At 41.7% G+C, this 72,089-nt stretch overlaps 2 protein-coding genes across 4 annotated transcripts in view; one reads left to right on the top strand and one right to left on the bottom strand.

The window, feature by feature from the left end:
- Positions 1-38,620: 38,620 nt before the first annotated feature.
- On the top strand, positions 38,621-50,709 carry LOC117491004 (desmoglein-2-like). The gene is made up of 14 exons (XM_034140810.1): positions 38,621-38,778; positions 42,545-42,667; positions 42,834-42,989; positions 43,077-43,218; positions 43,616-43,776; positions 44,752-44,886; positions 45,046-45,231; positions 46,146-46,651; positions 46,755-46,897; positions 47,062-47,283; positions 47,523-47,756; positions 48,364-48,482; positions 48,617-48,862; positions 49,168-50,709. The coding sequence occupies exons 1-14, from the start codon at positions 38,734-38,736 to the stop codon at positions 50,224-50,226; spliced, it is 3,477 nt and encodes a 1,158-aa protein (XP_033996701.1). The 5' UTR covers positions 38,621-38,733; the 3' UTR covers positions 50,227-50,709.
- A 15,794-nt stretch (positions 50,710-66,503) lies between these two features.
- LOC117491006 (PWWP domain-containing DNA repair factor 3A-like) overlaps positions 66,504-72,089 on the bottom strand; it is a 13,423-nt gene continuing 7,837 nt past the window's right edge. The window contains exons 1-4 of one of the 3 annotated variants that reach the window (XM_034140815.1): positions 69,886-69,927; positions 67,258-67,393; positions 66,963-67,051; positions 66,504-66,843 (exon numbers count right to left, since the gene is read on the bottom strand). In XM_034140815.1, coding sequence (XP_033996706.1) covers positions 66,756-66,843; positions 66,963-67,051; positions 67,258-67,371 — 291 coding nt within the window. In that variant the 5' untranslated portion in view covers positions 67,372-67,393; positions 69,886-69,927 and the 3' untranslated portion in view covers positions 66,504-66,755. Of the gene's footprint in view, positions 66,844-66,962; positions 67,052-67,257; positions 67,394-68,304; positions 68,368-69,885; positions 69,928-72,089 lie in introns of those variants that run through there. The other 2 variants (XM_034140812.1, XM_034140814.1) reach the window with 2 other exon arrangements.

Below are 72,089 nucleotides of genomic sequence, written 5' to 3'. Positions count from 1 at the left end.
CTGATTTCAAAATAAAGCTGCTGGATATTTTAACCTGTAATTATATATCAAAGTATATTTATAAACTAATTTCGAATTTGATTGAGCTTATAATTGATATATAAAAATAGTCATTTAAGCTGTCAAATACATGTAGTGAAGTAAAAAGTACAATATTGGCTTCCAAAATGTGGTGGAGTAGAAGTATAAAGTAGCATAAACTGACAATACTCAGGAAAAGTACAAGTACCTCAAAATTGAAAAAATAAACTATACTGTAGGACTATAGAACTTTAGTAAATGCACTTTGTTACAATCCACCACTGGGTAAATGTTAATTCAGTCTTTGGCAGTGTTATTACAAAGGATGTAGAACACAGTATTAGAGAAAGACATTAAGAAATAATGTAAAAGATAATCATTTTGATTGGACAGGATTTTGGGGAAATCAGAAGAGGTTGGTTTACTGGCATGATTATATAAAATAGGATGAAATATATAAATATTAATTTATGGAATGTTTATTTTTCATCTTTCAGTCTCTCAAATAAATATTAATATAAGTCCATGATACAAGTTCGAGTCCCACTGCAGTCAGCATGTCGTTATGTCCCTGGGCAAGACACTTCACCCCAAATGGCTCCTGTGGGGATTGTCCACAGTACTGAATGTATGTAAGTCGCTTTGGATAAAAGCATCTAACAAATGACATGTAATGTAATGTAATGTACTACACATTACGATACAGTAGGTTGTTGTTGTGATCCACTAATTAATTTAAGGAAAAATAAAAGCCTGTAGTTACCGTACTCGGGTGTTCAGTGATACCTCTTTTCCACTTGGGCTGATCGTCATAATTCCATGTAAATGGAAAAATGATTGACCCTCCCTCACTTGGTTTGAAAAATTATGAATTATTTTATACTCTACTAAGTAATACTAAAAAATATGTCATGCTATGTCAACATTTCTGGTGTTTTGAACTTTAAGAATTTTCTTCGTTTATACAATTTAGTAAAAAGTAATTTTTCTCTGGGTCCACGTGGTTTCCTTATGTATATTTAATTGTTTATAATGTGTAAATGTAGGCCTCATATGGTTTTATTGTTTATGTAGATATGCCTCCTATTTATTGTCGCCCAAGGCAGGATTGTTTTCTAATGGAATCTGTGATGAACTGTAAATGTATTTATTATTTCATCAGTATTCAAAGTTGTTGAGGATAAATGACAAGAGGTGCATTGTGTCTCATGGCACAAGTATGTGCATGTTAGTATATATGCAGTGGTGGAAAGTAACTAAGTAGATTCACTTTTTTTGAGGTACTTGAGTATATTTACCATACTTAAAAAACATTATTTAATTGTGATGAATTTAACTTTAAAGCAGACAATGCTATAAAACAAACTTCAATCTGTCTGCCATTAACTTTTTTATTTTATTTGTTTTCTTCCGCCTCTAGAGGTCAGGAGTGCACGACGATAACATAGTATGTCATTAAAAAGGGAAAGTAAACTATTCCATAAAAAAACTCAAACAGTATGTAAAATTGTTATTTTTTATATATATCATAACAATGTCCCAGAACAGTATGTCTTAAAATCATTGATCAAATATTTGTTCATAACAAATATGAAATAATATGTATTTAAAACATCATAGTTTAGCGTTTAAAAAAATTGTTGATTACATTACATGTAATTTGTTAGACGCTTTTATCCAAAGCGACTTACATACTCAATACTGTGGGCAATCCCCACAGGAGTAATTTGGGGTGAAGTGTCTCAGGGACACAACGACATGCTGACTGCAGTGGGACTCAAACTTGCTATCCCCTGATTCGAAGTCCAGCACACTATCCATTGAGCCACAGCCTCCCTATACTCCCTTTATAATATAGTATGTCATAAATAAATACAAGTAAGTCACAAAATAGACATAATGTGGTAACTCATAGAACATTTATTTGATTGTATGCCATGAAAAAGTATTGGCAACAAAGTAGGTCATTCAAAAGTCAAAGTATAGTATGCCATACATCACAAAAATGTAATATTTCATAGTGTAGGTTGTCATTAAAATAATTGATAATTTAGCAGGACATAACAAATGTATCCTAAAAAAATATCACTAAAAAGTCACAGTATAGAATGTCATTATAAAATAATGTATTATATAGTACGTCAGTAACTCATATTATACTAATATATATATGTATATGAATTCAGGTCATAGTATAGACCTTTAATGAAAAAATTAAATAGTTTGTTGAAAAAACTCATAATATAATGATAAAAATATCACATCATTTTTAAATATGAAAAATGCACAATATGTTGAAAAAGTAATATCATAGTTTGTCTAAAAAAAATAATGAAGTAAGTCATAGTATAGTATATTGAAAAATAGCACAGTATCTCGAAATGTCAAGGTAAGTTCATTTTATGTTTAGACATTTTATTTTAAATATGATTAAAAAGATGCATCCAATTCAGAATTAAATAACTATATTGCACACATTTTCCAACACACATAGAACAATATGTACAATCAAAATAACTACACAAATTAAATAACAATATCACATAATAAACATGAATTTAAAAAGTAGTAGGAAACATACATTATTAAATAAAAATACACAAGCTATAGAATGAAAATACTAAATTGCACAACAGAACACATGTTAAATAACTTATTTACAGAATTAGGCATTTCTATAGTTAAAGTTATACTCCCAAACTGCCCTCTACAGTCTGACCTTCCTTGCCTTCTTTGATGCAGTTAAATAAAGCTTTCATTTCAGTATGCACAATGTAGGCCTATTACTTTTTCAGAATAGGAACTGTTAGAACAATAACACAACTTCCTACACTAATTCATTACATTACATTACATTACATTACATTGCATTTAGCTGACGCTTTTATCCAAAGCGACTTTCAATAAGTGCATTCGACCAAGAAGATACAAACTTGAAGAAAACAGAATCATATAAGTACATCAGGTTTCATAGAGCCAAAACATTTAAAGTGCTACTCAACTAGCTTTAGATAAGCCAGTCCTTTGTTAGTATATAAGTGCTTTGTTAGTAATTTTATTGCTCGAAGTGGAGTCGAAAGAGATTCGTTTTTAGTCTGCGCCGGAAGATGTGTAAGCTTTCTGATGTCCTGATGTCAATGGGGAGCTCATTCCACCATTTTGGAGCCAGGATAGCAAACCCACGTGTTTTTGCTGATGGGAACTTGGGTCCCCCTCGCAGTGCGGGTGCAGCAAGCCGTTTGGCTGATGCAGAGCGGAGTGCACGTGCTGGGGTGTATGGTTTAACCATGTCCTGGATGTAGGAAGGGCCAGATCCATTCACAGCATGGTACGCAAGTACCAGTGTCTTGAAGTGGATTCTAGCAGTTACTGGAAGCCAGTAACTGCTCCCAAAGTCCTCATCATTGGTGGAGAAAACTTTCTCCCACTTCTGCAACAAAGCTGCTAACTGACCTTGTTCATCTGGAGACAGGTCGGGCCGATCAGCCAGTTTCAGCACTTCAAATTCCTGTTCTTCCTCCAGCCCATCACAGACGTCCACTAACCCGACCTCCACCACACCATCTGTACCAGGCGTCAGACTGATGTCACGTGCTCCATGGATGTCAGACTCATTCACCTTGAACAGCTTGCCTAGCTTCTGGTAACGGCCTATGGATACAGGGAAATCATGCAAATTACGAATGCGAATGGGGAGTCGGCCTTGTCTTACCACAGTCTTCTGAGACTTGGGGTTCTGACAGGAGAAAGACACTGGGCCATTGTGCTTATTGAAGACAGCATCCCAGCATGCTTGCACCACATTCATGCCAATAATAAGGGGGTTAGATGAAAACTCGTCATCAACAATAAACACTCCCCTCTGATTAACTTGGTGGCCCTCAACATCAAAGTCCATAGTCACATATCCCACACAGGGGATACGGAGACCATTGGCAGCTTTAAGTTTAATCATGGCTGGGAGTTCTCTAATGACATGCTCTGGAAAATACTGAACAAAGATACTGTGCTGTATCAAGGTGGTCTGTGAGCCTGTGTCTAACAGACCAGTCATTCTCACTCCGCTCATCTTCAATTCGACATGTGGGCATTGCCCAATTAATGTTTCACTTGGCCCTCTTACCGCTTCCTCCTGACCTAACCCCACCGCTTGAGCCACAGGGGCTTCCCTGAAATCCACCCATCTAACTAAACATTGGGTTTTTAAAAGTGTTTTCCCTTTTACATACAATCCACATGCACAGAGAGCTCACCCTATTCCACGGTTGAACCAAAGTGAGCAGAAAATGTCTATGGCTCCTTTCCTCTAGCAGATTCCTGAAAAATAAAGAATCATAGTAAATAAGAAATTAAGTAGAATTACGTGTAAAAAGGACAGGGATTTGGGGATATGTTTTGACCTGTGGTAGATCAATGACCCACATGTATTTTATTATTTAGTAGTGTGTAGGCAATCTGGCATTAATGGGGTGGAGTCATGGAGTTGAGAAAGAAAAAAATAAATAATAAGCCTGTACCCACAATCATAAGCTACACTACACAGAATGGGGATAGGAGATGCACGTTATGAGTAAAATGTAACACTTTGTGTTGCAGATGAGCATGGAAGAACTGTTAGTTTCTGATCATTTAGACAATAAAGTAGCATTTTATTTTTATTTTTTAAATACACGTAGGTGTACAGTAGGCTTTCTCCAGTAAGCTGCTTTCTTAACCGTCATGTAAACAAGGTAGAATTATCCTGCAGAACGTCGATTTCTCTGCCATCTATACGCGTAACTGGGTTTCTTGTCCGCTTTTTAACACTGCAGACGGAGAAAGCACAGTGGAGGACCTGAAAGGATATCATATTACACGTAGCGACTCGTCCTCATATTTAAAACTTATCTGGCCTGTAGAAGTCTGAATAAGTCGATATCCACTGCTGAATTGGATATTGAATTATTAGTCAAATTCACACAATGTTGTGAGGAGGAGCTCTGCTTTGCCTGCCTATCCTCCTCTCACTGCCGTCAGTCCACTCCGACCGACACACACAATGTGGCCTTTTCTGATACTATATCCCAGTGACCATAAACTGGCGGCCCGCGGGCCACATCCGGCCCGCCAGAAATTCTCATCCGGCCCGCACGACGGGGGTGACTGTGGCGTTGGCGGAGTGGTTAGTGCGTTCGCCCCCCACTCATTCATTTTTTTACAACGTCTCGTGTGTAATGTGCAGTACCGGAGTCCAACAGAGGCAGCAGCTGCTGGACAGTAGAATGCGTACTGCGTAGCCTTCCCTGCCTTGAAGAAGAAGTGATCCTTCGTTGTGAAGAGTCTGCTTTATGCGCTCCGCAGCAGTAGCCCCTCTGCGAGTCCAAGGGTGTTTCTCAATGTCGAGGAAGGCTGCTCCAGAGCCACTATTTCAAGCATACTACGTCATCGAGTTCCGCCGAAGGACTGTTCCAATGTCCAGCATACTTGGAATTCTACCGAGGCCGGCGTACTTCGTAGCGAGAAATGTCGAGGCTGCACATTGTAGACTCCGCGGTCTTAAAACCCCACAATGCTTTGCGCACGGACCAATTTCCAAATCTTTGGCGGAAATCGCGCTCCATTTAAGGCGGGGCCTCTCATTTGACGCACACCTGCACACCTGTTAGCCTGTTCCACAATTCTTCATTTTCCGAGGCTAGGAAGGATTCTTGCCTCGCTTCTGAAGCAAGTGACTCGAAGACATGTGCTACCAAGCAAGCGTCCTCGACATTGAGAAACACCCCAACAGAGAGGCAGGAGCTGCGGGACAGTAGCCTAGAAGTGATCCTTCGTTAGCGTGAAGAGTCTGCTAAGCTTTATGCGCTCCGCAGTACCTGACCGTGCTCCACCAGCAACCCCCCCCGGTCAACAACTTCAAAATTCTGGGCTATATATAAAATTCGCTGGCCCGCAAAAGTGTCTATTGGATACATTTTGGCCCTTGGACAAATGTAGTTGGTGATCCCTGCATATCCCATTGAATCCATTTGCTGTTAGACAGGATACTTTTTGAAGAAGAAATACAACTTTAAAATCAGTCTAAATTATCAGATACATTAACCATAACCTTTTTCCATTCTCAACTGCAACACAAAATATAATCACAACACAAAGTATATTATTCATAAATTCTCCCCATAAAACAAAAACAAATAAACAAAAAAAAAGCTTCTATATATTGGGCCTTGAAAGTGCTCTCTGAAACTATACGCCTGGGATGGCTTGTGACCATGAAATGAGAAAATGAAAACTTTGCCGTAGATTTACACCAAGTTGGAAAGGTCTTGACTTGGAGAGTAATGCCGCGTTTCCACTACACAGCCTCGCTCGGCCCCGCTCGGCCTCCTTTGGCCGCGCCCGGCCTCGTTAGGACCAGCTCACTTTGTGGCGCGTTTCCATTACAGTTTAGGAACCGGGTCAGTATCTATAGTAACAGTGTAGGCGGAGCGACGCTGCTTAAAACTGCCGTGACGTCATCTTCAATGCGACACAACAATGGAGATGTGAAAGCGATCGTTTGCTTGTTTTTTGCTGTGTGGTTTATTATCACAAGAAATAGACAAGAGTTGTTTCGAAAGAGGCGACGTATAGCAAGACGAGGTATAGAAGAAGCTGACGCGAGAGTTCGGGCAGTCCTCCTACGCCGCAGAGACTACAGGACGACTCGAATCACTACTAACTACAATGCTACTTGGTAAGCTAACGTTCGCTAACTAGCAATGTGTTTAGGCTCACTCTCCCTATACGACCAAAGTATTTCAAGTATTTAATTAATTGTAGCTACCACTTTTACGTATTAAAATATGTATGCTTTTGTTTGTGTATTTCAGAAGTTACCGACCGAGCTACCGAGTGGTGGAATGTGATTGTTCCATCTTTCACACACTCAGTGGGTGGAGAACTTCAGGATGCCTGAGGAAAACCTACGTGTAATACCTAAATATTCATTGTATTGTATTGAACATAAATACATCTTTTCTTTTTCACATACATGTGTTTGTCAAATTATTTAAAACCAAAAAAATGTTATCAGAATTGACTATTTAGTAAATATTTGAATTTCAAGCACAAGTACTGCCCCCATAATAATAATCTAATAAATTAAGCAAATATCAAAGCAAACTATAAACATAAATACAAAAGTGTAAAACACAACAGAACTATATTCATAAATGCAAGTGTAAAAAATTGTTAACATGGATGGAGGCTAAAGTATCCACAGCATAAAATAATATGATTATGATGGTTTGTCTGAAAGACACAGCCTCAAGGTTCAAGGTTTTTTATTTTGTCATACGAACATAGCTAGTGTAGTTATGACAATGAACATCTTAGGTCACAGGCTCCTCCAACAGTGCAACACAATAACCCAGATCAACAGAAATATAGTGCAAGTAAATATTAAGCGCTGTGCACCGCTCTCTTTGTATAGGTGTTTTCTTTTGTTCTCTTCTCTTTGAAATATATAAGCAATGTGTTTGAGTCTAGCACAACGAGGGTATTACAATTGAGTAATTTTTCTACATGTATTTATCATGTATTCTTAATACCATTATGTAATGTTATGTTTTAGAGGAGGACCTCAAGCTAGCAAACTCAATTTCAAACAGTATGCAGAGTTGTCCTGCTAAAGAGTTAAAATGTATTATTTAACCAAGTATTTATTCTCTTATTTGCTTTAATTGCAACAGATGATAAAGGTTTCACTGTGATAAGTATTCTCTTAAATCCATAAACCCCTGTACAGTGCTTTGTGGACGATGGTGTTTATGATATTTCTGACTGCAGAGGGACGCCTAGATGATGCCATCTTTCTGTGCGATCGCTGGTGGGTGCAATTATTTATCAACAAGCAATAAGATAAGACATGGCATTGATTCTGCTGGGCCAGTTGCCGTTCCTGCAGGGCCAGATCCTCTCCTCCTCGGTTTGTGCTGTTGATGCAGAGGACGTTGTGTCCTCCTCGCTGTTCCTCCTCGCTAGTCCCAATGTAATCATCTAGAACAGAAACATGACTTGTAAATTCCACAAACTACTGCAGCACAATACTATAAATAGCAACAACAACTATAGAAAAGACAAACTGAACGTAAACAATGGCACATATGGTGTTAGCAAACAATAGCTCTCGCTAATGCTATCTGCCTAGCTAGCCTTCGGGGCTCCATCGGGGTTGTCGAACATAAATGTAAGGATAAAATAGACTTATTTGTTAGAAGTGAGCTTTAAAACAGATAGGGACACAAAGCAGGGACACAAAGCAGGGACACAAAGCTTTCAAGCAAATAACACAGCGTTAGCAAAAACGTACCATGCAGACTCCAGTAACGCCGTTGGAGAGTCCAGTGTCTGTGTAGAGACCTCCTGAAAGACTTTGATATTGCGAGTTGTCCCGTCGAGCACCCGCTGGACCTTATCATCTGCAATATAATGGACGTCGTCACTTCCTCGACCGACCATGGTGTGCTTTTCTTTGCCATTGTTGTAGCTCCTCCGTTAACAAAAATGCTGTTTGTAAAAATGGATTATCTCGCGCGCAGATTGTGACGATTCTCTCCGACCAATCAGCAGCCGAGAGCGTTGACGTCACAAACACAGCCCGGTTGCCTCTGGCCCTGGCCCCACGATTTTATGAGGCCAGAAAAACTGAGAATTAGGACCAGCCGGCCGGTACTAGGCCAAGTGGAAACGCAACCACAAACGGGCCGCTGACGTCACAGCCCTCTTAAACCGGGCTGCGCGCTGTAGTGGAAACGCGGCATAACATATGTCAGTATGAAGATTCCACATGGCTCCTGCTTTGAAATACTGACCTTTGAACCTTGACCTCGGTGCATGTTTGAAGGCTTATAATTAAGCAAGAAAAGGGACTACAGACATGGGACATACTGTTATAGAGAGCACTTGACCTCAGCTATCACATGAGTGTAGTCAAAACTGGGGGCACTGTCAAATTTGAGTCAAATATGGTTAACATTTATTTTCACCCATTTCACAATTTGATATTTTAAATCTGATTACACAAATGTGTTTACCATCCCCTTAAACCCTCAGTGTATTCTTGATTCGGTATTTATAACTTCCAATTTTAGGAAAAACACTAATATATTTAAAAACTACAATTCCCTAGAGCCACACTATGCAGCTTGGTACAAATCAGCACCACTGATAGAGCTCTATTTCTGTTCACAAAAATGTTCAAAAAGAGGTAACCACAAAGCGATATTGAACTGAAAATACTAGGGAAATATTTACTCCGAATTTTTCTTCCACACTTGCCCCTGCTAACATCTCAGTAAATGAGCTAGTAGATCATTTTAATTCAAAAATAAAAAATGTTATAGATGCCATTGCTAAGGTAAAGGAAGTGATTGGCAAGAAAATATCTCCATGACCGTGAGAACAGAAAAAAGAGTGTCGAAAAGCTGAACGCAGGTGGCGAAAAACAAATCTCCAGGTTCACTTTGAAATCTATAAAGAGAGACTTGGCATTTATAATTTGGAATTGAAAATTGCCCGACAGTCTTTCTCTGATATCATTGCCAAAAACAACGCACGTGCCTTGTTTGCTACCGTCGACAGACTAACAAACAGTAGTGTCAGTAGCAAGCAGTAAACAAGCAGTGTCAGTAGCCTCTGAATTTCTATCCACCAGGGCGTGCAATGACTTTGCTTCCTTCTTCACTGACAAAATTCAGAAAATCAGACAAGCAGTCAGTGCCTCTGCATCAGGTACAGCAAATGTTTTGTCTCAGTGTCCACTTAAAATCAATTCAAACTCCATGACACAATTCCATCAGATTAATGATAAAAACCTAGAGGACATTATATAACTTCTGAAATCCTCCTCCTGCTGCCTTGATATTATTCCAACAGGGTTTTTCAAAAATGTTTTTCCTTGCATGGCCTCAGATCTACTTCATATAGTAAACAAGTCTCTTCATTATGTCCCCAGTTCTTTTTAATCTGTATATTGATGATCTGTCCAAGCGACTGAAAGCCTGTAATACTGGATGCATGATTGGTAGTGCTCTAGTGAACCATATTATGTATGCAGATGATCTTGTTGTGCTGAGTCCATCTAGCGCTGGTCTTCAGCAGCTTCTTGCTGTTTGTTCTGTGTATGGTGTGGAACATGACATGTAGTGGCAATTTCTTATATTACTTTATATGGTAAAACCAAATGATGATATTATGCTGAGAAATTGCTTGGTCAGCTCAACCTGTTGTATCCCACGGTAGCTTCCTGCCAAGGTCGTATTTGAACAATGAGGCTCTTGTTCCTTATGAGAACATTGTAAGATAACAGTTAGGAGAAGGTGTTATCTCTTTCTTTGTCTGCACAGCAACAAGTCCTCTATAAATCACACACACACATTTGCCCCTGTGTCCACTCCTGCAAACGACTCTGTACTTTGCATGACCGTACCTACAAGCTTGTATAAAGAACTACTAAGACGACTCTGTTTGCTTTCACCAGTTTATTATTGATTACTCTCATTGTACATCTTTACAGTATTGACGAGGTTAAAATATCCACGACAGCCTTGGTGTCAGAAGCGGGATCTCTGAAAGTTCCATCGGGGACACCAAAGGACGCTGGTGGTCGGCCGGCCGGGATCCTCGGATTCTCCTCTACCTCGACAGAAAAGTGTTACGGGACGAGAGGACCAGTGCCTAGATGAAACCGAATGACTTCACGAGATCCAACGAACTCAAAAGCCCTCCAATATCTAGTGAGATGTACAATTTCTAATTGTTTAAAAGTAAAAGTTAAATAACCTCCATGACTTTTATTAAGCGGGCTGCTTAAAAATAGGATATTCGGTATATCCGTCGTAAAAGGTTTACGATCATAACGTTTTTGTGTGATTTGTACTAAGAAACAAATATCACATCATCGACGGGTGAAAAATAGTGTTTTGGTAACACGGGGTGTCTTGGTGACACTTAAAGACTTTCGTCATGGGGACAAAGCAGAGTAAGGGGGCAGAACCTCCTGAGGGCCCGATTATAGATGTCATGCGAGCAAAATATGGTGAAAGCAGTCTGTCTAAATTAAATATATGGACGGAAATGTTCGGATTTCCAAAGGGAGGATCTTTTAGCGCGTTCACACCGCAGTACTTTTCCCACTTTAGTTCCGCGATAGTTCCGAAATGTCGCGTTCACACCAAAAAGAGCCGGAACTAAATTAGTTAATCAGAACCTTTTTTACCCCCTTTTCCGTCCCTGCTAGAGAGCAGGTACTTTCGTGGGAGAAAAAGGTTCCTATGTCTGATTGGCTGGGCGGAATGCAAACCACGCCCCGTAAAACTCCCAAAAAGTTTTGTGAAGCCGCCATTTTATTATCCTCGCATTATTAGCCCAGCGCACCAACGGAGAGAGTACTTTTGTGAAAGCAGTTATGGCAACAATAAGAATAAGAAAATCATCGGAGCGGTGGAGTGATGAGGATGTGTCGGCGCTTCTGGCGATTTACTCGGAGGATGGGACCCAGCAGCTTCTACTAAAGGCAGTTTTCCAACAGCAAAATGTATGAGCGTTGTTCGGTAAAGTTAGCCGACATGGGAATCTTCCACAGCGCAAACTCATGCCGGGACAAAATAAAGAAACTAAAGCAGGACTACAAAAAAATAAAAGGCCATAATAACAAGAGTGGTAACGGCCAGAAGACCAGTAAATGGTATGATCGATTGGATGCTCTGCTCGGCCACAGACCCTCATTCTCCGGCACTTTATCGACCATCGATTCGGGCACGCTGGTGTGGGAGGCCGCTGAAACGGCGGATTCAGTGGCCTGTCAATTGTCCAACGCCGACGACGACGAAGGTAAAATAAACTACATGCACTGCACTATTTTAATCTGCACAATACTGGTCTCAGATGTACTTTTATTTGCTCAGTAGATCGAGCTAGCCATGCTAGGCTAACACTGTTAGCCAGTTCAGCCTAGCATGGCTAATAACATCATTCTCGGCCGCTATGAAAACGTTTTGACTTGTGAATGAGTGTGTAATGTTTCTGTAATTTGCTTCACTAACTCATGGCACTAATCGTGTGTTTCAGGCGAGGCGGGACAACTCTCTGGATTGGAAACAAGTGTGCTTTCCCCTCCGGATCACAACAGCAGCCGTTGCTCGTCTCCCTTTCCACCATCCAAACGCAAAAGTACTTACAAACACACTGTAACTACTCTGGTCTTGAAAGAACGTTACGCATCAAACTGATCTCCACTAATCACGTTTATTTCCTTCTTGGTACAATTATGAAACACCGTGAAAATACATCGTTTACACTTTTAGCGCCCTTTTCACTCCCTCACAAACATCCGGGCTAGAGGTCACATGACTTCTGGTAAGAAAACTCTTATAATGTTTTGACAAAATAAAACAAAGTTCAAGCATACATTAAGCACTCTTAAAAAATACAAAACAATAAATAAGGGCACTTTGAGCGTCAGCTATTTGATACTATCTTATCTTCTACTTTACACCTGCATTTTGTACACTGTCCCTGTCTGCACCCTGTCCAATGTTGTCTCCGTTGACAACCTACTAGTAAACAAATTCCTAGTATGTTATAAAACTATATGGCGATTAATCTGATCTTGTATATTTCTCCTCATAGGAAAGCGGGCTCGGGATGATAACTTCATTGACAGCATCGTGGCGATGGAGGACCGGCGTGCTGAGGCCAGCAAGGAGAATGAGGACCGGCGTGCCATGGTCAGCAAGGAGATTCGCGAGGAACAGCTGGTGGATTCACGCAAGGCCCAGGAAGCGGAGGAACAGCTGCTCATGGTGATGGCGCGCCAGGCTGACGTGATGGCGCGGCAGGTGGAACAGCAAAACACCTTTCAGATTGGGCTTCTGGGAGTGCTTTCCGAGCTAGTTCAATCCATCAGGCCTTCCTCCCTGTAGTTTTTTGCCACTATTACTTAACTTTGCACTACGGTGTATCTGCTGCAGAGCCTATCCCTACACCTGGGACAGTTTATTTTTGATTGTTATTATATATATATATATTGCCACTGACACTTTAACTTTGCACTAAGGTGTGTGCTGCTGAGCCTATCCCTACACCTGGGACAGTTTTTTATTATTATTATATATATATTGCCATTGTTATTATATTGTTATATTGTTTTGAGACTGACTGACACTTTATTTTACATTTAAAAATGTTTCTTTATATTCTATTTACAATGCATGGTATTGTTATGTCTTGACTGTGCTAAATAAAAGAGAACCCACATGGCGATTAAACCTGTATCTTGCTTATTTCTCCTCTTAGTTAGATACTGACACTTTATCTTTACAGTGACTTGAAAGGCAGGGGCAGAAACACAAGTCTTACTCCACTACATTTGACAATTTTGGATACAAGTTTTGCAGATTTAGATTTTATACGAAATATAAATCAAACATACTATAAGTACAGGTTAAGCTACCCAACATTATATAAAGTAATTTGATAAAAACTTTACCAACTGCAATGTTGACATTTATGCATCAATAATTATAATTTAATATGATTCTGAAATCCTGAGGGGATAATATATAATGTGTTTGCTGCTGAGCCTATTTACTGTGCATACGACACACCTTGCACAGTTTGTTATTATATTGCCACACTGTTTTGATACTGACACTTTATCTTTGCACTAAGGTGTGTCTGCACTTGTAATTTAGCCTGTTCACTGTGGTAAATAAGAGAGAACCAAAAGCACTGTACAAAAGATCAGCTTTATTGTCAATTTACAATATACAATTTACACGCTGTTCAGATGCCTCATAAGGGCTGTGCGTGTGTCTTGCCCCCCAGTCTTTGATCCACTGCACATCGGTGTACGTTGGCACCACCGTCTCCCACCAGGCCGATGTTCTATTGTTCACCCAGAGAGAGCGCGGGATACGACGCGTTCCGTAGTATTCGCATATCTGGAACCCATACAAAGGCACAAATTAGCTCTACATAACTCCACAAACAAATCCTGCATTAGATAGTATCCATGTGATTTACTGAACTTACCATTGCTGTTCTTATGGCGTGATAACGCTCATCATCCTCAGCCGTCCTACGGTCAAATATGGCCATGTGTCGTCGTTCAAACCTTTTGTTAAGGCTTCTTAACCGCCTTCGCTTCCGAATCAGCATTGCTATTTCATTTGTCCGGTCGACGATCTGTATTTGTGGCTTAAATAACTCAGTTACAAAGCTGTATAACACGAGCACAAAAACCACAACTTCAGTCAACTCCATCATGTCTGAGGTCGGAAGGTAAACAGACGCCTCATATACAGCGGGTGGGCGTGGCAGTATACGTGGGAAGTTTTTCTTCTTCTTCTTCTCTCGGTTTTTGGCGGATTGCAACTTTAAGGTGCATACCGCCACCTACTGTACTCGCCGTGAAGTTGTTTGCGGCCTGCCAGTAAACCCAAAGCAGAAGAAGAAGAAGTGACGTCAGCGGCTTCATTTGCCTAATCCTTCCCCCAGGAACTTATTCCGGTGTGAACGCGATCTGTACTTAGTTCATGAGAACTAAAGAGTTCTGATTAACTAAGTTCTGATGAACCTTTGTGGGAAAAGTACTTGGTGTGAACGCGCCTTTTGAGTAAATTAAAAATCAGAGACCTAAAGGACAAATTACAAGAGTGTGAAGATGGAATGAGAAAGAAGAGAAAAATTAAAGTAAAAGAGTTAGAAAAGATAGAAACTCACAGAAAGTGTTTAAAATACTGGGAGGATGAAGCAGAATGCCGTGAAAGGAGGCAGTTGGCCTCGGCAAGAAAGAAAACAAAGGTAGATGATGAAAGTGAAGGAAAGAGGGAAAATAAATGTTGTCCGAAACCACATAATCCATTCCACCAGACATCCACTTGTCTGTATCCTTCTCTTACAGGCACGAGGAACCCTCTCCTCGACCCAGGATACCCTTTCCCTCCTCCATACATACCCCCTCCAAACGCTCCTGCACACCAACAACAAGGACTGGCTGACACAGCAAGGGGAGGACAAGTACATCACCCTCCCGACTCCACGGTACAACAAGCATTTCCCATGATTCAAACAATGGGACCAGAGGGTCCAGCTGTTGTTTACCGCCCCTGGCAGAGGTGGGAGTAAGTCCTACATGTGCAAGTCATGAGCAAGTCTCAAGTCTTGACCTACAAGTATCAAGCAAGTCCCAAGTCACTGTGGTGAGAGTCAAGCAAGTCAAGTCAAGTCATTGCTCAGGTCAAGCAAGTCAAGTCAAGTCATACGAAATTCTGATGAATAAGCCCAGTTTCTGCATTTAAATCAGTTAAAAGACAGTGGTTATGAAAATGGATTCAACCCACACTATGATCTTCATTACATACACAGTTAATCATTTGAAATCTAATTTAGACCGATGGCAATCATATTAGATTCATATTAACCCTAGAACTGCAGACAATATAGCTAGGACTCAATCAAAAAGTCTGTTCAAAAGGCAGAATTCCAGGTAAGAAAATCATATATGGCATTTGCCATTACACATATTTAATTTAAATGTCTGTTAACACTAGAACCGCCAACAGCGTCAGCACCTACATAGATATCATTTTCAAATCATTTAATTTGTTCCTCTTCATCATTTCCTTATAAACTAAAAGTAGGACGATTTAAAACTCACTTAATTGGGTTAATTTAGAAATTGCTTCAGTTTATCAACCTAACAGATCAAAAAGTTCAGATTCATTTTTACAATAAATCAAAGAATGATGCACTTCTACAAACAAAAACAATATAATTAAAACATTTAAACAAACTATTAAAAGTAGATGAACTACATTATTCAACAGTTTACAGTAACTTCTGATAATAACACAGGGGAAATAAACGAGGCATCTCTTTCCCTCTCTCTCTCTCTCTCTCTCTCCCTCTCCTGACAGCCCGTCAGTATCAGGGTTAGTCAAAATGAATCCCTTGGCGGTTCTAGTATTCATTTACCGTTTTGTCTTCTCTTTGCAATGCTTAATCGATTTGAAACCAAGTCTAACGTAGCTTAAACTTAACGTTAGCTTTCTAGCTAACACAACACATTCACGCACCTTTCTCTGTGGGTTTTTTTGTAGTGACGAATGAAGTTGGATGTTGTGGTGGTCGTGTCACTGATCTTTATGCTGCAGACCCTGCATACCGCTGTTCTCTTCTTATTAGCGTCATCGACAACATAATCCTTGAATCCAAACTTCACTATTTTTGGAGTAACGCTAGCCGCTGCCATGTTAACTGACACTCCTGCCGTCTAGTGGGTTGCCAGGTTTGCGCGCATGGCGCTATAATCACCCAATCACGTTTTTCGAAAAAACTAAACGTAATATCTCACTACAAAAACAAACGCAAATATTTAATTTTAAACAGTCAAGTCCTTTCAAGTCATCTGTCTCAAGCTTAAGTCAAGTCTCAAGTCATGAATACCAAGTCAAAGTCAAGTCAAGTCTTTTATCAATGTTAGTCAAGCAAGTCTCAAGTTAAAAAATATGCGACTCGAGTCTGACTCGAGTCAAGTCATGTGACTCGAGTCCCCACCTCTGGCCCCTGGACAATGAAAGAAATGAAGGAAATGTTGGAACATCTCCCTAAAATTCAACAAGACGGCGATAAATTCGCCAAAGCCCTACTCCTCTTCTGCCAACAGTTCTCTCCCACCATGCCTGAGATAAAGAAATTACTGACATTAAAAATCGGGCCAACACATGCCAGCCATTTCACGGCACTGCTGGCTGGCCAACTCTGTCTGAAGAAACCAGAGTGGGACCATAATGACAATGCCCCCATACCGCGACGCAATCACCGCACTCGGCGAGTGATGGATGGCGCCAGACTTGAAGAAATGCGCAGGCATGCTGTTCACGCCTAAACGAAGAAAAGGTCAACGACGACAAGAAAAGACGTGACAGAAAAGAAAAAGCCCAACTGACCATGGTCCAAGCTATTACAGGTTGGTCACACCAACCCCAAGGCGACAACCGTGGCAGAGGTGGTCTCAGAGGCAGAGGCAGAGGACGCGGTGGCGAGGGACAAAACACCCATGGAGGACGGGGCAGAGGCCGCCAAACCAACCAAGAAGCAAGGAAAGATGGAAGCTGTTTCATCTGCCGATCCAAAGACCACTGGGTCAATGACTGTCCAAAAGCCGCATGGAACCAGAACCGGGGAAATCAACAGCAAGGGGGAACTTCAGACTGACGTGCGGAAGAGGAGGAAAGGAGGGTCCGGTCGAGTGAGACGGGACCTCTACCTGCAGCATCAAAACAGGGAAGTGACACACACACACACATCATGCAAGCTATCGATAGATTAGAACACATGCCTGTGGTTAAAGATGGTACATATTTGAAATATGACACTGAAGCAGCATTTAAGAAATTTCCCACATTCACTCTAGCCATCATGGGTGTTGATGTTACGTTTTTGGTTGACTCAGGGGCCACACATTCTGTGGTAAAAATGGCAGATTTGCCTGATTGCAAATTAAGTGGTAGATTTATTCACTCAATAGGAGCGGCAGGTGTAACTATAAAGGAGAAGTTTTCAGTACCAGTCCAGTGTAGAGATAACGGTGATGACAGCCACCCATTTCCCACATCAGTCAAACACAGTTTCCTTCTGTCATCTGTCTGCCCTATAAATTTACTGGGCAGAGATCTGATCCTCCGGTTTGGCCTTGACCTCATTTCTACAAATGAGGGTCTAAAAGTCAGACGACCATCCCCTACGATGGTCCAAAAACTCTCATTTGACGAGGAATTGTGGTTTGTGTATCAATGGCTTGCTACATTTCCTGATTCTCAGAAACTGTTGCGTTTGGCCCGTCAGCGTGTCCCACCACTGGCTGTGTTTATGGAAGCTCCTAATTTACATTGCACTGCTAGCGTTTCTGATGATACATGCAAATACTATGATGAACAGTTTCTGTTGGAATGTGTGAATGACGAAATCATGCTTAAAACAATGTATTGGAGCTCGCTGTGCAGTGCTATTTCTGTCACACTCACACAACACACGCTGTATCAAATCCCAGGGGCGGTCCCGCACATTTCACTAGCAAGGGGCCCCACTGATAAATGGAGGGATTTGGGTCCATTCGTTAAAGATTGGGAATCTATCACTGATTGGACAGACACACACACACCTAAGATCATGTACTCCATGTCACACGATGTTTTTAAGTACGATGTTGACTGTAACATACACGCCCTACGTACTCTTGTTTTGATCGGCGAGGACTGTGTGAATTCTGGGCCGGGGCCAGGGGAGCCTGTGTTTTCAGGTTACTCTCATATTTCTGAGCTTCCTGCCGCGCTAAAAGATGTGCCTCCGACACTCTGGGCAGCTCACAAATATGATGTTGGTTTAATCCGTTCTGCCGAACCTATTGTTATCACCCCTAAGTCTACCTACCGCCCAAATCAACCCCAATACCCATTAAAGCGTGAAGCTGTTGATGGCATTCGGCCAGTTTTTACCTCCCTGCTTAAACAAGGGGTAATTATTGCATGTAATAATTCTCCAGTCCGCACTCCTGTTTTTCCGGTTAAAAAGATCCGTGACAAACCCCCTGACGAATGGAGATTTGTGCAGGATTTACGAGCTGTAAATGAAGCCGTACATGCACGCGCACCGCTCGTTCCAAATCCTTATCTCATTCTCTCTCAGGTTCCCGCCTCCGCAGCATTTTTCACTGTGGTAGACCTCTCAAATGCATTTTTCAGTGTCCCTGTACACAAAGACAGTCAATTTTGGTTCGCATTTGAATATGATGGTAAGCCATACACATTCACACGTTTGTGTCAAGGCTACTGCGAATCTCCCACTGTGTACAACCAAGCATTGTGTACAAGTTTGGCCTCTCTACAAGTTTCCAAAGGGACCGCTCTCATACAATATGTTGATGACCTCATGATTTGCGCACCCACAGCAGAACAGTGTGAAGCTGATACAATTTCCTTGTTAAAACACCTCGCAGCCGAGGGCCACAAGGCCAGTTTGTCTAAACTTCAATATGTACAGAAGACAGTTACATTTCTGGGTCACATCATTTCAGGCGAGGGAAAAACGCTTTCAGATAAGCGTATTGCATCATTGGCTGCTCTGCCAAAACCTGTCACTAAGCGACAGATGATGTCATTTTTGGGTATGTGTTCGTACTGCAGGTCATTCATTCCTAACTATTCTCCGCTCGAACAGCCACTCCGTACAATCACGCATGTCACTGGTTTGAAACCTGCAGATCGCCTTAAATGGACGCCAGAAGCCGATAAAGCCTTCATTAACATGAAGCTGGCCCTCCAATCCCCTCCGACGCTAGGTCTACCCGATCCTACCAAGCCTTTTACACAGGCAGTGGATGAACGCGATGGGTGTATGACCTCAGTTCTCCTTCAGGATCATGGGGGAAAACAGAGGCCTGTTGCCTATTTCTCCTCCAGGCTAGATCCTGTAGCTGCTGGCCTGCCAAAATGTCTCCGTGCAGTTGCTGCAGCTGAAAAAGCTCTCAACTCATCACGTGACATTGTAGGTTATGCACCTTTGACACTGTTGGTTCCACATGCTGTTTCTCTCATCCTCTGTGAACAGAGAACATCACACCTCTCTGCTACACGTTATCTTAGGTATCACACATGCCTGCTAGACATGCCTAATGTAGAAGTCCAACGATGTACCAGTCTGAACCCAGCATCTCTTATGCCTCTCCCAGAAGACGGTGACGAACACGACTGTGTTGCCGAGCTTCTTATTGTATGTACTCCCAGACCTGACTTAAAAGATGTACCCCTGACCAACCCTGACCTCATTTTGTATGTTGATGGATCCGCCTCTCGCGACCCTGTGGGCACTAATCGGGTGGGTTTCTCTGTTGTTTCAGATTCTGCTGTCCTCTGTTCCGGACCGCTCCCATGCCACCTCTCAGCACAAGCAGCAGAGCTCGTAGCACTCACTGAGGCCTGCACTTTTGCAAAAGGCAAATCTGTAACTATCTACACTGACTCACGGTATGCTTTTGGGGTAGTACATGATTTTGGCGCTATTTGGAAGTGTAGACAATTTTTATGTAAACGCTCTGCACACACCAGCAACACTGACCCTGTCTCATTAGGAAATGTGCTACATTGACACATGGGTTAGACCATGTGTCAAAAGGGGGGATGTTAGAGGCCATTAATAGAACTTAGTCCATCAGAGGGTAAGAAACACTGTCTAGTAATGGTTGACATGTGGTCCAAATGGGTTGAAGCATTTCCGGTAAATGCACAAACAGCAAATGCTGTGGCTAAAGCTTTGCTAAGGGAAATTATTCCTAGATGGGGGATACCAAGCAAGATCTCTAGCGACAATGGTTCACATTTTGCTAATAAGGCCATTGCACAGATAGGAGAATACCTTGGCATGGACATCAGAAAGCATTGTGCTTACCATCCAGAGAGTGGTGGTGCGGTGGAAAGAGAGAACGGTACAATCAAAAACAAGCTAGCAAAATGCTGCGCAGACACAGGTTTATCCTGGACACAAGCCCTGCCCATTGTGCTGATGTACATGAGGATGCGGAAACGAACACGGAGTCAACTAAGCCCTTTTGAAATCCTTTTTGCAGTCCCTCCACAGATTGGGATCAAGACGCCAGGATGTCCCCTTCCTTCCACAAGCCTGTGTGAAGACTCAATGTTGTCATATTGTGTTAACCTGTCATCCAAAAAAATATATATATATATATCAGACGCCAGGTAGCAGCAGCTCTACCTACCCCTGCTACTGGTCCACTCCACCGTATCCAACCAGGCGACTTCGTGCTGGTCAAGGACTTCCGGAGAAAGAGTTGGAGATCCAGCCGTTGGCAAGGTCCCTACCAGGTGCTTCTCGTCACCCAGACAGCGGTCAAGGTCGCAGAGAGAGCCACGTGGGTCCACGCCAGCCACTGCAAAGCTGTCATCTGCGCCCCAGTCTAGCCGGTCCAGTAGAAACAGACGACGACAAGTGATGTGCCAAGTCACCACCAGCACCACACACGCAGTACATACACCCTAGTACCACACACAAGAATCATGGGCGAGGGCCAGCTGTGCTTTTTCATATGCCTCTGGTTCCTTGTCTGTGCCGTCATTGTGTGGGGTTTAATTGATATGGTCATAAAGGCACAGGCTCAGTCAGACTAGACACATCCACTAAGGAGACGACGACACCAAGAACATAAACTTTGTGCCTGATCACTGGCGAGTGATTGAAGATGGAGCCCCTCGGACAAGAATTAGCTAACGCCCACCTGGAAAGACGACAACGCAACCGTGAGCGATGTGAACGATGCAGAAACTGTTGGAGGGTCTGGACACTAGTAGAGTGGATCCTTTGCATATTCTCCATGGCTTTGTGTTTGGCATAATCCTATACTTCTGCTGTACATGCTGTGTAGTTCCCCTCATGAAGAAATGTTTTTCTAGTATGATCTCCTCTGCATTCGTACAATACACCGCTCTCCCTCAAACCACTGACAATGTTACGGCCAAACCAGATTCAGCCCCCACTGTTGCCGATACTGAAGAGTCGGACACCGAACTGTAACATTTAGTGTAAGACTGCCATTCCCTCGTTTCAGTATTCTTTTGCTTTCCACATACGGAGTCTGTCCTCCACAAAAACAGCCACTTTCCATGATATGTTTATCATGTGTTTACTTAAACCAGCGATGGGATGTATTCATTGATGTGTTAGATCAGTCTATCCTGTCATTTGTTTTATTTTCATGATTGATCAAAGTATGATCAAAGGAAGGGAATGTAGTGTAATGTATTTCTTATATTACTTTATACGGTAAAACCAAATGATGATATTATGCTGAGAAATTGCTTGGTCAGCTCAACCTGTTGTATCCCACGGTAGCTTCCTGCCAAGGTCGTATTTGAACAATGAGGCTCTTGTTCCTTATGAGAGCATTGTAAGATAACAGTTAGGAGAAGGTGTTATCTCTTTCTTTGTCTGCACAGCAACAGGTCCTCTATAAATCACACACACACATTTGCCCCTGTGTCCACTCCTGCAAACGACTCTGTACTTTGCATGACCGTACCTACAAGCTTGTATAAAGAACTACTAAGACAACTCTGTTTGCTTTCACCTGTTTATTATTTATTACTCTCATTGTACATCTTTACAGTATTGACGAGGTTAAAATATCCACGACAGACATCAAATACAACGCCAGTAAGAGTGCTGTCATGATCTTTAGAACCAAAGAGGATAAATGTCTAAAATGTCCTGATTTTAAATTGTCTGATATTAATCTTAGTGTCTGTAATAAGTTAAAATATCTTGGACACTTTATTACAGAACAAATGACAGATGATGAAGATATTTATAGGCAATGCCGCATGATGTATGCACAAGCAAACATTCTCCTACGTAAGTTTAGTGCATGTACAGATGGAGTGAAGAGTGTGTCTCTGTTCAGAGCATATTGTACACCACTCGATACTGCACATTTGTGGTCAAACTACAGAAAAGCAAGTTTACGGAAACTTCAAGTAGCTTATAATGATGCCATGAGAATATTGCTGAAGAGACCTCGATGGTCTAGTGCAAGTGAAATGTTTGTGGCTGCTGGAGTCAATACTCTACAAGCTGTTTTAAGAAATCTCATGTATAAATGTATTTGCTGGCTTAATGACTCTGATAATGAAATCCTCTTGGCCTAGGTTTAGTACTACACGCTACCAATCACAGCTGTGGAGACATTGGTATAGTTGTCTCTTTGTAGGACACTGATTTAAATTATTCTTAAACTATTAATTTTTTTTATGCTGTGTATGTAATTTATTATATGTAATGTCTTGTCTTTTGTCTATGTGGTGTCTTGTCTTTTGTCTGGAGCCTGAGTCTGTAATAAAGTTTTCATTCATTCATTCTTCACTCAGGTGTTTTTCCACAGGCCCTGAAAACTGCAGTCATTAAACCGCTCTTAAAAAAGCATAATCTAGACGCTTCAGTAATGAACAACTACAGGCCCATATCAAACCTGCCATTTCTAGGTAAAATCATTGAAAAAGTAGTTTTTCAACAGTTGAGTAATTTCTTGCATTGAAATAATTGTTTGGATGTGTTCCAGTCAGGATTTCGTCTAGTAATATGTTGACCACAACATATTACTAGACCGACTGGAAAACCAGGTGGGACTTTCATCAACAGTTCTAAATTGGTTTGAATCCTACTTAAAGGACAGAAACAACTTTGTTTCTATAGGTAAATACAAATCTGAGTTGACAAATATGACATGTGGGGTTCCTCAAGGCTCCGTCTTGGAGCCTCTTCTCTTTAACATCTACATGCTACCACTGGCTCAGATAATGAAAAACAACAAAATAAGTTACCATAGCTATGCGGATGACACACACATTTACATAACCATTTCACCAGGAGACTATGCTCCAATTCAAACACTGAGTAAGTGCATTGAACAAATCAATGACTGGATGTGTCAGAACTTTCTCCAATTAAACAAAGACAAAACTGAGGTAATGGTTTTTGGAGCTAAGGCAGAACGTATAAAAGTTAGCGCTGAGCTTCAGTCTGCAATGTTCAAAACAACAGATAAAGCCAGAAATCTAGGTGTAGTCATGGACTCTGACCTGAGCTTCAACAGTCACATTAAAACAATTACTAAATCAGCCTACTATCACCTAAAGAACATATCTAGGATTAAAAGACTAATGTCACAGCAGGATTTGGAAAAAGTTGTCCATGCTTTTATATTCAGTAGACTGGACTACTGTAATGGTGTCTTTACAGGTCTCACTAAAAAATCTATTAGAAAGCTGCAGCTGATTCAGAACGCTGCTGCTCGAGTCCTCACTAACACTAAGAAAGTGGATCACATCACTCCTGTTCTGAAGTCTTTACACTGGCTTCCTGTGTGTCAAAGAATAGATTTCAAAATACTACTGCTGGTTTATAAAGCACTGAATGGTTTAGGCCCAAAATACATTTCTGATCTACTGCTAAATTATGAACCATCCAGAACTCTCAGGTCTTCAGGGACTGGTCAGCTTTCTGTCCCTAGAGTCAGAACTAAACATGGTAAAGCAGCGTTCAGTTATTATGCTCCAAACATCTGGAACAAACTACCAGAAACCTGCAGGTCCGCTGCAACTCTGACTACTTTTAAATCCAGGCTGAAGACTTATCTTTTTGCCGCTGCTTTTAATTGAAACTGAGCGGTTGTGTTTCGTTTTTGGTTAATGAACATTTGGGGCTAGTAACCCCAGGGAATCAGTGTCTGGGGACTTTGTCCTGGCTGATTTTCTCTGTGTATGCTGCTCGGGACGTATGTGCCAATAAAGCGTACACAGCTCATGTTCGGAGAAACCTTAAAGAAAGGCATCAGTAAAATGGAACTTCTGTGTGAACTATTCATATCTTAAACTGCACTGTAACTTTTTATTCATGTACTTTTTATTCATGTACTTTTTATTCATGTATTTTTTCTAGGGCTGTCAGTCGATTAAAATATTTAATCGCGATTAATCGCATGATTGTCCATAGTTAATCGCGATTAATCGCATGATTGTCCATAGTTAATCGCGATTAATCGCAAATTAATCGCACATTTTTTATCTGTTCTAAATCTACCTTAGAGGGATATTTTTCAAGTTTTTAATACTCATATCAACATATGAGTGGACAAATATGCTGTTTGTTTATTATCATTTGAACAATGACAAATATCCTGTGAGGATCTGCAGTACTTCCTCCTTCTTTTCCCCTTCTATGTTTGTCTGTCTTCCTGGCTGGGCGTGGCTGACCTACATTCTGATTCCCGCCAACTCACCTCCACTGCTGTTGTTCATCTCACCGATTGTCACTACTCACCTGCACCTGCTTAAAACCCTGGTTCCCATCCTCAGACTTCGCCAGTTCTTCGTTTATTCTTCAGTGGTAAACTATCGTCCAGGCCTACTAGCAGTAATTCTAGTAAACCTTTTTGATACTCCTAGTGAAAGGTTATTCCTTTCTAACCCTGCATCTTTCCTGTTCCAGATCTACACACACCTGCCGCTCTGCTTGCCACGTCCAGCCTCCGACTCCTCGTCTGAGTTTCCTCCGTGCTTCCACGCACACCAGCTCATCCTGTCTACATTCGCCAGCTCTGGATCTCCGGCTCTCCACGCCGGTGCTCCCTCCGTGCATCTCCGCACCTCCGTCTCCCCCTGAGGTATCCAGCTCCACGTCTGTCTTCTCTGAGCTCCTCTCTACACCTTGCCTGTGCCGTGGTCAAATAAAGACTATTGTTTGACACTTCACCACTGTCTCCGTCTAGTGTTTGCGTAGCGGGTTCTCATCTCCAGTCACTTCTCGGGAAGCGTAACAGAAGAACTGGCCAACAATGAACCCCGCAGGCACTGGAGCGGATCCCGCCACAGTCCATCATGCCCTGTCTAGTCAGGGTTCCCTTCTGGGTCAACACGACCAGCTCATTCGGGCGTTAGTCGAGAGCAATCAATCCATGGCTCATCATGTCTCTGAGTTAGCCTGCCAGATCTCAGCTCTAACTACCTCGGCTGCAGTTTCTCATGCCACTCCCAATCCAGCTTTTTCTCCTACTCCACGCCAGGATTTCCCCATCACCGACCCTGAGCCATTCCACGGTGAGGTGGAGAAATGCAGAGGATTTATTTTCCAATGTAACAAGGTTTTTCGCCAGCGTCCTGTTTCGTTTGCAGCTGATGTTACCAGGATTAATTATGTTCTGAGTTTGCTCCGTGGCAAGGCTTTAACCTGGGCAGAGGCTTTGAGCTCTTCAGTGGACTATGACAATCTGCGTTTTGAATGCTTCTCTGAGCGTTTTTCTGCTGTCTTTGATCATCCCAATTATTCTGGCTCCGCCGAGAATCAGCTGCTCGGTTTACAACAAGGAAACCGGAGTGTGGCCGAATATTCCATCGAGTTTCACACACTCGCTGCAGAGGCTCGGTGGGACGAGGCGGCTCTCAAAGCGGTGTTTTTGAGAGGATTAAAGGATCAGCTCCGGGATGAATTAGCAGCACGAGACGTACCAGCGGATCTCCAAGATCTGATTTCCTTTGTGTCCTGCCTGGACTGTCATTTGCGGGAGCGCAGAGCTGAGCGGACACAGCGGAATCCACCTGTCTCACACAGTAAGCCCAGTTTTTCCACCTACCCTGTTCCCTCTGTGTTTAAGTCTCCCTCCGTTTTCTCGCCGCCCAGCGGGCGCACCTCTTCTCACGAGGAGGCTATGCAACTGGGTCGCGCTAGACTATCTCCGGAGGAGCGTCAACGTCGGGCGTGTGCTGGCCAATGCATGTATTGTGGCAACGCCGGGCATGTCATTGCCAACTGTCCTGTACGCCCAAACGTGGGAGCTCGTCAGTGAGATTGGGGGTTCTGACGAGTCCACAGCCATCATCTCTACCCCCTTCTTTGTGCCGTTTTCTAATACCCGCCAAGATCTGTGTTAATACTATGACTTTGCCTATCCAAGCTCTCATTGATTCTGGTGCTGAGGATAGTTTTTTGGACCGTGAGCTAGCTGAACAGCTGGGACTCTGCCCGGAGCCGTTAGATGAACCTCTAACAGCCTATGCACTTAATGGGCAATTAATCTCCTCTGTAACAGCACAGTCAGCCCCTTTGACATTGATCACCTCCGGCAACCACAGAGAGCTCATCCAGTTAAAGGTAATCTCTGCACCTTCCACACCTCTGGTATTGGGTTATCCGTGGCTTCGCACCCACAACCCACACATTGATTGGGTCAAGGGAAAGATCATTGAATGGGATCAGCACTGTCTCGCTAACTGTCTGTTATCTGCCGTGCCTCCTGTCTCTGTCTCCCCAAACTCTGCTGCTTCTGTAGACTTAACTGGAGTTCCTGCGACCTACCATGACCTGAGATTGGTCTTCAGCAAGGAGAGGGCTCTCTCTCTTCCTCCTCATCGGCCCTACGACTGCTCCATAGATCTGTTTCCTGGGGCTCCTCTACCCACCAGCCGCCTCTACAACCTGTCCCGTCCTGAAAAGGAGGCTATGGAGCTATATATCACTGACTCAGTGGCTGCTGGGATTATTCGTTCTTCCTCCTCTCCCGTGGGTGCCGGTTTCTTCTTCGTTGGCAAAAAGGATAAGTCACTGCGACCTTGCATTGACTTTCGTGGGTTAAACAACATCACTGTTAAGAACAAGTACCCATTACCCCTTCTCACCTCTGCTTTTGAACCTCTCCATGAGGCAACCCTGTTCACCAAGCTTGACCTTAGGAACGCCTATCACCTGGTCCGTATCCGTCAAGGGGATGAATGGAAGACGGCTTTCAACACTCCCTTAGGTCATTTTGAATACCTAGTCATGCCCTTTGGACTCACTAACGCTCCAGCAGTATTTCAGGCTCTGGTCAACGATGTTCTGCGTGATTTCCTTAACCGCTTTGTCTTTGTATACATAGACGACATCCTGATTTTCTCCAAAAACCAGGAGGAACACGAGAACCATGTCCGCCTGGTGCTTCAGAGACTGCTGGAGAACAAGCTCTATGTCAAGGCTGAGAAGTGTGAGTTCCACCAGAACCGGATCAGCTTCCTGGGCTATATCATTAGTCAGGGCAGAGTGGAGGCAGATTCTGGAAAGATCGAGGCTGTGGTCGAGTGGCCAGCCCCTACTACGAGGAGGGAGCTTCAGAGGTTTCTGGGCTTCGCAAACTTTTACCAACGCTTCATCAGGAACTTCAGTAAGGTTGCTGCACCTCTCTCAAGACTCACCTCTGTCAACATTAAGTTCTTCTGGACCCCAGAGGCTAATGAGGCTTTTCTCAAACTCAAGTCCCTGTTCACCTCTGCTCCCATCCTCATCCAGCCAGACTCTGAGAAGCAGTTTATTGTGGAGGTTGATGCGTCAGACACTGGGGTGGGAGCTGTCTTGTCACAAACAGCTGGTTCTAATAACATCCTTCATCCTTGTGCTTTCTTTTCACGCCGCCTCTCTCCTGCTGAGCGCAATTATGATGTTGGAAACAGGGAGCTTCTGGGAGTAAAGTTGGCGTTAGAGGAGTGGAGACACTGGCTCGAGGGCAGCAAGCAGTCATTCCTGGTCTGGACAGACCACAAGAACCTCGCCTACATCCAGTCAGCGAGACGGCTGAACTCTCGACAGGCCAGATGGGCTCTCTTCTTCAGTCGCTTCAATTTTAGTCTCACATACCGTCCAGGTTCCCGGAATGTTAAGCCCGATGCTCTATCCAGACTGTACTCTTCTGACTCTCCCGAGCCCTCTGCTGTTTCAATCCTGCCCAAGAGTTGTGTTGTAGGCGCCCTCTCTTGGGAGATTAATAACACCATCCAGGAGGCTTTGAGAGAGCAACCAGATCCTGGTAACGGTCCTCCAAACCGTCAGTTCATTCCCGATGCTGCTCGCTCCAAGGTTCTACAGTGGGTCCACAGTTCCCGGTTCTCCATCCATCCCGGAGTAAACCGCACACGCTCTCTTCTTAAGAGACACTTCTGGTGGCCAACTGTCAACAAGGACACTCAGGAGTTTGTTTCTTCCTGTCCCACGTGTGCTAGGAGTAAGTCCTCCCACCAAACACCTGCAGGATTGCTTCAGCCTCTACCCATCCCTAGTCGTCCCTGGTCACATATCGCCTTGGACTTTGTTACCGGTCTGCCTCCCTCCCAGGGTAACACCACAATTCTCACCATTGTTGATAGGTTCTCTAAGTCTGCCCACTTTGTAGCTCTTCCTAAGCTCCCTTCAGCCCTGGAGACCTCCCAACTCCTCTCTGTACACGTTTTCCGGCTACATGGAATCCCTTCAGACATAGTTTCTGACCGCGGTCCTCAATTCACCTCTCGAGTGTGGAAGGAGTTCTGTCAATCCCTGGGAGCTTCTGTCAGTTTAACATCCGGATATCATCCCCAGTCAAATGGTCAAACTGAGCGAACCAACCAGGACCTGGAGTCAGCCCTCCGCTGCATCGTTGACCGTAACCCCTCTACCTGGAGCTCCCATCTTCCCTGGGTTGAGTACTCTCATAATTCCCTAACCTGTTCTGCTACTGGTCTCTCCCCGTTTGAGGCCTCTTTAGGGTACCAGCCGCCCCTGTTCCCTGAAGAGGAGAGAGAACTAGCAGTTCCCTCTGTCCAGCAGCATGTTCGTCGTTGTCAGAAGATCTGGAAAGACACTCGCTCTGCTCTTCTCCTGACTTCAGCTCGGAACCAACAGTCGGCCAACCGCCACAGACAGGCTGCCCCTCCTTACGTCCCAGGTCAGTCTGTCTGGTTATCTTCCAGGAACATTCCTCTCCTCACAGAATCTAAGAAGTTGTCTCCACGCTTCATTGGTCCCTTCTCCATTCAAAGGATTATTAACCCCTCTGCAGTCCGGCTGAAGCTTCCCAGAACATTGAGAATCCATCCTACTTTTCATGTCTCCCAGATTAAGCCTGTTCACACCAGTGACCTGAGCCCTCCAACCGTTCCCCCTCCTCCTCCCAGAATCATTGATGACCATCCTGCATACACAGTGCACCGTCTCATGGACGTCAGGCGCCGGGGCAGGGGCTTACAGTATCTGGTGGACTGGGAGGGTTACGGCCTCGAGGAGCGATGCTGGGTCCCTCGCTCCCGAGTTCTGGACCCTGTAATGATAAGGGCCTTTCACAGGGCTCATCCAGACAAGCCTGGTGGTCGCCAGGAGGCTCCCGTTGAGAGGGGGGTACTGTGAGGATCTGCAGTACTTCCTCCTTCTTTTCCCCTTCTATGTTTGTCTGTCTTCCTGGCTGGGCGTGGCTGACCTACATTCTGATTCCCGCCAACTCACCTCCACTGCTGTTGTTCATCTCACTGATTGCCACTACTCACCTGCACCTGCTTAAAACCCTGGTTCCCATCCTCAGACTTCGCCAGTTCTTCGTTTATTCTTCAGTGGTAAACTATCGTCCAGGCCTACTAGCAGTAATTCTAGTAAACCTTTTTGATACTCCTCGTGAAAGGTTATTCCTTTCTAACCCTGCATCTTTCCTGTTCCAGATCTACACACACCTGCCGCTCTGCTTGCCACGTCCAGCCTCCGACTCCTCGTCTGAGTTTCCTCCGTGCTTCCACGCACACCAGCTCATCCTGACTACATTCGCCAGCTCTGGATTCCCGGCTCTCCTCGTCGGTGTTTCCTCCGTGCTTCCACGCACACCAGCTCATCCTGTCTACATTCGCCAGCTCTGGATCTCCGGCTCTCCACGCCGGTGCTCCCTCCGTGCATCTCCGCACCTCCGTCTCCCCCTGAGCTATCCAGCTCCACGTCTGTCTTCTCTGAGCTCCTCTCTACACCTTGCCTGTGCCGTGGTCAAATAAAGACTATTGTTTGACACTTCACCACTGTCTCCGTCTAGTGTTTGCGTAGCGGGTTCTCATCTCCAGTCACTTCTCGGGAAGCGTAACATATCCTCATGAATATTAAACACAACAACCTCTGAACATTACAAATATTCGCCTCAATTCAACCTGGAACCTCTCTCATACAATAATACAATATTGTGTGTGTGTGTGTGTGTGTGTGTGTGTCTGTGTGTGTGTGTGTGTGTGTGTGTGTGTGTGGAGACACTGTGATGGATCGTTGGAGCTATGTGCAGCTCAAGGCATATATGCTCGAACGGGAGCTGCCTGGACGCTGCAATCATGTTGTGCGCACTATCCGTGCTGAGTGTGCTGACTGTTCGTACAATGTCCCACTGTCTGGCTACCTGCATAAAGTCAAGTGCTCGGCGCAGTTGTCGGCGAAACGTCGCTCCTCTGTTTTCATTGAAACAGCTCCTTATATCCGTTAGCGCAGCTAGCTAGCACCAGATGCTAACAACAACAACACGTAAGGTGTGCCTTGCTCGCGCCACACATACACACACCCTCCCGGTCCTCCCGATGGCCAGTCCGGGCCTGCCGGTGAGTGTGGAAGTGTGGTCTGCCACAAGCGGGCGGCAGGAGCGGGGCTTTCAGCATCAGCTTGTAGATGGTATTTTAAACTCGATGCGCTCTGAAACTACGGGGCGGCCGAGGACAAAAAATACACATGTGTTAATCGCGTTAAAATAATTAGTGGCGTTAATTTTTTTTTGCGTTAACGCGTTATTAGCGCGTTTAACTTGACAGCCCTAGTTTTTTCTTTTAATGTTTCTTTTATTATCTTTTCTTTTTAATGACTGTTTTTAAATGCCTTTGTCTGAATGTCTTTCATTTTTGTAAAGCACCTTGAATTGCCTTGTGTTGAAAGGTGCTATATAAATAAACTTGCCTTGCCTTGCCTACCACAGTTGTAGTTTTTCCGGTTTGCAAAGACATAATATATATATATATATGTTTAAGACATGTCTTAAACATATATATCTACTAAGTATTTAAAATATCTAGTATAGCCAAACTACTAATTACACTGCATCAAGGTTATTTATATTAAGAAAAAGATGTTGGTTTATTTAAAGGGGACCTATCATGCAAAATGCACTTTTGTACGTCTTTTATACATGAATGTGTCCCCGGTGTTCCAGGGAACTCACCAAGTGTCAGAAAACACAACCCTCTCTATTTTCCTCCATACCCAAATCTCTAAAAAAGGGGCTGCAACGTGGCTTTTTTTCTCCCTCCCCGAGGCAAGCGTTTGCTCCTGCTGCTTTAATTCAATGCAATCCCTCCCCGTCGAGGCAAGCACTGTAATTCTCTCCGGTTAGTCCACCAGCAGATGACAAACACCCACCTCTCCGCCTCTTCCAAGGAACGAGGGGACCGTGCGGCAGAGTTTCAGTTAGGTTTTCTTTCGCCGGTCAAGATGTCCGTTAAAGTTTAAATCTTCCGGACAAAATTAGAAAAGTGCCGGTCAAAGGTATTCTTTGTTATTTATTGAGCTTTAAAACAAATGAATAACGACTCTATATAATAATAGGCTATAATAAAACACGGAGGACGGAGATCTATTTTTCTCCCCCTCTTCTGACTTGATCAGAGCGGCTCCCCTCTCCTGCAGGGGGGCGTGGTCAGCTGCAGCTCACAGAATCAGCCCCCTGCAAAAACAGGGCTGGAGAACAGCAAATAGAGCGAAATGAGGCATGGCTAAAATGCATGATCTGTTTGGTATTTTGAAAACAGAAACGTATAAATATACCTTATATAGGTATGGCCCTACAATATATCATTTAAATATAGCATGATAGGTCCACTTTAAGATATTTTAGCTATTCTAGAAATGGGGTTTTTTGGTTGGTTCTTTCTTTTTTGGTTACTGTGATTATCTACAGTACATTGTTGGTTACTGTGATCATGGGCGTAGGAAGCATCCTCAATGTGGTTGGGACAATTTGACAGGGGGTGTGGGCAGGTGGTGGACCTCACCTCCTCTAGGGGGGTCCGGGGGCATGATTTTTTTTTAAATGTTGAAGTTAAATGCATCAATCTGCTGCACTTTGAGAGCAACATTAGGGACTAAATCTATGGATACATCTCTCAACACCCATATGAAACAGAACTGTAAACAGACTTACTTTTTCTTTATGCATATTTTACAAATCACTCCCCTTTTAAACTGTATTTTTGTTTTACTGTCCTATAGTATGAGTTGTAATTATTTCATACCTGTTATTCTCTTATTTTTTTATAACCATAATGATCATATAAAGGTGTGCCTTGGAAATACTTGTTTACATAAATGATTACCAAACCGTTTGAGACCCACGGTCTCTCGGTCTGGTTGAGAAGGCAGTGCTGGATTGCTGATGCGCTTGGTGATATTATTGACAGCGTTAGATCCAACCAGTAGCGTGGCGTGGGGAAAAATGTAGGGGAAGCCCATTTTTTTGGGTTGGGGGGGGGGGGGGGGGGGGGGGGGGGGGGGGTGGTCAATAACGTAACCAGATGAGTGATTACAGCGCCCGGTATCATTTTACACACATTTGTATCACACAGATGCAGGACTTGCACACGCCTGTTATCTAACCGACAGGTCCGTAACCCACTCTCAAGCCGAAACTCTCTCGTCTTATTAATTTAAGCATTTTCTTATTAATTTATGCAGACACACCCCCCCCCCAAATGCAATACCAGCCGCTCCATGCGCAGTGCAGATTCAGTAATGAATAAAAAAGAAGCATTCATTCACAAAGTAAATCAGGAGACCTTTAAAGTTTTACGTTCACATCAAAGTATCAGTAGGCGTGTATGAAACACATGAATTCAAAAACAATTATGTACAGAAACATTTGCATGCGATAGTCCACCTTCCCTTCCCTTTCTAACACACGGCAAGTGCAGCAACAGTCCTCGTCTCTGTAATTAGCTCAGTCCGTAGTCCAAAAGTAACTAAAAAAGATATAAACAATCTCATCTATTCAGGTGATCGGGCCCTATATGGAATAAATAATGCTTCATTTGCTTGATAATTTCAAACGGCGGTGATGACAGTTACAGTAGGCTACTACAGTACGTAGTAAAACTGATGTTGCTGTGATTTGATTGGATGGCAGTGTCCAATCAAATCGCCAGCCGCCAGCCGCCTCTGAAGGGAAACCAGAGGCGGCTGGCTTCCCTTGGCATGGCCCTGACCAATCACAGGTTGGCAGGGGCATCACGTGGGCCTCATCTGATTGGTCAATCCCTCAATTCTTTTTCACCAAGGGAAGCCCGATTCGGCTGGCCTCCTCTCGCAACAGTGAATGCAATCTACTGTTTCACCATAACATGTAGAGGGGCGCTGTTTGTTTCACTCTTTGTAAAATACTCAATGAGAGTGGGGGAGAGACGGGCCGGCAGCAACACACAGCAAAAGAGAATTATCGAAACAAAACAAAGTGTTTTTATTTATTTATTTAAATTATAACTACAATCCGAAAAAACAGGGGAAGCCTGGCTTCCCTTGGCCTCCGGGAGAAAACGCCACTGGATCCAACAGCTCGTCGTTCCTTTTCACAAGCGTGCGGGCCGTCCTAAACGCCCACGTCTCTCTGTTATTCACTGTCCACTGTCTGCTCTCCGATGTCCCCCGTCCCCCCCCGTCCCCATCCCCCGTCCCCCGTCTTCTTCGCCAGGAGTCCTTTGTTATTTATTTCCTAATGAAGCGATGCACTTCAGGTGCGTCCTCAGGTGCATCATTAGTGTCCAAATAGCCTGCCAGGTGAAGCACACAGAAAAACAAAACAAAAGCACCGCACTCCAATAATATTTAAGAAACACAACACTACAACTAATATTAATATTCTTATAAATAAACATGCAAAAACTGGCTTTCTGGCTGACCTTTGTGACACATACATGCCTCACTTCTGGCATAGAACATTCCTCAAGTCTGCTCTGCAGTTTCATGCAAATCTTTTTTAATTGAGCAAAAGGCAACGCCCAGTGCTCTGACACAGACAGTACTTCAATAATAAGACACAAAGCTGACTGTACAGCACCCGCCTGCGGCACCGTGAGCCTGAGTGACACAGCTTAGTGATGACAGATGTTGACAAAATACTTTATTACTTTTGTGGCTGAAACTCAGCCAGTCAATGAAAATAACATGTGGAAACTACCCATACAAATGTAATCAACCACATCAAGCTTCCAGCTCAATACATTAAACCGGTTCCATTTGTCAGAATCAGAATACTTTATTTATCCCGGGGGAAATTAGGTTTTGCTGCTCCATTTTAGAATGAAATAAGATAAGAAATAGTTGTAAATATAAAATAAAATAATAATAATAATTTTTCTTTGCAATAAAAAAATCTACTAGTACTAACTGATGTTTCCCTACCTCTTTACACAACATGAAGACTGTTTATAAAACCAACAGCCGCCTGACTTAAGATGGATTATTCCCTATCCAGACTGATCCAGTTACAGCCTCAGATACATTTCAAATCCAGCTCTAAACTCTTGATTTCACCTACTTTCAACAGTCTTTTCCTTCAGTAATCAATAATGCTATTGAAGATGATTTAAAAAGTGTGTTAAAAGCTCCTTCTGTGAACATTGAGGTCTTTGTCAGAGCGGCTGACCTCAGCTCTCGGGTTGCGATGCCACAGGTTTCCCGTTTCAGAGGTTCATGTTTCAGTCAGGTGAAAAGCAGAGAGGGAGGCTGAGGTGACAGAGAGGAGGAGGAGGAGGAGGAGGAGGAGGAGGAGGAGGAGGAGGAATGTGGAGGAAGACAAAGACCACGCTTTCCTGGGAAATAAGACAGAAAACACACACACACACACACCCATTTCAACTACTGTGACTTGAGGGATTGCTGAGAAATACTGAATGCTGTTACAGTAAATGTGATGAGTCATTGCTTCACCTGCTTGACAACATACAGTAACATCTCTAACTCTTTAGACGTTTTGGGATATACTAAAACTGCTGAATGATAGGAAATAAAATATGACCGACTCTTCTTATACCACTCAACCTCTAAAGACAGAGACTGTACGCTAAAGGCAGTTGTAACTGAGCACATTTACTCAATGAATTACTCAAAATACTTTACTTGAGTATTTCCATTTTCTGCTACTCGGTCATAGTATGTATAATTTAACATTTTGAAATAAAGTCCTGGTATAGTATGTGGAAGAAAGTCATAATTTAGTATTTCGGAAATGTTTTACAAAAAAGACATAGTATATAGCGTTGAATAAAATGAAAATAATGTTTGTTGTGACAAACTACATGCTGGCACCATAACAGGCAGGGTGTGTCCCTCTGTGTAAACAATAGTAGAAATGTCCTCTGTTCCCTCTGTGTGTGTCTGTGTGTTTGTGTCTCTGTGCGTGCACGATGTCTTTGTACTGTATGATTGCTCATGCATATAGTTCGCAGGAACAGTTGAATAAGAAACCGGTTTTCTATCTGGCAACTCTGAATGGTAAAACTCCTCTTCTATAATCAGCAAGAAGACGTAATATGTCTTTACAGAGGTAAAACAAAATAAAAAATGTGCGTATATTTACAGTGTTATTCACCCAAACACTAAATGTTTTCTTACTTTTCCGGCAATTCATTTGGTCATTTATTTTGGGCTATGTGACAGCTTTAAAATACACTGGCACAAATTGATGAAGATATTTCCCACCTTCACTTGATCTGTAACACTTTTTTTCTCTAAATGTGCATCAGTTAAAAAGGAAATTCAAAAGAAATCTTGCAACATTTCCCTTTTTCACACATTTTCTGCGGATAAAAAACGTAATCTCTTTGGAAATCTCCTAGAAACTAATCACATGTCACATAATGATATCTCTGTGTTTGTGTCAAATGGCCAGTCCCCAGGCAGACTTTGAGTGACATCATTGGCATGCTCATTTTCCGGTTCCGTGACCTACAGAAACACACCTGTTTTCACTAGAGAAAAAGCACCACACCCTACCTATGTTTATGTAGCGCATGTGAAACACACCCAGAGATCCATGCAAAACATCACCATATACAGTTTCCCTAAATATCTTTCTCTAGGTTCCCACAGGCTATGTATCATGGTACAATTTTTGAAATACAAAGGAGTTATATAAAAAAAGCTTTTTTTCTTGATATGGAAGCGAGGGTGAATGGGAAAATACGTTCCTCACTAAAAACAGCACATTTTGACATACAAATGACTCTTACTAAAATAATAATGTAATTTACAGGCATTGAGTTGATACAACATAAATTGCATAATAATGCATGCAATGTGACTTTTATCTGACATATCCGTTTACAGCTGCACTTCCATTTGAATTATGTTTCATTATGAATGATTATGTGTAAACTCAAATAATGACTTCCACATTTAAATGTATTACAAGTATTTATTTGGAAATCAACTAATACATAATAATTTAAGGTTTTCATGTGATGATCAGTTAAAAAAGACTGAGAAAGTTAGATAAAGGTTAACATTGTCAAGTTGATATTTAGTTTATCAATATATAGTTTTTGCCTCCTAGTACTAGTTTGCTGATCCACCTGCTTTCAAATGTCCAAATCTTTCAAATGTTACACTTCTAACTATATTTTAGAGAAACAAGCATTGTTGTGCTCAGGTATGTTGAGCATCAGTATTGACATTTTCTTTTAAATTAAACATTCGCCAAATATTTATTTAATATTAATATGGATATCTAAGTTATTAATTATTTCACATTTCATAATCTTTCCAATTTTAAATGTCCAACTCTATTTTGGGAAATTAAGCATTGTGCTCAGTCCATTCTTGAAGGTTTTAGATGGTTTAGATGGCTTAATTTACAATAAGTGGTGTTTTATTTAACTGCACGGTATTTCAATTCACATTCTGTTTTATTAAATTATATTTTAAATGTATATAGTTCCTTATTTCTGCCTTTACTTGCGCATTGAGTCACTTGCACCATTCTCTAGCACTTTTCATTTTCATTTTTAACGTAAGACTTCTCTTGGCAACAACTCTGCTGTAGATATTGTGGATATGATAAACGTGTTGAATCTTGAACCCAGACAGACAGATTAGTGTTTGACTGATTTCCTTCACTATCTTCATGGCGATTTAATCTCCCTTTGAGGGATAAGTAAAGTATCTCTTCTTCTTCTTCTTCTTCTTCTTCTTTGTGTTCACTTTAGCTTATTGAGCACAATGACTAGGATTTAATCCCTTGTTTACTGACAAATGTTACCTGACACATGTTATACAGAGTAACATAAGAAAATGCTGCAACCCTTAAAGTCTTCAACCTACCAAATACTCTCTGGCATCACTGTATTAATAATGTACGTTTCATGTAATGCTCTTTTTTATCTGAATTTGAACACAATGCTGATTATTTAACACAATTTAATTTAATCAGCATTGAAATTGATGTCAAACCATGTATAACTGAGGAAATAGTGTGAACACTGCCACTACAGCTAAAAACCGTATAGCTTCAGTTCCACTTTCTGCCATAAACTCATTCAATATTAACCATATGAGTTGAGAAAGGAAAACAGAAGCAGCGTTAGTATCGATGAGTATGTTTGCTACAAAGAAACTGTGTACAAATCTCCCCTTGTGGTGTAGATTTGTTTGTAGTCAGCACATGAGTGTGGCTCTGAAAAGTGGAATGATTATGCATTTATGTTCATTTTTTACAGAGCAGGAGAGGCTGGTTAGGGTTAGTTTTATTACAGCCTAACCTTTTAAGATTTATTGTTTAAAAAATGGTTACATCAAAACATGCATCAACAGGAAGACTTCTTTTTTTGTCAAACTTCAAACTTTTTATTAATTTTGCTCACAATAATACAGATACAAATGTAAAAACAGGAAAAAACAAGGGCTTTTAGCTTCGTAAACAAAACAATAATAATTATAATAATGAGTTTGAAATCATTATTTGTATTAATAGTTACAGTCAAAATAAACATTCCTTATTTTATTCCTCATGTTAGGGGAGGAGCGTCACTTTCTCTCAGTGTGTCTCTCTCGTGTGTGTGTGTGTGTGTGTGTGTGTGTGTGTGTGTGTGTGTGTGTGTGTGTGTGCGTGCGTGTGTTTGTGCGTGTGTGTGTGTGTGTGTGTGTGTGTGTGTGTGTGTGTGTGTGTGTGTGTGTGTGTGTTCCTCCTCCTTCATAAGCCTCCCCTCTCCTCCATCAGCTCACAGTGTCCGGACCTCACACCGGCAGCCACGGGACTATCGACTCTCTTCACTCGCACACCGGAACTATTCTCCCGCCATGAATCGGATTACTTCTCCTGTGTTTGCGTTGTTTCTCTTAACGGTGAGTCCTGCATCACTCCTGTGTCTAAACTGCTGTTTTCTGAATAGTGTATAACTTCCATTTTTGTAGACTGAGTTTCTATAAAGTCCTCTTTTTAAATATGAATGTTTACTGTTGATTAAATAATGTGTGGTTAAACACACTGACTGTTATCCAGCTGTTGGCAGAAGCCTCTGTTACTTTGAGTCAGGGCCGGCCCGTAGCACTGGCGTTATAGATGTTCGCCTAGGGCGCCAGATCTGGGGAGGCGCTGCGCTGGCAGCTCTGGGAGGGAAAAAAACATTTTTGACCGTTGGTGCTCATCCTAATTTTCGGCCTTGATGTAACAATATTCATAATTAAGTAAATGTAACACCCTTTTCATTTGCCCTGTACGATGGGCGCTGTAAGTGATGAAAATGGGGGATGTTGGCTTATCAGGCCCCCAGCTCACAGCCAAAGTGCGCGTGGGAGCGAGCGAGGGAGAGAGGGAGGGCGCACCGGTACCGGCGCTGTTGTTATTAGAATCTGGTGCTAGCTGCTCTAACGGATATAAGAAGAAGATGTTTCTACAATAATGTGGAGGAGAGCTCTCCTGTCAGACTGAGAGGCTCAGTGATGTAAAGGACTCTCTGAGGGTTTTGATAGTTCACTTTAGTCTAAGTTATCTCAGTGGGTCTCAGGTTTGATCACAATTTATGTAAACAAATATCTCCAAGGCAGGTTTGAAATAATTCCAATGTATACTGTAGGACAGTAAACCAAAAATATCGTTTAAAACTGGAGAGATAAAAAAATATGCATGAATAAATAAATGTTAACTGTAAAATAACAACAAAAATAAAATAAGTTACATTTATTTGTTATTGGCTATGGGTTATTGGTTATGTTCACATACTTATTTGATTATTAAAATGTAAACCGATATTTTTTATATGGGTGTTTAGAGTTGTACCCCCTAGATCTAGTCTCTAGTAATGTGTGCTCAAAGTGCACCAGATTGAAGCATTTTTCTTTAAAATGTTCAAAAAAATCTTCGCGGGGGGCATACCCCCGGACCCCCCTAGAGGATGTGACGTCCATCCCTCAATCTATTGTGTATTCCTTGGATACTCTAGGTGTGGGAGTATTTAGACATTTTTAACTCACGTGAACTTCCCTCAGCAACATTTCAAAAACAAGACCATTAAACGAGAAATAATATTTTGACAGTTACGAGATGATTTTACATAATGTTACTCAGATATTAATTAAATAATGTTATCTTATTATAATTGTATCCTGCTGAGCTTCATTGTGCTCGTTTCCACTTTTACACTATTAAATCATGATTGTATCATAATTATAATGTGGTCTGTGTGTTTACATTTAGTAATAGAAATATGTTATAATAAAACATAATTATTAAGAAGAATATTAACTGATGCATATTTGTTTAAAATGAGATTGAGATTAGGCTATACGATTACTGAATGAAAACAGATTGAATTTGACTGATTGAATATAGTGATGTAATACAAATATTATTTCATGTTTCATTTAATTGCATTTTAAATTGATGCCTGTCAAGCTCTTAATCAGGTTAGACAGTTTTAATCTTTAGGGAGTGAGCATTATTATTAGTCTATAATTATCCCAGTGAAACAAAGGACAGCAATTACCAAAGAGAGAATGTCTAACATGAATATTAAAAATAATGTTTGTGCAGTCTAGTAACTTTCTCATACATGTCATGCACCTGAGTCATACTTTCTCCTCAATAGTCACCTCAATAGTCACTTAAAGATGTGACCAAGTGTCATACCTCTTCTGTCACTCTGGTTTTTGTGCAATTTTTGAATATTTGAGACTTCATGTCCTGGGAGTGGCGGGGTGTGTCTGTGTCACCTCTTACACAAGCGGCTGCACCCCTGACCACAGTAATACACATTAAACACATTTTCTTTAGCAGATCACATAAGTGCAATCAACAATAATGATGAAGCAAGAATCCTGCTGGAGCATTACACCCATACAATAATAATATCCTACCCCTTTAAAGAATCATATTGATGCTCTATAATAGAGAGGTGCAGTGATGACGTACTTTTATAGGCCAATCCAGAAATTAGCATCGCAAGGTTTCACCCAAAAAAAGAAGCTATGGGATTTTTCCATTAGATCTAAGAATGTTGCAGAAAATAAGATTATTGGTAAACACACATTTATGATACTCACACGTTTTGTTCTCCAAATATTACCACCCTGTTAACGATTTTTGAAGCGTAAATGCAAGTAAAAAGCAAACAAACTACATCACAGTGTTATGCCTGCGCGTCACCACCGCTAAGCTAAATGTGGCTAATGTTTGGGATGATGACGTTTAGTAGTCCCATCTAGTCACTTGTCAGCAAAAGCCGTTTTTTATGACCAATAGAAGCTTCAATAGGGCTCTGACACCAATATTTATGCCCTGAATGAAAACAGATTGAATTTGACTGATTGAATATAGTGATGTAATACAAATATTATTTCATGTTTCATTTAATTGCATTTTAAATTGATGCCTGTCAAGCTCTTAATCTTTTAATCTTTAGGGAGTGAGCATTATTGTTAGTCTATAATTATCTCTGTCTGATGACATATACAGCTAATGTTTGATAGAAGAGGTGTCATCATTTACATAGAATTCTGTCAGTGATTACCCGAGTTGGCTCAAGCAGCTCATGCTTGTACCAACATGTGCGTATGTTCTTTTTTCCAAGCAGCAATAGACGAGAAGGCAACAGTCTGAGCAACAGGTACACCCTCCCTCTCAAAGAGGCAGGTCATATTTCAGACAGACTGAACTCTGAATTGGCAGTAGACGTTAATGCACAAACCCCCCAACAATAGACTGGTCAGACCTGTTCACAGGACTGTCAGAAACAGTGTTACATACACTGCTCCACTCACTGTGCAGTGCTTATTTTGTTGTTATAGGAACGGTGCCATAGATTCAATCACATGAAGTATATGGAGTTTCCGCGATGTATCACTCCACCCCCTTTAAACTTGGTAGAGCCCAAAATAACCAGAATAGCTGTGTGACGGTGTGTTAACTGAGAATCATACATGTTTTATTGAAACTAAGTATACAAGAAAAAGATAGATGAAAGACATAACAGTAAACGACTGCTCAGCACACAATAATTAATTGAAAAATAAATAAAATAATCAGGTTTTAAGCTTTTTATGAATTCAAGATTTAAAATTGAACAAGCTACTAAAAGATTAAATCTTGAATACAAGATTTTAAATTGAACAAGCTACTAAAAGATTAAAAATAGCTCTCTTTTCTGCATTTTTCTGTATTTCTTTCCTAGTATCTCTGTTAGAGCATACATCTGTTTGCAAATCATATTGGGATCTACAGCCAAAATAAAAATAAAATATTTACAAATGGATTCACAAACACTGAAATTACTAAAATACTCGACAATAAGCCTGCAAAGTTTTGAATTACAAATGTCCTATTGCATTTCTTTATTTCACTCATAACCATGTCATTTAAAAGGGCCAACATTTCACAAACTATTGTTGACACTGACATTTAGAAGCAGAACACTCATTTGTCAAATTAAATATTTTAACTTCCTCGTATAGTTGTATTCTGTGCTTTCATTTAATGTTAATCAAACCTAAAGGGGCCCTATTATGAGTTGTATTATGAGTGTTACTTTTTTACATACATGTAACATACATGCAATTGTGGACCATTGTTTTAAAGAGGGATTCAGTGTGAAGTAATTATAAATGTATGTTGCAGGCTGTTGTTCTGGTGATTGCTTACTCAGGACACAACCTGGTAAGAAAAAAAAGGGAATGGATTCTCCCTGCAAAGCCACTGAAGGAAAATGTAGACTACACCAGAAAGGAATTTATTGCCAAGGTGAGTCACTGATTATTTAAACCCATATATTCTGTAACAGACAAAGAAGGAACTATTTAACCACTAACAGCAATCATTTAGTGAGCAGGTGTTGTCGTCTGCAAATGTCCTTTGAGTGTGTTTCTCTGATGCAGTGAAATCACCATCTTCCTGTTTTGTGTTTCAGATTCGGTCAGATTTGAAGGAAACTGAGGGACTTCAGTACTCTCTAGAAGGCATTGGTGCAAATAAATATCCCTTCAATGTGTTTGTTGTCGACCCTCATACTGGATTCATTCGTGTGACCAGACAACTCGACAGGGAAGAAATCGATACATACAATGTGAGTGATGTTCCGTGCTTTTTGACCTGAATGCCACTGTATTAGATTCTGAATAAGTGATTAAAGAAAAATATATATATTTTTCAGCTGTCAGGTATTGCTACGCTCACTAATGGTGAACATGCAGAGAAACAAATTGACGTACGAATCAAAGTTATCGATGAGAACGACAACGCTCCAGTGTTTGCAGTCATGGAGGCCGGGAAGGTGAAAGAGCTCAGTCCTCGAGGCAAGTGTTTCTGCTTTTGTGTGCAAATCCAGATTCTTCCATCAATGTAATCCTACAGTTACTTTATAAATACAACAAAACATTCTGGTTTTATAAATACGAGATGATCAATTTTCTTGCCTTATTTTCACTAAGCTGCTTAATGTGACACGTATTTATTTAACACCTAGAACTAGTATAACAAAGGTAAGTAGCTGTACATTTGGTAAACAATTTGATATTACTTAGGTTTTAAGTCATTATTCAGTATACACATGAGAGTCTGAGTGTTTTCTGATCTTTCTGACCAGTTTGAAATGTGATGCATTTAGTTTTCTTTCATCAGGGCACAGCAGACTGAACATAGCCGAATGTACTTACATTTTTAATAACTGTTTCATTAAATAATGTTTTACAGGGACTTCAGTCATGAAAATAACTGCAACTGATGCTGATGAACCAGGAAATATAAACTCTCAGATTGCCTATACCATCGTAGATCAACAACCACCCGGTGACATGTTTTTCATTTCCAAAGATGGGATCGTACGCGTCAAGAATTCTGCCCTGGACAGAGAGGTACAGTGTGAACTACATCCACAGGGCCAGTCTCAATCGCAGAGGCTTACAAATACTAATCTATGGAGCTAGATTTGTCTCAATAATTATATTTGTGGGAACAAATGTCCAAAAATGGCCAACTCTGTGTGTGAAAAATGTAAATCAACACGTGTAGAATTGAGAACCACTAATGCATTTTCAATCTACAAATAAAAACCCAATACAATTCACAGATGCCTGATAGAAAGTTGTAAATTATTTTCCTCGTCATGGTTTACCTAAATATAATTTACACTTTGGTTTTTCTTCAACTGTCACTGTACGTCCAGTGCAATCACAAGATGTCATATGTAACGTAGCCTGACTAACAGGTAGTGGTCGTGTGTTTGAGCCTGCCATTGGCTGCCTTTTCAGAAACAATTCACCATCCCTTAACCTATCCATATTATGATTTTGATGGGAGACTTTCACTTCATCTTGGGCTCAGCATTTCCCATGCCAACATACAAGACGTTGTACTGATGCACACAATAAAGCAAAGCAGCGTTTGCCGACCATTGTCGCACATACAGTATCTGGTATTAAAATAATCAAACAAGATGATGGTAAAACATTTATCTAGTCATTTGTTTGGTCAATCAGAGGGACTTAGTTTGAAGAAAGGCTTCGCTTCTATATTGTCAGCTGAATTGGGAGAGGTACAAAAAGTGCTGACCGTGCTGGACACACCGCAAAAACTAGGGCGAATGAGCACTGACCAAAAGTGACTGAAGGCCAATAACGAGTATTTTGTGTCAGGGCCTTATAGGGTCGCTATGTGAGCCTTCCTGTAATGTGAATGCATCTTGTGCTTTATGTAATACTTCCCAGCACTGCACATCCTGTAGCTTGATCATTTGCCACCCTTTTTACATTATTGTAGTGGTTTGACTGCATCTTACAGACAAGTCCCTGCTCTAACACTTCCTGTTCTATTCCACATTCTTATTTCAGACAGCGGATCAGTACACTCTGACAGTGAAAGGTCAAGACCTGAATGGTGAACCAGGCGGACACAGTGCAACCAGCACTGTTGTCATTAATGTTCAAGATGTTAATGACCACCTTCCCACTCTGGAAAAAGTGGAGGTACTTTTCTTTCTCACATTCTTCTTTATCAACATGTTAAACTGTATATTGATCCAATAAGATTAAGGGTTTTAGAGTTAAATGGGTTTCATGTTTCCTTTAAGGGAAAAAAATGATATATGGAAATGTCTTGCATCTCACAACGCTTTTTACCTGCAGTATGAAGGCAGCATTGAGGAGAACACGGAGGGTGTGGAGGTGATGAGGATCAAAGCAAAGGACTTGGACCTGGAGACCACAGAGAACTGGGAAGCCATGTTTGACATCGTCAGAGGGAACGAGGCCGGGTACTTCAGCATCAAAACAGACCCCGCGACCAACGAGGGCATCCTGATGCTCGACAAGGTACACAAGTTCAATAAAAAAGAAACACAAGTGTTAGTAAAATGATCATAAAAGGAGTAGGTGAGACAAGAACGTTTACGTAGGTACAGTATGAATGGGTCCACCTATTGACCTCAGCATTGGAACATTATACCAATTCAATCACACCTGTGGCTACAAGGCCACACGTGTTATTCATTTAGTATTGGATGGTGGGTGTTTGTCAAATGTTACAGGGTTTCTAAATTAAATAAAGCCAAGGGTTCATTAAGTTTACAGGTTCTAATTCTGATTAAAGAGGCCCTATTGTGCTTTTTGGGGTTTTCCTTTTCCTGCAGTGTGTACTATCGGTTTTAGTGCATGTAAATGGTCTGCAAAGGCTTCGATCCCTGTGTTACCTCCAGAGGGAGTTTCTCTCCCACACTCTGCCTGAAACATCTCCATTAGACTCATTTGTTTACTTCTGTAACATAATGACATCACTATGTAATACTCACTTGCACTCCAACACATTGTACGTAATAGGCGGGACATCTCTAAGCGGTTGACCATTCTCAACAGAGCCGGCCAGCTAACCAATCAGAGCAGACTGGGCTCTGGTTTCAGACAGAGGGTGAAAAGAGGTGGTGCAGCACAGCCAGTATGAGAAAAATAAAGAGCTTTTTGAACATTAAAGCACAGAGACATGTCCCAGTAGAGACACTTTATACTAATGTGAACCTGAATTTATCCAAAGCACCTTAAAATAAGTGACTATGACGATACAGATTAAAAACACATTAGTACATTAGCTTTCAATAAGCCAAACCATTTAAAGTGCTAGTGCTTTAGTTTCAAATACGCCAACTCTTATTTAGTCATACATAAAGAAGACGTTTTTGTCTTCTTGGCCAAATTTAGATTGATATTTAGACTTTGTGTGTTCCATTTCACAGGCTGTCGATTATGAGGATGTGAAGAACCTTGACCTAGGATTAATTGTGAAGAACAAGGTTCCACTATACGATGGATCTACTGGATTTTCTGCAATTGATATAGGACTAGGTGGAGCAGGAGGAGCAAGTGGTGCTAGTGGTGCCAGTGGTGCAAGTGGTGCCAGTGGTGCAAGTGGTGCCAGTGGTGCAAGTGGTGCCAGTGGTGCCAGTGGTGCCAGTGGTGCCAGTGGTTCCAGTGGGGCAAGTGGTGCCAGTGGTGCCAGTGGTGCCACTGGTGCTACAGGAGGATCAGGAGGAACATCCGGAACATTCACGCAAGGTGGTACCACATACAAAACCTATCCGATCAAAATCAATGTGAAGAACCAGCCGGAGGGGCCAAGTTTTGACCCCAAAGTCAAAGCTATTCCCGTCTCAGAGGATGGCAGCTCCGTCAACATTAATGAAGTCATTACCCGCTACACCGCAATAGATGGAGACACTGGGAAAGTAGCTGAGAATGTCAGGTCAGTGCATAAACACATACTCAAAATGCTCTGTGGTTAACAGTACTTCAGCTTAGTTTTCTACACTCAATCATGATAACTGACACAGTGTATTCTACTGTAGGTATGCCAAAGGCTCAGACCCTGACAACTGGTTTACCATCGACCCAAAAACAGCTGATATCAAACTGAACAAGATGCCAGATAGAGAATCTCCATACCTGATCAACGGGACGTATTATGCCAAAGTAGTCTGCTTTACAGAAGGTACACTTGTAACACTTTGTTTCTTCTTCAGATCAAGATGCTTTGCATGTTGTTTACCAGCCTTGCCAACAGTTGAGATTAGCATATTGAAAACGTTCATGAAATCTGTCCTGGAAATAGAAACAAATTAAAGCTGGTTGATTTCTTTATTTCCTTCAACACAGACATGCCTGCTAAAACAGCCACTGGCACCATAGCCATCCAAGTGGAGGATTTCAACGACCACTGCCCCACCCTGACCAGTCAAATCCAGACTCTGTGTATCCCCAATGATGCCGTTATTGTGAATGCTAAAGATGAGGATTTTTCCCCCAACGGATCTCCTTTTACCTTTGAAATAATCCCAGAGGGCACTCAGGGTAAATGGCAGGTGGAGCATTACAATGGTGAGGAGAATACTGTGAATATTTTAAAGTGTTGTACATAGATATTAAAACATTCAAATATACAATTAGAACTAGTTCTGTTAACATTAGTTGGTTTTCCTAACCCTAATCCTGGCATGCATCCTCAACCAGTTGAGCACCAGGATTTAATTGTTTTGTAACTATAATCATTATTATAATCAAAATATTAGAGTAAACACACTTGGCACACTCATCATCTGTTTGTCTCGTGCCTGCAGACACTGCAGCCATCCTCAGGGCCAAGGAGACCGTGTGGCCTGGTTTATACGAGGTGACTTTTGTGGTGAAGGACCAGCAAGGGCAGGCCTGTCCAGAACCAGAGAAAGTGACGGTCCAAGTGTGCACCTGTGAGGAAGGGGTGATGTGTGGAGATCGAGGTAATACCAAGAAAGGAGCAGAGTTAGGACCCGCTGGAATCGGACTGCTGTTCCTTGGTCTGCTGCTGCTACTACGTACGTATGCTTTGATGCTCAAGGGTTATATGATCAGGCGCCTAACAATGTAACTGTGCTAAAGACAATCTTAAATCAGGTTGAGTATAGTTAAGCCAGTTTAACAAGCCATTTACATGGGACAAAAAACAAAAGTCTGACATGAAGGGAATTCATTTGAAGAGATTTTAAGCCCCTCAAAACTTGGCTTTAAATATAAAGTATTTATTCATCATAACTTAATAAGCATTAATTATTTAGGTATGTTTTTAACAAAAAAAAAACTCAAGATTGTGTAATGAAATTACTCAAACTGAAGCTGATTGAGAAAATAAATCCTTTGAACAGCACCAACAACCACGAGGAACCAGAAGTTGAACCTGTAGTGTGTTATATAGGTTTTGTGCATGTAAATGATCTGCAAAGCTAAGTACATGGTTGCCTTTTATAGGATATAACATTAGCACATATTGGTTTAGGTAATTGATCTAGACAGTGTATTACCTGGTAGGTTAGTGTGCCATGAAAAATAAACTGCATCCTTTTTTGGATAACCCCAGAGCAACACTGCATTCCCCACACCATGTTTAAGTAGCCTTTGAATAACACTTTGTTGTTGTTTTTACAGTTTTTCTTCTGTTGCTGCTCTTCTGCGGATGTGGGGAGGCCGCGGGCTTTACTGAGATGCCTTTCGACACCAAATCTCATCTCATTAACTACCGCACTGAGGGCCAGGGCGAGAACACGGTGAGACCAACATATATACCTTCATACTGGTTGATGCTGTTGAGAGGATGTCTGCTTGAAAGCTAACTTTTGACGCCAGGCAGCTGAATAAGTGTGGACTATGTTATAACATTTGGATCATTGATCTTTTACAGGAGGTGCCGCTACTGAACATACCGCCACAAGTGGATGGAGGAGTTGTGATTGGTGAAGTCCCAAGTCAGCAATCAGGACCTGGGATGTATTCGGACTATAATTTTCAAGGTGACAGCATCGGCTGGGGGACGAGTAACGTTTCAGGATTAGGAACTTGGATTAAGCGTGAAGGATCACAAGTACATCAAGGAATGTACGAGGGAATGGCTCTGCCAGACCATTTCCTGGGACAGTACTACAGTCAGGTGAGAAATCATTATAATATTTCTGTTCTTCACTTGTCATGAACAAATGTTTTGAAAATAAATTAATCTAGATGTGCGTACTTGGAACAGCTCAAATGCTACAACTTCTTATTACAAACTTAAAAAGGTTTGAAAACCATGTTTTCGGGCACCAACAATGTTTTCCAGTAGAACGACAGGCATTAACTTGGTATGTGATGTTATGTGCAACATGCAGTACATACACATGCCACTTCATCATGGGATTTGTCTCAGTCAATAAATAAGGAAACCTTGGTTATGATTTCTCTTTTGTCTTTAAACAGAAGGTGACGAGTGAAAACGAAAACCTTGGAGGGAAAGACGCTCTTTTAGTTTATGACTACGAGGGTCAGGGCTCCCTTGCTGGCTCAGTGGGCTGCTGCAGCCTCCTGGAATCTGAGAACGACCTGCAGTTTATTGATGACCTCGGTATGAAGTTCAAGACCCTGGCTGAGGTGTGCGGAGGCAAGAAGATCGAAACTGAGGTCAAACCAGCGTTCATTTATCCACCCAGTGCATCCATCCACACTCACACCTCAGCTTGCCAGCAGCCAGCCCCTCCACCCAAGCTGCATCAGACCACATCTCAGACAGTGATCAGTGAGACATCTGGAAGTTCTCAGGTTGCGAAGGAGAGCATGGCCACAGCGATAGAAGGGATGACCACGGTGAGAACAGGGATGATCCCAGTGAGCACAGGGATGATCCCAGTGAGCACAGGGATGACCACAGTAAATGAAGGGATGGTGAATCAAGGTCCGATGATCTTGCTACAGCAGCAGCCGCAGCCCGTCTACTACACCACCACCACCCCTGTGCAGATGCAGTACGTCCTCCAGCCACAGGTTCAGAACACCGTGCTGCTGGCGGAGGCACCATCCACCAACCTGCAGGGCATGGTACTGCTCAACGGCTCCCAAACTGGACATGCCCAAGGCGTGGTGGTTCAGGGACAGACCGTGATGTCCAGCGGGCGAGCCCAGGGCCAACGCATGGTGCTGGTGGAGAAGAGCCGGGTCCATGGAAGTGGTGGCAACCTCTCTGGCTCCAAGACCATGATGGTGGTGGAGGGAAAAGCCCCTAAAGGGACAATAGAAGGGCTTAAAAGTAGCCAGACCCACTTTATGCACGGGGGAACTCTGCAGTCAGGGGGGCTTTCAGGATCTCTGGTGGTCGGAGGGCAAAGCAACAGAGGGCAGCTGGTCAAGGAAGCAGGATGTCTGTCCCTGAAAAGAGACATCTCTGGCTCTCAGAGCAACGTGGTGACTTCCTCTACCACTAGAGTGAACAAAACCCCCACCTACCACAAGGTGGTGGTACAGGAGACAAGAGAAATTCACTGAATGAGAGATCGTCCGGACTAGAGAGGTTCCTTCCAGTGAGGCTGATATAAGACTGTTCCTCTGGCCTGGTCTAGGTGGTGATGGGATGATTGTGGGACTAAACTAATGCAAGAGAACTAATGTGAGACAGTTAATGGAAAAGGAGCATGTTTCCTATATTCCATTGCAGACTCCATTCTAAAACAGAGTCAACCCAAAGAAAAGTCAACATTGAAGTAAATGAACAATACTCCAAACAGGGAAAATAAATAAACAAAATGTAAACAATAAAGTTGAATGATAACAATGCCAAGCTGACCCTCCGAAAAAATCCCAGCAGACCTATGTGATGACTGTTGCCTTCTTTTTCCGTACCTCTCAGAGACAAATTATGTACATACAGAATCACGTTTGGTATAATCAGTAAATCCTTAAGTTGTTTAATGGTGTTTGTTTTATGCTGTCAGTTGTTTTGCGCTAATAAAAAAAGACATAAAAATCCAACGGTCCAAATTTGGCAAATCCTATCTGATGCTTTCATATTCATCTTTATAATTTTGTTTTAAAGATAATCTGAGTACGATGAGTTTAACATAATTTACAACAAAATAAGAAAACCTCTGCAAGGGTAAGAATGAACATATGTGTTTTTCTGATAAATTCTTAATAAAATCAACAGGACACCATATTGCCCTTGATATTCATCCATTTCAATAGCTTCTTAAGGAGCAGAGGCAAAGCGGATTTGGGGCGGTGCTTTAAGGAAATTGCAAGTGCATACTCCATGTGCCCATATCCCTATATGATCACAGTATTTATATTCTTCAGAGTCAAGGCCCATACCCCTAGGAAGAGTGCTGAACGTAGCACATTTTCCTATTGGATAAAACTAGTACTACACTTACCCATTGGGAAAAAGATGACTGTAAATCAGCATATATATATTTTGCTGAATAAACTACCCAACCCTTTTATAGCCCTTATTCAAATCATTAGGGTCTAAAAGTTGAAAAATTCGCTAAAGCTAGGAGGCGGGGCTGAAAGGAAAACTTAAGTGTGCATGCTCTATGAGCCCAGATAGGGGTGATTTTGAATCTAAATCCCTCCATTTTGGGCTTCATGTGCCATCGAGCAATTCTCATAGAAATGAACGGGGCCCCGCCCTTTAACCCTGTATGCAGTTTCTTAAAACATCCATCGTGATGATCCCAGGTCACATCATATACACAAAATGGACAAAAGTATTGGACCACTCTTATTCATTGAATTCAGGTGTTTCATTCAGTCCAATGGCCACAGGTGTATACAATCTATGCAGTCTGCCTTTACAAACATTTGTGAAAGAATATGTCGTTCTAAAGAGCTCACTGAATTCGAACGTGGTACTGTAATAGGATGCCACCGTTGCAACAAGTCAGTTTGTGACATTTCTTCTCTCCTAGATATTCCACGATCAACTGTAAGTGGTATTATTGCAAAGTGGAAACGTTTAGGATCCACAGCAACTCAGCCACAACACTTCGTGGATCCTAAACGTTTGCCGAATGCTGAGGCGCATAGTGCGTAAAAGTGGCCAAAGCTCTGCTGACTCAATAACTGCAGAGTTCCAAACCAGCTCTGGCATTAATATCAGCAGCACTGCTGACTGAAGAGCCTCTGTTTGATTGTTTGTTGCTGACTCTACCTTGTTTTCAGAGAATTATTGAATGTGTGTGTGTGTGTGGGAGGTGGAGGAGTTAGGTAAGTTAGGGTATACATCTCATCACGTAGTTAACATTCTGTTAGACACACTAGATTAGTGGATTGTTGCCACCCCTGTGTTTTGCTTTGTACCATTCTTAGTAGTTCAGATAGTGAGGGTTTTTGTTTGAGTTTTTGTTTCAGAAGATAGATGTAGAGATAGGCCTGGTTTTGTTACATTCATTTATTTTGTTTTGGCACAATCTCCTCCTCCTCACTTAAAGGACATTGTCAGTTCTTTGTTTATAAGGAATAAACATTTTTGTTAACATTTACTCTGACTACCTCAGTTATTGGTTGTTGTCTGTTACTGTCTCCAGGTCCCCTAGACCTTATGGCGCGTTTCCACTACAGCCCGCAGCCCGGTTTAAGAGGGCTGTGACGTCAGCGGCCCGTTTGTGGTTGCGTTTCCACTTGGCCTAGTACCGGCCGGCGGGTCCTAATTCACAGTTTTTCTGGCCTCATAAAATCGTGGGGCCAGGGCCAAAGACAACCGGGCTGAGTTTGTGACGTCAACGCTCTCGGCTGCTGATTGGTCGGAGAGAATCGTCACAATCTGCGCGCGAGATAATCCATTTTTACAAACAGCATTTTTGTTAACAGAGGAGCTACAACAATGGCAAATAAAAGCACACCATGGTCGGTCGAGGAAGTGACGACGTCCATTATATTGCAGATGATAAGGTCCAGCGGGTGCTCGACGGGACAACTCGCAATATCAAAGTCTTTCAGGAGGTCTCTACAGACACTGGACTCTCCAACGGCGTTACTGGAGTCTGCATGGTACGTTTTTGCTAACGCTCTGTTATTTGCTTGAAAGCTTTGTGTCCCTGCTTTGTGTCCCTATCTGTTCTAAAGCTCACTTCTAACAAATAAGTCTATTTTATCCTTACATTTATGTTCGACAACCCATGCTTTTATGGAGCCCCAAAGGCTAGCTAGGCAGATAGCATTAGCGAGAGCTATTGTTTGCTAACACCATATGTGCCATTGTTTACGTTCAGTTTGTCTTTTCTATAGTTGTTGTTGCTATTTATAGTATTGTGCTGCAGTAGTTTGTGGAATTTACAAGTCATGTTTCTGTTCTAGATGATTACATTGGGACTAGCGAGGAGGAACAGTTCCGAACAACGTCCTCTGCATCAACAGCACAAACCGAGGAGGAGGATCTGGCCCAGCAGAATCAATGCCATGTCTTATCTTATTGCTTGTTGATAAATAATTGCACCCACCAGCGATCACACAGAAAGATGGCATCATCTAGGCGTCCCTCTGCAGTCAGAAATATCATAAACACCATCGTCCACAAAGCACTGTACAGGGGTTTATGGATTTAAGAGAATACTTATCACAGTGAAACCTTTATCATCTGTTGCAATTAAAGCAAATAAGAGAATAAATACTTGGTTAAATAATACATTTTAACTCTTTAGCAGGACAACTCTGCATACTGTTTGAAATTGAGTTTGCTAGCTTGAGGTCCTCCTCTAAAACATAACATTACATAATGGTATTAAGAATACATGATAAATACATGTAGTAAAAATTACTCAATTGTAATACCCTCGTTGTGCTAGACTCAAACACATTGCTTATATATTTCAAAGAGAAGAGAACAAAAGAAAACACCTATACAAAGAGAGCGGTGCACAGCGCTTAATATTTACTTGCACTATATTTCTGTTGATCTGGGTTATTGTGTTGCACTGTTGGAGGAGCCTGTGACCTAAGATGTTCATTGTCATAACTACACTAGCTATGTTCGTATGACAAAATAAAAAACCTTGAACCTTGAGGCTGTGTCTTTCAGACAAACCATCATAATCATATTATTTTATGCTGTGGATACTTTAGCCTCCATCCATGTTAACAATTTTTTACACTTGCATTTATGAATATAGTTCTGTTGTGTTTTACACTTTTGTATTTATGTTTATAGTTTGCTTTGATATTTGCTTAATTTATTAGATTATTATTATTATGGGGGCAGTACTGGTGCTTGAAATTCAAATATTTACTAAATAGTCAATTCTGATAACATTTTTTTGGTTTAAATAATTTGACAAACACATGTATGTGAAAAAGAAAAGATGTATTTATGTTCAATACAATACAATGAATATTTAGGTATTACATTATACATTCTAGGTATTCAGGTAGCGCATCAGACCCTCTCGTATGTCCCTGCCCTCCTCTGCACCGTGTGCCACTGCTACCCCTGGTAGACGTAGGTTTTCCTCAGGCATCCTGAAGTTCTCCACCCACTGAGTGTGTGAAAGATGGAACAATCACATTCCACCACTCGGTAGCTCGGTCGGTAACTTCTGAAATACACAAACAAAAGCATACATATTTTAATACGTAAAAGTGGTAGCTACAATTAATTAAATACTTGAAATACTTTGGTCGTATAGGGAGCGTGAGCCTAAACACATTGCTAGTTAGCGAACGTTAGCTTACCAAGTAGCATTGTAGTTAGTAGTGATTCGAGTCGTCCTGTAGTCTCTGCGGCGTAGGAGGACTGCCCGAACTCTCGCGTCAGCTTCTTCTATACCTCGTCTTGCTATACGTCGCCTCTTTCGAAACAACTCTTGTCTATTTCTTGTGATAATAAACCACACAGCAAAAAACAAGCAAACGATCGCTTTCACATCTTCACATCCTCCATTGTTGTGTCGCATTGAAGATGACGTCACGGCAGTTTTAAGCAGCGTCGCTCCGCCTACACTGTGTTACTATAGATACTACCCCAGTTCCTAAACTGTAATGGAAACGCGCCATAAAGTGAGCTGGTCCTAACGAGGCCAATCGCGGCCCAGCCATACCGAGCGGGGCCGAGCGAGGCCGTGTAGTGGAAACGCGCCATTAGTGGGGACGTAACAGTCCCACATAGGGGAAATGTGCATTTATTACAGCAAGAAAAGAGCCAAAGACAGCTTAATATTACCCAAGAAGCCAGGAATATATTGTACAATTTTTAACGGCATATATATATTGCACATAATTGGTATTGCACAACAAGGGGTGTTATAGTGTTGTTGTGTGGGGTCTACCAGGGACTATGATGATTATATAGTCTGACCACTGCAGGAAGGAAGGACCTGCGATATCTCTCTGTGAGACAGCGGGGGTGCAGCAGCCTGTCGCTGAAGGAGCTGCACAGTGAGGACAGGGTGTCCTGGAGGGGGTGGGACACATTGTCCAGCCGGGAGGACAGCTTGGCTGCCATTCTCCTGTCTCCCAAAACCTCCACAGTATCCAGAGGACTCCCCAGGACAGAGCTGGCCTTCCTTCTCAGTCTGTTTAGTCGCTTCCTGTCAGCAGCCCAGCAGACCACAACATAGAAAATGGCTGATGCCACTACAGTCATAGAAGGTCTGTAGGAGTGCCCCCTGTACCCCAGAAGACCTCAGTCTCCTCAGAAGAAAGAGTCTGCTCTGCCCCTTCTTGTAGGGAGCAGCAGAGTTGTCTGACCAGACCAGTGTATTGCTCAGTTGAACACCCAGGTATTTGTAGGATTTCACAATCTCAATGGCCGCTCCCTGGATGTTCACTGGTGTGTGGGGGGGTCTTCCCTGCGTTGAGCTGGAGGTGGTTCCTACTGCGTCAGCTCCCTGTACTCCCTGTCGTCCTCATAAGAGATGAGGCCGACAATGGCGGAGTCGTCAGAGAACTTCTGCAGGTGACAGGTCGCAGTGTTGTGGGTGAAGTCTGCAGTGTAGAGGGTGAAGAGAAACACCGTCCCCTGGGGGGCCCCCGTTCTGCAGATGATGGTGTCTGATTGACACTCCCGGGTCCTCACGTACTGTGGACGGTTGGTAAGGTAGTCCAGGATCCAGGAGGTGAGGGTAGTCCAGGATCCAGGAGGTGAGGTGGTGATCCACCCCCGAGAGCTGCAGCTTGTCCCCCAGGAGCGGGGGCTGGATGGTGTTGAAAGCACCGGAGAAATCAAAGAACATGATCCTCACAGTGCCCCCAGCCTTCTCCAAGTTGGAGAGGGACCTCTGCAGCAGGTTGGTGACAGTGTCATCCACCCCGATGTCAGGCTGGTTTGTGAACTGCAGCGGGTCCATCGATGGTCTCACAAGGGGCCGAAGGTGTCAAAGGACCAGCCCCTCCAGGGTCTTCATCAGCTGCAATGTCAGCGCCACCGGCCGGTAGCTGTTGAAGTCCTTGGGGTGAGGGGTCTTTGGCACAGGTACCACACAGGACGTCTTCCACAGTTGTGGTACCCTCCCTTGCTTCAGGCTCATGTTGAACAGAAACTCCACAATCCCACAGACCTGGTCTGCGCAGGATTTGAGTAGCCTCGAGCTTAAGCCATCTGGTCCCGCTGCCTTCCGTGCCTTACACCTCTGCAGCTCCCTCCTCACCATAGTATGTGGAAAAAAGCTATATTAGCTCCAAATTATGAACAAAAATGTGCAAGGTATGTTGAAAATATAATAAAAGTCAAGACTACGGATACCTCATTACACTGAAAGAAACGACTTGTAGGATTTACTTGATCCTAGTAAGTATTTGCACTCAAGTTCAGTTAAGTCAATCTTACTTAATAATGTTGAAGTTACACGTTATATTTATTTTAACTAATTAAGTAAAGTCTAATTATTTTCTTCATGGACAGGAACATCACCTGTTAAATTATTAAGTAAATCTTATATATCTGTAATAGTTACTGTTATGAATTAAATAAATAGATTTTATCATATTCTTTCTGTTTAAAATGTTGAATTACTCATTTGTTTGAAGTTATATTACTCACTTTCATTATGTAAATGTTACTAATTTACTTGAAAAATGTTACCTAATAAATGTAATAATCTATGCATTTAATATACATTGAGCACAAATCACACAACTAAAATACAATATAATTCAACTTTATTTTGTCAACATTAAATATAATTTTTGCTAAAAGATAACGTATAAAACCCCAAATACTACACACTGAACCTTTAAAGGTGGGGTAGGTAAGTTTGAGAAACCAGCTCGAGATCGCTAGAATTTGAAAATACACAACCGGAGAAAATCTGCCACTTCCTTATAGAGCCCCTCCTCCAACACACACGAATGCGCACATGACCAATGAGGGCACGAGATAAGTTTGTGCACAGATGGAAGGCTGACAGGCAGGTAGGCCATCCAGTTATTTTAGCCGGGCCGGCTAAAATAATTGGTCGTGCTTTTTACAGTATTACGGCTTCCACAGATGACATTTTTTTATGGATTTTTTGTCAAAGCACTTAAGATATTCATTGCTATCGGGATGTTAAGAGCATTCCATGGAATATAACAAAAAGTGTATCTCGAGCCGGTTTCTCAAACTTACCTACCCTACCTTTAACTCTGGATACTCAATAAGCACAATGTCAATGTCATAATACAAAATAAAATCTCATCAGTCATAATAAAAAATGTAACAGTGGCATGACTGGAATGTTAATTTTTGCTCTATTGAAAAAAATATTAAAGTATGAGTGAATATTAACCCATGGGTCTGCTGTTCTGTAAAACAATTCAATCACTATTAACCAACATTAACTTATCAAAAATATAAAATAAATATCACTGCCTCAAGACAAATCTACTCCATCAACATAGATTTGGAGTGGTGCTTTTTAAACTTTCAATAAAAACATACAGCTCCCTGAAACTGAGCAATTGCAACATTTAAACTGGCACTCTGAATTGGTGCACTTTAAGTATGCCATTTAAAACCTTAATGCATTTTAACATTTTGATTAACAGCTAAGGTAAACATCAATGTAGGACAGTGGAAGGTACATATCAAGAAGTCAGTTGGGATGTACGATCCAAGATAGTTTTTTGCCATGTGTTTAAGACAACAGGTTCAACTTTAAAGCTTGTACTTTCGGGGTCAGCTTAATCCCATCCAGTCCGAGAAACAGTTTCTGGAACACCTCGAAAGTGTAGCGCAGTGTTGGGGGGTATGCCAGGTTTAAGGCATAAATCAGCCCCATAAGCAGCGTGCATGCCTTGGCAGTACTGCCGCATCCTGGCATCATCTCTTTGCCTTCAAGCAGGAGGGCTGCATCCCACTGGATCCTCTCCATTGGCACCATGGACAACCAGGATCTTCAGGACGTGTTTAGTTGCATCACTGCGGCTGTCCTCCTGCATACAATTTACAAGAAAAATGAAGTGAGAAACAGCTGAAAATAGAATGCTTGAATCAGAGTAGTTACATTCCAGCTTTATACTGTGAATGGTTGAGCTCCAGGTCGCATTTTTAGGTTACGAAGTTGACTTTATATTGGAGGGGGGGAACCATAGACTGTATATATAAATGGACGTAGGGTACTGAAGTAAAAATATATGATTCTACACTGTATTGAAGTAAACATGTATTATTTTGAATTGTATTTTAGTGAACATGTATCGTTTGAACTGTTTTATGTAATCACAACTCACTGACTTAGAGATTCTGTGTGTCACACACCAACATCGCTCCTTATCACCCCTAAAAGCCAGATGCTGTTTTTAAGTCGTTAAAGACATCGTTAAATAGGTGAAGAACGCATGGGAAGGGAATGTGGTGTAGATAAGGTGGAGATAAACGTTGACTTTTGACCTGGTGAAATTTAGGATCTCACTCTCTGTTCGGAACTCTGATTGACCTCGACCAGAAGTGAATCCAGCCAATCAGGACACTTGGGGGAGGTGAGCAGTTTAAACAGCTCCTCCCCAGGGGTTCTCTAATTCGCTTGGGAGGAAAATGGGAAGGAAGAGTCGACAAATCTCCGCCCCAAAGATAGATATGAATACTGATGCTGTTGCATGTAAAAATGCTTTTTGGTTTGGTGAGTGGCAGGTCCCGATAACTGTGTCCGCATCGCATCACAAACCTGAAGTCACTTTCATCTCGTTTGATGAGTTGGCGGGTCCCGACGCATTTATCTGCATCGCATCACAAACCTGAAAGCCCGGAGTGCTCGAGTACTCTGTATAACTTGTATATGTGTTTGGTTTCCTACTAGAAGTAAACTCAGATAATTTGTTATAACTTTGATTCCGGTGTTTTCAATTCCTTTCTTAATTTAATAGAGATCCAGCCTCATCCAACGAACGGCGCGGAGAGGGGGGCTATTCAGCCACCAGAAAAGTGTTCTACTCCAACAAGTGGTGACTTTCCCGACGTGGAGTGCTGATCTCTAGAAAGGAACACCGATAGCCAGGGGACAGAATCCAGTCCAGGGGGAGGACACAGAGATACTGGTGACAACTAAGACCATGGCAATATACAAAAGGTGAGCAGACACCTGTTTTGACTATCAAAAATCTGTGATTGATTATACTAAAAATGTTAGAGTTGTCAGCAGCGTTCTGAGTGTTCTTAGTCACGGTGGGAAATACAATACATATTACAAGTTGGGGATATTGGGGAAGTGCTTAGAGAAGGGTATTCAGTCCTGGACCTAGAGCAAAAATAGTGTTTGAGAGAGGCGGGTAGGTTAGTCCCGGCCCTTCACTCACTAAATACGAAGACTGTAAGGCTGTAAAAGAAGTATAGGTTAAATTCCCCGTAAGTCAAAATAACATTGATTAATACGGTTGCTTTCAGTGCTTTAATTAAAGACTACGGAGGTGTAAAAAACAGAAGGGTTAAATTCCCCGCAGATCATGATAAGATTGATTAATGCGGTTACCTTTCGTGGTGCTTTAAATGTATAACATTTCTGTAATTGTTATATGGTGGGTGATAGAGGAGGAGAGAGACGCGACCTCCAACTAATTATTTGGAACGACCGAATCTCATCACAAAACTGTTGTGGGGATAATCAGGCTCATTAAACGTGACGATAAAGAGATTTTGTTGACTGAGTTTTAACTCTTGACCTGAAGCCGCAATCGCCGTGAGGGGATTGTAGAAGCTTGCTTCTGGAAGTCACGCTATCTGTTGAAATAAACATCGCACAATAAAAATTTGCCTGACTGTAATATAATAAGGTATGAAAAGCTCTGTGTGATTTTTTTTTTAAGTCAAATCTGTGTAATACTTGAGAGACAAATCCAGTAAAAAGAACTGTGGGTAAAGAATTGCAGAAGACATAGAGACAGAGAGCAACAAGCAGGTGGTATAATGTCTGAGACCCTACCTCCACCCTACGGAGATAATAGCTCACAAATGCCACTTATGAGTATCCCATCTAATACTCCTAAAAGAAAACACATTGTTAGACCTGATATTCAGGGAAAAGGAATGTTGGAAATAGTAATGGCAGATATTGAAAATCTTAAACTGGATCAACCAACCATGTTAGTGAACCCTGCTAATATGGAGCTAAAACAGTGCGATAATATGATAAGGACTATTAAACTGACCCCTTTTTGGAAATGGGATTTTCCGTTACACAACAGAAGACTCAATTCAGGCCTTAAAGAACGCTTTACAAACAAGTCAGGGAGAGTTTAATGTGTTGCTATGTTGCTCATGTGGGAGCTTACACTTTTGGGAAGAGATCTCCCCCTTTCTCTGTTCCTGAGGTGCTGCAAACTCAAAGCAGCATACAGGGTCAAAGACAGGCATGACCTCTGGAGAGGAAGACAATCTAAATCTGAACAGACCACAGAGCCCATTAAAAGGTTTTATGGCCTCAACACAGAGAGGAAGATCTGGAGATTGTAAGGAACTCTCCCAAACTACCCACCCCCACACCATTGAGGGGAAGAGTGTTCCTCTCACCAATAATCAAATCATCTCTTAACCAAGTCAGATTTCAAATATAGCCATAGCTCCAGTTGTTAAGAAAACAGGGAGTGCTACAACATTCTGAAAAATTGAATACTAAACATTTAGATTTAAAAGAAAAATTGCACAGTATATTAAATAAATACAAACGGACACGTATCAACATAAGTCAGATAATATAAACGAGGTCAATCATGGAAGAAGGCTGACATTTAATGCCTGATATATAAGTAATAGTAATAATAAATATATAGCTGATATTAAATAACTGATGTATAAGGCTCGGTATTTCTGAAAATAAGAACACCGTTAACGGCGTTCTATTTCAGAAAAAGGGGGAAAAGGATAGGATATACATCAGACAATATGTATGTGAGATTATTACGTTTTTAGGAGAAATTTATCAATTTAAAATACTAGTTTTGGTATTTTTTGTTTTGTTTTATTTGTTGCTTTTAAGAGAAATTGATACATTTAAAATAATCTAGCTTTGGTTATTTTTTGTTTTGTTAGTTTGTTCCTTTTTGTTTTATTTTTATTTTTGTTCTATTTTTTATTTTTATTTTTTATTTTTTATTATTTTTTATTTTTTGTTTATTATTTTCTGCATAGTCTCTTGTCCACACTCCAGTCTAGTTGGTGCCGCCAATAAACACTAAAGAAGTAGAAGAGATGATTTCAAAACCATATTTCCAGCAACTTAAGGGCTTGGTATGAGACTTCTCCACACAGGCTGCTGACGTCAAAAGGGGGACCCGAGAAACACAAGGCCAACACAGCAGATTACGTCTGGTTGGAGGGGACCTCCCATGCCGTCCGCCTAGATGGAAAGGGAGACAACTGGTACCACTGGAGCCAGTGTGCGGTCGGGAAAAACACCTGCGAGGACCCTAGACGACATCAGGACAGAGTTGGCCCTCGTCGCGAGGACCCTAGACGACATCAGAACAGATCTGGCTCTCGTCAAGGCAGTCGACCCAGGAGGCGCCATCAGCGGACCAGAGGAGGAGGATCGGGAGGACATCTCTCCAACAGTCGACCCGGAAGCCGCCATCAGCGGACCGGAGGAGGAGGATCGGGACATCTCTCCAGCATCGACCCGGAGGCCGCCATCAGCGGGCCGGGGGAGGACAATCAGGCCACATCTCTCTAGCAGGCACCCCAGAAGCCGCCGTCAGCGGGCTGGGGGGACGAAGACATGGCAAACCAAGACGGCACAGGGAACTCCATTTCCCGCTGAAACAGGTTGATATAGCCGGTGTGGAACTTTGTCTGAACAATCCATTTTTTGGAGGAACTTTCAACTTTATTTTTATATCCCATAATTTAAGGGATTTGTATTTTTTATTCTACAGAACTATGTGTTACCAAAAGAGGGAAAAGTATGATAATGTCTTTTCTAATTTCTGTGGCTACTTTTATTGCCATTTTAGTGACATGTGGTTGTTGTTGTTGTGTGCCTTGTATCTGCTCATTGTGTGTTAGACTCATCAGTTCCACCATTGAGGGAAGAGTAAAGATGACTCAGCTGACAAGGACTTTGCTTTTTAGACATATTTTATTCTCCGTCCACTGTCATAAGTTGTTGTTGTGGACTGTTCCTAAAGGTTTAAAGTGCTCTATATCCCAACTTCTGATGGGTTTATATAAATGTTGGGACAGACACAGTAAGAAAAAAAGAATGACAGTGGTAATGTTTCAAATGCTATATGTTGATCTCGTGAGGTGAGATCAAAAGAGGGATTGAAGTAAAAAGATATGATTCTACACTGTATTGAAGTAAACATGTATTATTTTGAATTGTATTTTAGTGAACATGTATCGTTTGAACTGTTTTATGTAATCACAACTCACTGACTTAGAGATTCTGTGTGTCACACACCAACATCGCTCCTTATCACCCCTAAAAGCCAGATGCTGTTTTTAAGTCGTTAAAGACATCGTTAAATAGGTGAAGAACGCATGGGAAGGGAATGTGGTGTAGATAAGGTGGAGATAAACGTTGACTTTTGACCTGGTGAAATTTAGGATCTCACTCTCTGTTCGGAACTCTGATTGACCTCGACCAGAAGTGAATCCAGCCAATCAGGACACTTGGGGGAGGTGAGCAGTTTAAACAGCTCCTCCCCAGGGGTTCTCTAATTCGCTTGGGAGGAAAAGGGGAAGGAAGAGTCGACAAATCTCCGCCCCAAAGATAGATATGAATACTGATGCTTTTGCATGTAAAAATGCTTTTTGGTTTGGTGAGTGGCAGGTCCCGATAACTGTGTCCGCATCGCATCACAAACCTGAAGTCACTTTCATCTCGTTTGATGAGTTGGCGGGTCCCGACGCATTTATCTGCATCGCATCACAAACCTGAAAGCCCGGAGTGCTCGAGTACTCTGTATAACTTGTATATGTGTTTGGTTTCCTACTAGAAGTAAACTCAGATAATTTGTTATAACTTTGATTCCGGTGTTTTCAATTCCTTTCTTAATTTAATAGAGATCCAGCCTCATCCAACGAACGGCGCGGAGAGGGGGGCTATTCAGCCACCAGAAAAGTGTTCTACTCCAACAGTACGTGACGTCACCCATAGGATTCTGCAGAGTTGCCGAGAAGCCCTTAGTAGGCGGAGTCGGCCACTAACGGCTCAACAGTGACGTCAGAGTCTAACGGTACGTCTACACAGCAGCATTAAAAAAATCTTGGAGGTGGGCGTATCTGAAGCTTGGGGATTTTTTGCGAACAACCAATCACATGAATCTCCCGCCCGCGACATACGAAGCAAAAAATCCCGAAGTAAACTGGATATAAACTCCCCAAAACAGGCGAAAACATACCACTGTCTCTGCCACCTCCCTCCATGCCTGGCTCCTCCGGTTTATATCCCGGTAGGTCTGGTCATAAAGCACCGGGTGATTGATTCGCTGCCGCTAATTTCTCCTCCATTTTTTGGAATATGAGGAAATGACCTGCGGTATGTCTCTCCCAGCATACACGCCGTTTGATTGGCTAGAGCTTGAACTGTCAGATTTGCGTACACGGGATTTGATTGGCTGACGCTTCCACCTCAGCCTCAAAAGTTGAACATTGTTCAACTTTGAATCCTCAAAATCCTCAAAATCTCCGCTCGCCTGCCCACAATGCATTTCGGCGAAAAGTGAGGGAAAGTGACGTCACCCCATTCAAAGTGAATGGGCAGAAGCGTTTCAAGATTTTTTTAACGCTGCTGTGTAGACGTTCCGTAACTCCCGCCTGCTCCAAATAAGGGCAAAGAGGCGGAGCCGAGGCGGGACCTGCTGCCACCGAGCTCAATATGGTCTAGCTGCGGCCGCGGCCAGTACACGACACTACACGACACGCCCCCTACACGACACGCCCACCTGACACGACACTACGGTGGCTGAGAGACATTACCGTACATGGCAGATTAAAAGCGAATTGACGACACTTATTATTATTATTGAGATCGTACATGGCAGATTAAAAACGAATTGCAAATGTTATTGTAGCATTTTAAGCAACTATTAGGTAAATAAATTAATAACCTAGTCTATCCGTTTGAGACACAACAGTATAACTTTCAACCCAAATCATTTTGTCAACAAACGGTGGTTTAGTAAACTTTTTTTTAATATATAAAATAGGTATTAATGAGATAATCTATTGATTATGTTTGTCTAACTGCTACACATGTATTTTATACATAAATGTAGATATTTGTGAACATCTAAATATAGTTGTTAAAGGTTTTAAGATATACATAATCACATCATGGGGTCATTAAGGAACAAATTAGGAGGGCCAGTCAGGCCACTAATGAGCTCAATCATTCACATGTATTATTATTACTTTATAAATTAAAAGTACTATTACAAAACCTTTGAAGGAATCGCATCAATTAAAATAAATGTATGGCAAGTATGATCAAATTAACATAATGTCAAGATATAGCCAATAGACAATCAACATGCTTTGAATATAAAGGAAGAAGAACAATAAACAGATGAACATTTAGGTTTTATGTGTAAATTGTGAACAAACCATCTTAATACATCTGGCAGTCTAAGACAGCAAACTAAGCTTATTTAACTGCTGCTAGAACACAGTTTTACCATGGGGTATTTCTAACAAGACCAAAAAGATATACAAGGCTTCCAAAACAGAAGAAACCAACTCAATACAGTATTTTAATTTCCTTCAAAACGACAAAAGCACTAATAAAAACCAAATAACAATAACATAAAGGAAAAGTAATTGAAGTGGTTGCCTGTTGTAAATACCTTGGTATCTGGCTTGATGATTGTCTCTTCTCTTGCGTTCGGTCATACCCCCCTTCCCATACTATTATCGGTCAAAATTGGCCGGTGTGTTTTGCACAGTGATATTTCTGGAACCCCTTATCCCATTTTGATAGTTGACATCTCATTTGAACAGTCAAAGCCAGAATAACAGCAGGGGTGAATTTCATTTTATAATTTTGCAATAAGTCAAAGATATGTTTACTGTATATGTGACCTGCTCTATCGAAATCAGTCGCATTGACCCGAAGACACATTTTGAGTTGTATACACTGTTGGAAAGAGGAGATTCCTAGCTTTCTAATGATATCAAGATTGTTTTTGTACTCCAAATATTAAGCAAAATATGTCACATTATATAATGACTGTCACCGAGTCCTCATTTTGAGAAAAAGGCCTTCAAAGTTTCCTCTACTCTGGAATCCATCGATCTGATTGATTATTAGCGGAGCAAATGATCAAAATAGTCCGGAGTGGAAATATTTCCGTTTGGATTACTGGTCTGGGGGAAGCTCGCGAGTGTGTGTGTGTATGTGTGTGTGTGTGTTTGTGTATTTTTGCGTTTGTGTGTATTGTGTTGAGAAACACCGGCTGTTGTTATGCTTGCTGTGACGTTAAATGACTCCGTTCTCCGCTTGTAAATATGCCGTTACAAGCTTCATAGTTGTATTTATCATCTAAATTTGCCGAAACAAGTTTAATATTCTGAAAGCCAAGACTTTGTTTAATTGAAATCAGATGAAAACAAACTGTAACGGACCCCGCCGTGTTATCTAGATAACTATATGCCTTACATTCATAATTTCAGCCGGAGGGAGGGGGGGCTGCGCTACGGAAGAGCAGATTGCGAGCGAGAGGTGCCTGTCATCTTCCCTTCACAAGCTTCACAAATGCATTTATCGTGTGATTTTGGAAATAAAAGTTTCATATTCTGAAAGCCAAGACTTTGTTTATTTAAAATCAAACAAAACACCCGAACCCCGAAAAAATAGTTTTTTACGCAAATCCACGTTTATTTTGAAATGAGCCGTTGCGACATCCGACTGATTTCGATAGAGCGGGTCACATATTATAAAAATGCTTGTCATGTAGGCATACTGGAGATGGGAAGGCTTTAGTCAGTGTTGTAGCTGAGATTCTTACCGTTCCAATGATGTATTAATAATAACTTGGATTTATATAGCGCCTTTCATGAGACCCAAGGTCGCTTTAAAAAGAACAGGAGTAGAAACAAACATAACAAAAGGCAGTCAGACGAACAGTTAGACAGACAAAACAAATAGATTTGGGGCCAAAGACCTTGGCAGACTTGAGGGCCCTTTTGAAGGCGTCAAGCGTGGGGATGTTGCAGATCTCCGCAGGGAGAGCGTTCCAGAGAGTGGGGGCTGCCATACTGAAGGCTCTGTCCCCGAAGGATCGCAGGTTGGTGCGGGGGGCCAGAGTCTGAAGACCGCAGGTTCCGGGGTAGGGCATGTGGGAATTGTATTGATTTGATACAAGCAAGCCAGTGTTTCATTGTGTACTTTCAACTACATTATATGGTCCGGCAAGTTCAGCATTCACTGCATTCACTGTGATGAATATACAATAAGACACTGATACCGTTTTCCTCAATGAACATTTATTGAACAGAACATCATGTGGAAAATCAGAGGGGCACTATTCAAGCTGGTCTGCTTAAAAAAAAAAATAACCTTTTAAATTGATCCCAACAGTAAAATCAACATGATTTTAAATAAAAATGTAAGCAGCCAGGATTGACCTGCAGGAGGTTAAAGCCTATTTAAAAACTCCTCGGAATCCAAAGCTCTTCAGAATCTTTCACTGGAGTCCTTCAGCTTTTGGTGCGCTTCCTCACTCATGTTCTTGGTGAGGTAATGAGAACAAAGTTCCATCTCACTGATAAGACAAGATGGTATAAAGAAGTCATATATGTAATATTATAAATTCACATGCATCAGGGGTTGTACACTTTAAATGGAAATTGTATTAGCATTCTCCTCATGTTTCCAGCTTACCTCCAGTCATACTCGGGTCCACATTTATACGTTTCCTTGGCTCTTTCAAGGGAAACCGAGAGTACAGCTGCAAGGGCGTGGACTGTCGCCTGTGTCATGAAGGGATTAAAGCCACACGTTTAACAGTTAGAGTAAAATGTAGACATCCAATAAAGGTTGTGCCATTCTGCAGGTGACAATTATGCCAGACCAATTGGCATCAACATTCTACTGGACATTGACCATGAGTTTAAGTGCAACATATGTAATTTTATATAATGTGTAGTCGACAAATAAAAAGTCAGTGAAATCTAACCTCTGGCAGAAGCACATCCATGACGAATGCCACCTCATCTGTGAACCTTCTCTCCGTCTGTGTCCGGACGGAAGGTGTCCGAGTCCAATTTGTTGAGCTCTGGGCGTGCTCCATCACGGAGTGTTGTGTTGTTTGTCTATAGGTGAATAAAATAGAATACAATTTCAGTGACTTTAATATTGGAAATAGTTAACTCCTTAAACAAGCAGCAATGGACTGGCCTGTATAATCCTATGGGACAAAGCTGGTCATACTTCCTCACTTTCAGAAGGTAACCCTTTAACTGCCAGCGCCACCATTTGGTAGAGCACATTTTGTGTCTTGATATCTTGTTGAAAAAAAAAAAAGTTTAACTCCATCTGATTCAGCCAGCTCTACCCTTTTGGTTGACATGTTATGCACAAAACAACCTCTAGATGTCACTGTGGTTCGAACAGAAAGCCCTTCAGCTAGTTTAAATCTTTATATATACAGTCTATGGTTTAAATGTCAGGCCTACAGCATGGCCACAAACCCCATCTAAAAACAGAGGCCTGATTGCATCCACCTGGGTTACTTGGCTCTACCCAATAACTATATATCATTTAACTTTAAACCACACTTAAAATAATAATATAATTATACATATGTGCATGTCAGTATAGCAGCTAATACATGTTTTTTTTTTTAAACATTCAAATGTGAAAGACACCTTCAATGAATATTTAAAACTTACACAAAATCAGATTCTTGTAAAAATGCGAGTACATGCATTGTTCCATCTGTCAAGCTAAAATATATACATATATCTTAGCTCTTAGCTTGACATGCTAACTGAACGTCGAGCATGTCAAGCTAAGAGCTAAGATATATATATATATATATATATATATATATATATATATATATATATATATATATATATGTATTCCATTCCTTTACATTTAATATTTAAAATACAAATTAGCAAAATAAACACAATTACACTGCGCTAAACAGCCACATCGACAAACAAACGAGAACCTAAATAGTATGTAATTATATCTAAAACCACAATACGTTAATTACCTGTACTCGGTGCGCCATATTGTTTGTCTGTTCTCTGTAAACCTCATGTCTCCTTAAATATCCTTGCGTCAGCGTCATTGTCGTCAATTCGCTTTTAATCTGCCATGTACGGTAATGTCTCTCAGCCACCGTAGTGTCGTGTCAGGTGGGCGTGTCGTGTAGGGGGCGTGTCGTGTAGTGTTGTGTACTGGCCGCGGCCGCAGCTAGACCCTTCTCACCGAGCTGGAAGTTCCAGAGCTAGCTGAAGCTAAGAAGCTAAGCTAACATGCTCCCCGTCTGCACACTGCCGTCGCATTTTACGTTTCTAAGGTAAGCGAACATTAAACTATTCAGCAAAACTATAAATAATAATCTAAGTTATTGAGTTTTTAGCATAATACTTCAGAATCTTAAAATCCCTTGACATTTGTATGCAATGTGCTAAATGCAGCACTGGAATCAAGCAAATATTAATATGTTTGCATGACATTAGTTATTTATATTTTGCCATCACTTAATTATACGTTTAATACATTTAAGCTAAGGTACATGTGATGGTAGCTAGTTAGTGCTCTTACCTGTGAGGCCTCCTCCAAACAGCATTATAACCAGACTGTATCATTAAAACGACAAGTACCAGTTCTAGATCCTTGACTTTAGACAAAGAATTCAAAAGACAAAATGTATTTAAAGACCAATCTTTATTTGAATTAGTGTTGCACAGTGTACCGATACTTGAAAGGTACCGCGATACCCTGCCGTTAAAACGTTACGATTCCTCCGTTTCATTAGTATCGGTACTTTAAGAATGACGAGGGAAAGTACTTCGGTGAGAAAGCGCTGTTTTAATAAGAGCCGTGTGTGTTCAGCGCTCTGCTTCCACTCCCTCCCCTCTCAAGCACGCTCTAAGTGTCTCCCCTCTCTCATGCACACGCGAGCTGAGAAAACGAGAAGCATGGCTGCAAGTGGGAGTGCAACTGCCGCTGCGCCTCGGCTTGTTGACAAAAAAGACGCCAGAAGCGAAATTTGGAAGTATTTGAGCTATATCTCTGACAGTGAGGGCAAGCCTACGGACACCACGAGGCCTGTCTGTAAGACATGTTTTAGATCCCTGCAAACCAAGGGAGCCAACACATCCAACTTGGCTAAGCACCTCGCCGACCGGCATCCAGAGCTGTTTAACCTGTTTCACACCATCCCCCCGGTACCGGGCGGATAAACGCGTCATTTGCAGGAAACAACGTCTAAGGAATCTTAATATTGAATAAAACTATGAATGTGTTATATCCATGTAACGGGAAGAAACTCAGCTAACTGATCTTTTTAATTTTTTTTTTCAAAAAAACCCCACAATGCTAGCACTCAGCCTCTGAATTAGCCTCGATCGAAAAAACGGAACCTACAAAGGCACTTAAACTCACTCATAACTCCCTTATTACTTATCCTAGATGCACAGCCAACCACTCGTTTTTGGTGTCCTGGAGACACTGAATCTGTGTAAAAAACCTCAACACTCAGTGATAAACATTCGCGACGCTATAAACGAAAGCGTACATCATCACATGTGGAGCTAAGTAGCTAAAAAACGTAAATATGGCTTACCTTGGTCAAAAGTGGTCTTCAATGGCATTAAAACGATAAAAAAACGATGCTGCAGTTAATCCATAGGTTCATCCTATGTGTCTGTGCCTTCTTTGAAATTATTTCTGATAATCCATAAGCAATACAACTGCGTTTTAGTTTCCAAACTCCAGAAGGAGACATTCCTCCACTTTGCTTTCGTTTTCCACATGCGAAGCGCCCACATTTTTTCTTTACAACGTGTGTGGGTGTGTGCCTCCCCCTTCGATTCTATAGAGTGGCGAAGTCCCTCCCACTTACTTCCGGGGTATGGGACCTTATTTCGGAAAAGTTATGCATTGAAGTCAATGGGGAGAGAAAACTTATCTTTCGATCCCGTTTGAATTGTGCCATGAATTACACATATGATGTTTGTCAATCTTAAAAAATAATTTCCATGTCAAAAAAGTCACAGTTTGTCGTAAAACTGTTGAAATATAAGACTATGAAAAATACGTAACTAGAAAGACTACAAATCCCAGAGTCGCGTAAGTGATGTCACAATTGTTTACCTCCACCATTCAGATACCTAAGATCAGCGCAATATAGATATAATCTATCTATATGGCGCTGGCTAAGATAAGATAACTTTAACAAGATGCCTGTGTGCTTAGTACCAGGTTGTTATTATACCAGCAATGGGTCTTGCTCGTTCTTTTGCTTCCCGTCTGATGAAACGACCAGGAGTGGCTTGATCAAGTTAGCTACCTAGCTAGTAGCTAGCACGTTAGTTAGCATTACAGCCTTGTCATTTTTATTAGCCTTAACATGAAGTAACATTAAGTAACCCAAAATGTTAAACAGTAAGAGTAGTAGTCATATTTCGTGAACCCTTTGAATAGTACTGTCACCGGTGTGATCATTCTATAATACACCATTTAATTCCGGGGGAGAAATGCTAACGCTAACGTTAGCATCGGCGATCTTTTCTACTTCATGCTATCTGCACAAATGGTTGACATTAAACATTAAAACGACCAGGCAGTTCAGAGAGAATCAAAGGAAGGCAGGCAGGCAGCTTTGCATGACATTCTTCAGGACGTGTTTCATTGTGGTGATAGTCAATCGTTTGTTGACAAGACAGTAGTGACGGCCATCTTGGTGACGTGTGTGGGTGACCAGAGATGTAGTTCATTTAGCGTTTCACACAAACAAATGTGTTACTTCACAGTTTTACGACACATTTTTTTTTTTTTGACTTGCAAAATTATCTTTTAAATTGACAAACATCATATGTGTAATTCGTGGCACAATTCAAACGGGATCGAAAGATAATCTTTCTCTCTCCATTGACTTCAATGCATAACTTTTCCGAAATAAGGTCCCATGGGGCTCAACCGGAAGGGGAGGGACTTCGCCACTCTATAGGCTCTAACGGTCACAAGGGTATGTCAACCAACCAAATCGACCAAGGGGGGCCAGAGATAGGTCAAATCCACCCAAATGACCCCATAAGTGGGGGTTTTTGGCTAAATCTCTCTAAAAAGGTCAAATTTCACTTGTTTTGCATCAATCTTGATACAGGGTACTTATTATATGTTGTACTTTGGATTCCTAAAGCTTTTAGTCTACTAACCCATCATCCAAGGGTAGTTTTCACTATCTGTAAAAAATAATTTTTGGACGGACACTATAATTTACAGTTTTTTACTATGTAAAATCTGAATTTTCTTTAACATAAAAAACATTTATATTGATTCTGACACTTCTACATCCAACTCACAGGTTTATCATTACTTTGAGAACAAAGATTATTAATTTAACCCTTTTAGAAGGGAAGATATGGTCATTTGTTCTGGGAATGTCATTTTCGAGCCTGAGACCTGAAAAACAGGCTCAGAGTGGAACAGGTTAAAGAATTTAAAGACAGACAGGTTAGTGAATGTGATATATAACATAATTACATCATGCTCAAGCCCATGCCCTCAAATCTAAGTCAAACAAGAGTAATTTATTTTGTGACAAACGAACGTTTTCGTAGTTTGACGAGGCAATTAATGGCAATGATAACTATATGAGTTATGGCCATCTTTTTAGCTAACTTACCAATGTGGCTAACATCTGCAATGTACATTTTGTCAATAATTATTTATATTACTGTACTATTACATGTTAATAAAATATAAAGTTAACTATCAAAGAAATCACATAAACTCAAGTATAAAGAAGAGACCATGTTGTAAGAA

The sequence above is a fragment of the Trematomus bernacchii genome, unplaced genomic scaffold, assembly GCF_902827165.1.
Source record: "Trematomus bernacchii unplaced genomic scaffold, fTreBer1.1, whole genome shotgun sequence".
Taxonomy (NCBI): domain Eukaryota; kingdom Metazoa; phylum Chordata; class Actinopteri; order Perciformes; family Nototheniidae; genus Trematomus; species Trematomus bernacchii.
This window is presented reverse-complemented; position numbering and strand designations above follow the sequence as displayed.

Excerpts from the sequence above, each read along its gene's own strand:
- LOC117491004 (XM_034140810.1), top strand. The coding sequence starts at position 38,734 with ATGAATCGGATTACTTCTCCTGTGTTTGCGTTGTTTCTCTTAACG. Across the intron at positions 42,668-42,833 it reads GAAAGGAATTTATTGCCAAG|ATTCGGTCAGATTTGAAGGA; the intron begins GTGAGTCACTGA and ends TTTGTGTTTCAG. Across the intron at positions 48,483-48,616 it reads AGGGCCAGGGCGAGAACACG|GAGGTGCCGCTACTGAACAT; the intron begins GTGAGACCAACA and ends GATCTTTTACAG.